Genomic DNA, 71,457 nt, shown 5'->3' with positions numbered 1-71,457 from the left:
AACTGACATTTATAGACTACTCCACCCGACAATAGTAGTACATATCAAATATTTTCAGGAAAGATCATTTATGCTAGGACATAAAACAAGTCTTAATAAATTAAAAAAATTTGAAATCAAACAAAACGTGTTCTCCAACTACAGTTGAATTGAATTAACACAGAAATAAATGTGGGACCTGAGCAGTGAGCTCTCCTTTGGTTCACTTTATCAGTGGCTTTGGCATACTGTTCAGCATGAGTTCCATGCACTTACAACTTGATGGTGGTGCATTCCTGAGCAATTTCCTCTCTCATTTCTCAGATTCCCCTTTCTTGGTGGGTTTTAGTGCCCCCACTCCACTGTGCACTTTCCATGACTGTGCTGCATCTGAAGCCAAATGGTGGTGGACACACGGACAAAAAAAGCAACAGGGGTTTGCTCTACTTACTTGGGGACACAGCTGCTCCAGTCATAAAGTTTCTCCTCAGAGTTTCAGGTTCCTGCAGGCCTCCACTAATCATTTTGCTTTTGTGGAACTATCCTGGGGCTGGGGCTTGGGAAAACAGAACAAAGAAAAACAACTACAGGCAGTTTCCCCTTACTGTCTCAAAGAGAGGAATTCCCTTTCCTGCTTCTGAGTTAGAATTAGAGAACTTCTGGAGTTTTCTATATGTGGGCCCTCGTAGCCACTTCTGGGTTTTGTGCTTCTGTGAGTACAAACTGGAGATACAAGAAAGAGAAAAAATGTGAACCTTATTGCCATTTCAGTGGTACTTTGAATTCCAGTTTTCTTTCCCTATCTGCCTAATACTGTGTCCGGAATTGGTGGGTTCTTGGTCTCACTGACTTCAAGAATCAAGCCACCGACCCTCGTGGTGAGTGTTACAGTTCTTAAAGTCAGCATGTCCGGAGTTTGTTCCTTCTGATGTTCGGATGTGTTCGGAGTTTCTTCCTTCTGGTGGGTTCATGGTCTCGCTGGCTCAGGAGTGAAGCTGCAGACCTTCGTGGGGAGTGTTACAGCTCTTAAGGCGTCATGTCTGGAGTTGTTTGTTCCTCCCAGTGGGTTCATGGTCTCGCTGGCTTCAGGAGTGAAGCTGCAAACCTTCGCAGTGAGTGTTACAGCTCATAAAAGCAGTGTGGACCCAAAGAGTGAGCAGCAACAAGATTTATTGCAAAGAGCGAAAGAACAAACCTTCCACACCGTAGTAAGGGACCGGGGTTGCCACTGCTTGCCCGGGCAGCCTGCTTTTATTTTCTTATCTGGCCCCACCCACATCCTGCTGATTGGTCCATTTTACAGAGAGCCCATTGGTCTGCTTTACAGAGAGCAGATTGATCCGTTTTGACAGGGTGCTGATTAGTGCGTTTACAATCCCTGAGCTAGACAAAAAAGTTCTCCATGTCCCCACTACATTAGCTAGATACAGAGTGCCGATTGGTGCATTCACAAACCCTGAGCTAGACACAGGGTGCTGATTGGTGTGTTCACAAACCTTGGGCTAGATACAGTGTTGATTGGTGTATTTACAATCCCTTAGCTAGACATAAAGATTCTCCAAGTCCCCACCAGACTCAGGAGCCCAGCTGGCTTCACCCAGTGGATCCCGCACTGGGGCCACAGGTGGAGATGCCTGCCATTCTGCGCCTTGGGACTGCACTCCTCAGCCCTTGGGCAGTTGATGGGACTGGGCGCCCTGGGGCAGGGAGCAGCCCTCGTTGGGGAGGCTCGGGCTGCGCAGGAACCCACCTGGGGTGGAAACGGGATGGAGGCAGTGGGAGGCTTAGGCATGGTGGGCTGCAGGTCCCAAGCCCTGCCCAGTGGGGAGGCAGCTAAGGCCCAGCGAGAAATCGAGCACAGCAGCTGCTGGCCTAGGTGCTAAGCCCCTCATTGCCCCGGGCTTGCCGGCCTGCCGCTCCGAGTGCAGGGCTGGCGAGCCTATGCCCACCTGGAACTCGCGCTGGCCCGCAAGCACCTCGGGCCGCTGTTCCCGCCTGCGCCCCTCCCTCCACACCTCCCAGCAAGCTGAGGAAGCCGGCTCTGGCCTTGGCCAGCTCAGAAAGGGGATCCCACAGTGCAGCGGTGGGCTGAAGATCTCAAGCGTGGGCAGAGTGGGCGCCAAGGCTGAGGAGGTGCCCAGAGCGAGGAAGGCTGCGAGGGCTGCCAGCACGCTGTCACCTCTCAATACTATTTACTTACCAGAGTACTCAAATAGCTGCTCCATGCAGTCTGTCCAGGTTTTACAGCTGCATTCAGTAGGAGAGACAGGGTGGAGTCTGCCTATGCCATCTTATCTGAAACTGTAACTCTCTATGTTTGTTATTGATTGATTGATTGAGATGGAGTCTCGCTCTGTTTCCCAGGTTGGAGTGTAGTGGCGCCATCTTGGCTCACTGCAACCTCTGCCTCCCAGGTTCCAGTAATTCTCCTGCCTCAGCCTCCTAAATAGCTGGGATTACAGGCGCCTGCCACCACACCCAGCTATTTTTTTGTATTTTTAGTAGAGACAGGATTTCACCATGTTGGCCAGGCTGCTCGCAAACTCCTGACCTCAGGTAATCCGCCCGCCTCAGCCTTCCAAAGTGCTCAGATTACAGGCATGAGCCACTGCGCCTGGCTGTTTAAGTTTTAAATCTAAGTAATACATACAGGGGACTATACCTGTATAGATATGTGGATATGTTTCCTTCAAGAGGAAATAAACTAATATATTAATTATACTTATTTATGAGTGGAAAGATGATAGTGTTTTTCTTTTTTTGTATTTTCTAAATTGTCTCACAGTTACCATACATTATACTAAAAACCCAATACATGTTATTTTTTTAAAAAAGAACTCTAATACAATGAAACAGTTTCAGTAATTGGAAGTCCACAGCACCATTTGGTACAAAAAGTATGAAACATTTGGTTTCTATTTCCATATGAGAACCAGACTTTAAAAGCCCAGAGGAGCTTGAGACGTCCTGTTGCTTTCTAGTTTTGGAAGATTACTTTTGACTCCGCAAACTGATTCACCTCTACTGGATAACGATCCTGAAGCGTGAACCCCTTCTTGTACCCTCTCCCTTTCTTTTTTCTGCTTCTCTTTCAGTGGATGAGGCCTCTAGGTAGCACTGTGGTTACAAAGTCAAACGCAGGCTGGGCCCGGTGGCTCACGCCTGTAATCCTAGCACTTTGGGAGGCCGAGGCAGGCAGATCACGAGGTCAGGAGATCGAGACCATCCTTGCTAGCACAGTGAAACCCCATGGCCCGATCTTGGCTTACTGCAACCTCCGCCTCCCAGGTTCAAGCGATTCTCTTGCCTCAACCTCCCAAGCAGCTGGGACTACAGGTGCTGCCACCACGGCCGGCTAATTTTTTGTATTTTTAGTAGAGATGGGGTTTCACTGTGTTAGCCAGGATGGTCTCAATCTCCTGACCCCATGATCCACCCTGCTTGGCCTCCCAAAGTGCTGGGATTACAGGCGTGAGCCACCACCCCTGCCCCCAGGTGATTTTAAATAGTTTTGATTTGGACCTTAATTACATTAAAATTGACTAATCATTGATATAATTTGGATCAAAAATCTCATGTTGAGAGGCAATACCTAGTGTTGGAGGTGGGGACTGGTGGGAAGTGTTTTGGTCAGGGGGGCAGAACCCTCATGGCTTGGTGCTGTTATCACCATAGTGAGTGAAGTCTCGCGAGATCTGGTGGTTTAAAAGCATGTGTGGCACTTCCCCCACCTCTTGCTGCAGCTCTCACCGCTTGCTGTCCCTACCCCCGCTGCCTGCTCTGGCTGTGCCTCTGCCATGAGTAAATAAATGCCCCCTGAAGCCTCCCCAGAAGCCAAGTAGGTGCCAGTACCAAGCTTCCTGTGCAGCCTGCAGAACTGTGAGTCAATCAAACCTCTTTTCTTTATAAATTACCCAGCCTCAGGTATTTTTTATAACAATGCAAGGACGGCCTAACACAACCATAATTCTTGTCTCATGATATGTGCTGTTCCTTAGTCCTTTCGTGACTCACTTTATTTTTCCATCTGGAAAAATCTATAATAACAATGTAATAAGCACTAACTATGGAATAATGGTGATAGAATCTCATGTCCACTACCACCAACATAAATTGATTCTCGACAATAACCTGTATATAACCGTAGCCTCCTTCCTAATCCACCCACCAATGTGCTTCCACCCATGCCATCATCATCCTCAGTCCTGTTTTCATCAGTCTTTTCCTTTCCTTTTTTTAAATTGAGGTAAAATTTACACAAAAACTTAACCATTTTAAAGTGTATGTTTCAGAGTCATTTGGCACATTCACCATGTTGTGCAACCATTCATTACCTCTATTTATTTATTTATTATTACTATTATTGAGACAGACTCTCCCTCTGTCACCCAGGCTGGAGTGTAGTGGCGCAATTTTGGCTCACTGCAACCTCTACCTCACCAGTTTAAGCAATTCTCATGCCTCAGCCTCCCAAGTAGCTGGGATCACAGGTGCGCACCACCATGCCTGGGTAATTTTTGTATTTTTAGTAGACATGGGGTTTTGCCACATTGGCCAGGCTGGTCTCAAACTCCTGGCTTCAAGTTATCAGCCCACCTCAGCCTTCCAAAGTACTGGAATTACAGACATGAGAGCCATGGCACCGGGCCCATGACCTCTATATAATTCCATGATATTTTCATCACTCTTCCCCACAAAGAACCCCATATCCATTAAGCAGTCACTCCCATGTCTCCTTCCCCCAGCACCTGGCAACCATTAATCTGATTTTTGTCTCTATGGATTTTCCTGCTCTAAATATTTCAAATAAATGGAATCATATAATGTATGACCTTTTGTGCCTGGTTACTTTTACTGTGCATAATGTTTTTGCGGTTCAAGCGTGCTGTAGCATTTATCAATATTTACTTCTTTTTGTGATTGAGTAATATTCCATTGTATGCATATACCACATTCATTCATTAGTTCATGGATATGTGTGTTGTTTCTACCTTTTGGTCCTTGAGAATAGTGCTGCTATGAACATTCATGTGCAAAGTTTTGTTTGAATACATGTTTTCATTTCTCTTAGGTGTATGCATAGGAGTAAAATTGCTGGGTCATATGGTAATTCTATGTTTATCTTATTGAGGGACTACTAAATTATTTTCCACAGTGCTTGCACCATTTTATATTTCTAGCAATGCATGAAGGTACCAATTTCTCCACATCCTTGCCAATCTTTTTATTTTTTAAAAAAATTATAGCCATCGTTGTGAGTGGGAAGTGATTCTCCTTGTGGTTTTGATTTGCATTTCCCTAATGACTAATGATGTTGAGAATCTTTTCATGTGCTTGTATCTTCCTTGGAGAAAGTCTTATTCAAGCCCTTTGCCCATTCTTGTGTGTGTGTGTGTGTTGGGGGGAGGGGGGCCCTGTGTCTGTGTGCTTGTTTGTTGTTGAAGTATAAGAGAGTTTTTAAAAATACAATCTGGGTACTACACCCTTATCAGATAAATGATTTGAGAATACTTTTCTCCCATTCTGTAGGTTGTCTTTTCACTTTCTTGATCATGTCCTGTGATGCACAGATGTTTTAAATTTTGATGAAGTCTAATTTATCCTTTGATTGGTCTAATTTTTTCTTTGATTTCTTATGATTTTGGTATTATATCTAAGAATTCATTGACAAATGCAAGGTCATAAATATTTACCCCATGTTTTCTTCTAAGAGTTTAATAGTTTTAGCTCTTATGTGGAGATCTTTGATTTGAGTTAATGTTTGTATATGCTGTGAGGTAGGGTTCCAATTTCATTTGGATATCCAGTTGTCTCAGCATTGTTTGTGAAAGAGACTATGCTTTCCCTATTGAATGTTCTTGGCACCCTTGTCAAAAAATCACATCTGTATGAGTTTATTTCTGGAATCTCAATACTGTCTCATTGTGTGTCTGTACGTGTGTGTATGCTTATGGCAATGCCACACTATTTTGATTACCATAGCATTGTAGTACGTTTTTAAATTGGAAAGTGTGAGTTCTCCAACTTTTTCTTCTTCAAGACTTTCTTTGGTGATTTGGGGTCCCTTCAATTTCATGTGACTTTTAGGGATCAGCTTTTTCTTTTCTGCAAAAGAAGCCACTGAGATGTTGCTAGAGATTGCATTGACTCTGTAGATTATTTTTAGAGTATTGACATGTTAACAGCATTAAGTCTACCAATCCATAAGCACTGATGTTCTTCCATCTACTTAGCTTTTCTTTAATTTTATTTAGCAATATTTTTGTAGTTTTCAGTGTGGTAAGTCTTGAACTTTTTGGTTAAATGTATTCCTAAATATTTTATCCTTTTCGATGCTATTATAAATGGCTTCTTAAAATTTTCTTCTCAGAAACACAACTTTTTTTTTTGAGTGTTGATCTTGTGTACTGCAATTTGGCTGAATTAGTTTATTAGCTCTACTAAGTGTGTATGTGTGTATGTATATTCCTTGTAATTTTCTATAAACAAGATCATGTTATCTGCTAATAAAGATAGGTTAACTTCTCCCTTCATTTCTTTTATTCTTCATTTTCTTTTATTTCTAGGTGTCTTTTACTTCTTTTTCTTCTCTAATTGTTCTGGCTGGAACTTCTATTGAAATATTAAATGGAGTATGAAGGTAGACGTCTTTATCTTAGGGGGAAAGCTTTTGGTCTTTCACCACTGAATATAATGTAAGTGGTAGGTTTTTCACAAATGCCTTTCATCATGTTGAGGGATTTCACTTCTGTGCTTAGTTTGTTGCATATTTTTATGATGAATGCTGAATATTAGCAAATATTTTTTCTGTGTCAAAATGAGATGATCATGTGTTTTTTCTTTCATTCTATTAATGTATGACATACTGCATTGATTTTTTTTGTATGTTTAGCCATTGTTGCATTACTGCAAGGATAAGTCCCACTTGGTTATAATATATAATTTACTTTTTTATTATTATGCTTTAAGTTCTAGGGTACAGGTGCACAATGTGCAGGTTTGTTACTTATGTATACATGTGCCGTGTTGGTTTGCTGCACCCATTAACTTGTCATTTACATTAGGTATTTCTCCTAATGCTATCCCTCCCCCATTCCCCCACCCCACAACAGGCCCCGGTGTGTGATGTTCCCCACCCTGTGTCCAAGTGTTTCCATTGTTCAATTCCCACCTATGAGTGAGGACATATGGTGTTTGTTTTTCTGTCCTTGTGATAGTTTGCTCAGAATGATGGTTTCCAGCTTCATCCGTGTCCCTACAAAGGACATGAACTCATCCTTTTTATGGCTGCATAGTATTCCATGGTGTATATGTGCCACGTTTTCTTTTCTTTTCTTTTTTTTTTTTTTTTTTGAGACAGAGTCTCACTCTGTCACCCAGGCTGGAGTGCAGTGGCCAGATCTTGGCTCACTGCAAGCTCCACCTCACAAACTTACGCCATTCTCCTGCCTCAGCCTCCCAAGTAGCTGGGACTATAGGCGTCCACCACCACGCCCGGCTAATTTTTTGTATTTTTAGTAGAGATGGGGTTTCACCATGTTAGCCAGGATGGTCTCGATCTCTCCTGACCTCGTGATCTGCCCACCTCGGCCTCCCAAAGTGCTGGGATTACAGGCGTGAGCCACCGCACCCACATTTTCTTAATCCAGTCTATCATTGATTGACATTTGGGTTGGTTCCAAGTCTTTGCTATTGTGAATAATGCTGCAATAAACATACGTGTGCATGTGTCTTTATAGTAGCATGATTTATAATCCTTTGGGTGTATACCCAGTAATGGGATCGCTGAGTCAAATGGTATTTCTAGTTCTAGATCCTTGAGGAATTGCCACACTGTCTTCCACAATAGTTGAACTAGTTTACACTCCTACCAACAGTGTAAAAGTGTTCCTATTTCTCCACATCCTCTCCAGCACCTGTTGTTTCATGACTTTTTAATAAGTGTCATTCTAACTGTGTGAGATGGTGTCTCATTGTGGTTTTGATTTGCATTTCTCTGATGACCAGTGATGATGAGCATTTTTTCATGTGTCTGTAGGCTGCATAAATGTCTTCTTTTGAAAAGTGTCTGTTCATATCCTTTGCCCACTTTTTGTTGGGGTTGTTTGATTTCTTCTTGTAAATTTGTTTAAGTTATTTGTAGATTCTGGATATTAGCCTTTTGTCAGATGAGTAGATTGCAAAACTTTTGTCCCATTCTGTAGGATGCCTGTTCACTCTGATGATAGTTTCTTTTGCTGTGCAGAAGCTCTTTACTTTAATTAGATCCCATTTGTCTATTTTGGCTTTTGTTGCCATTGCTTTTGATGTTTTAGTCATGAAGTCCTTGCCCATGTCTATGTCCTGAATCGTTTTGCCTAGGTTTTCTTCTAGGGCTTTTATGGTTTTAGGTCTAACATTTAAGTCTTTAATCCATCTTGAATTAATTTTTGTGTAAGGTGTAAGGAAGGGATCCAGTTTCAGCTTTCTACCTATGGCTAGCCAGTTTTCCCAGCATCATTTATTAAATAGGGAATCCTATCCCCATTTCTTGTTTTTGTCAGGTTTGTCAAAGATCAGAGGGTTGTAGATGTGTGGTGTTATTTCTGAGGCCTCTGTTCTGTTCCATTGGTCTATATCTCTGTTTTGGTACCAGTACCATGCTGTTTGGGTTACTGTAGCCTTGTAGTATAGTTTGAAGTCAGGTAGCATGATGCCTCCAGCTTTGTTCTTTTGGCTTAGGATTGTCTTGGCAATGCGGGCTCTTTTTTGGCTCCATATGAACTTTAAAGTAGTTTTTTCCAATTCTGTGAAGAACGTCATTGGTAGTTTGATGGTGATGGCACTGAATCTATAAATTACCTTGGGCAGTATGGCCATTTTCATGATATTGATTTTTCCTGTCCATGAGCATGAAATGTTCTTCCATTTGTTTGTGTCCTCTTTTATTTCATTGAACAGTGGTTTGTAGTTCTCCTTGAAGAGGTCTTTCACATCCTTTGTAAGTTGGATTCCTAGGTATTTTATTATCTTTGTAGCAATTGTGAGTGGGAGTTCACTCATGATTTGGCTCTCTGTTTGTTATTGGTGTCTAAGAATGCTTGTGATTTTTGTACATTGATTTTGTATGCTGAGACTTTGCTGAAGTTGCTTATCAGCTTAAGGAGATTTTGGGCTGAGACGACGGGGTTTTCTAAATACGCAATCATGTCATCTGCAAACAGGGACAATTTGACTTCCTCTTTTCCTAACTGAATACCCTTTATTTCTTTCTCCTGCCTGATTGCCCTGGCCAGAACTTCCAACGTTATGTTGAATAGGAGTGGTGAGAGAGGGCATCCTTGTCTTGTGCCAGATTTCAAAGGGAATGCTTCCAGTTTTTTCCCATTCAGTATGATATTGGCTGTGGGTTTGTCATAAATAGCTCTTATTATTTTGAGATATGTCCCATCAATACCTAGTTTATTGAAAGTTTTTATTATGAAGGGCTGTTGAATTTTGTTGAAGGCCTTTTCTGCATCTATTGAGATAATTATATGGTTTTTGTCTTTGGTTCTGTTTATGTGATGGATTACATTTATTGATTTGCGTATGTTGAACGAGCCTTGCATCCCAGGGATGAAGCCAACTTGATCTTGGTGGATAAGCTTTTTGATATGCTGCTGGATTCAGTTTGCCAGTATTTTATTGAGGATTTTCATATCGATGTTCATCAGGGATATTGGTCTAAAATTCTCTTTTTTTGTTTGTGTCTCTGCCAGGCTTTGGTCTCAGGATGATGCTGGCCTCATAAAATGAGTTAGGGAGGATTCCTTCTTTTTCTATTGATTGGAATAATTTCAGAAGGAATGGTACCAGCTCCTCTCTGTACCTCTGGTAGAATTTGGCTGTGAATCTGTCTGGTTCTGGACTTTTTTTGGTTGGTAGGCTATTAATTATTGCCTCAATTTTAGAGCCTGTTATTGGTCTATTCAGTGATTCAACTTCTTCCTGGTTTAGTCTTGGGAGGGTGTATGTGTCCAGGAAATTATCCATTTCTTCTAGATTTTCTAGTTTATTTGCATAGAAGTGTTTATAGTATTCTCTGATGGTAGTTTGTATGTCTGTGGAATCGGTGATATCCCATTTATCATTTTTTATTGAGTCTATTTGATTCTTGTCTCTTTCCTTCTTTATTTGTCTTGCTAGCAGTCTATCAATTTTGTTGATCTTTTCAGAAAACCAGCTCCTGGATTCATTGAATTTTTTGAAGGGTTTTTTGTGTCTCTATCTCCTTCAGTTCTTCTCTGATCTTAGTTATTTCTTGCCTTCTGCTAGCTTTTGAATTTGTTTGCTCTTGCTTCTCTAGTTCTTTTAATTGTGACATTAGGGTGTCGATTTTAGATCTTTCCTGCTTTCTCTTGTGGGCATTTAGTGCTATAAATTTCCGTCTACACACTGCTTTAAATGTGTCCCAGAGATTCTGGTACGTTGTGTCTTTGTTCTCATTGGTTTCGAAGAACATCTTTATTTCTGCCTTCATTTCATTATTTACCCAGTAGTCATTCAGGAACAGGTTGTTCAGTTTCCATGTAGATGTGCGGTTTTGAGTGAGTTTCTTAATCCTGAGTTCTAATTTGATTGCACTGTGGTCTGAGAGACAGTTTGTTGTGATTTCTGTTCTTTTATATTTGCTGAGGAGTGCTTTACTTCCAACTATGTGGTCAATTTTGGAATAAGTGAGATGTGGTGCTGAGAAGAATGTATATTCTGTTGATTTGGGGTGGAGAGTTCTGTAGATGTCTATTAGGTCTGCTTGGTGCAGAGTTGAGCTCAAATCCTGGATATCTTTGTTAACCTTCTGTCTCATTGATCTGTCTAATATTGACAGTGGGGTGTTAAAGTCTCCCATTATTGTGTGGGAGTCTAAGTCTCTTTGTAGGTCTCTAAGGACTTGCTTTATGAATCTGGGTGCTCCTATATTGGGTACCTATATATTTAGGATAGTTAGCTCTTCTTGTTGAATTGATCCCTTTACCATTATGTAATGGCCTTCTTTGTCTCTTTTGATCTTTGTTGGTCTGTTTTATCAGAGACGAGGATTGCAACCCCTGCATTTTTTTTGCTTTCCATTTGCTTGGTAGATCTTCCTCCATCCCTTTGTTTTGAGCCTATATGTGTCTCTGCACGTGAGATGGATCTCCTCAATACAGCACACTGATGGGTCTTGACTCTATCCAATTTGCCAGTCTGTGTCTTTTAATTGGAGAATTTAGCCCATTTACATTTAAGGTTAATATTGTTATGTGTGAATTTGATCCTGTCATTATGATGTTCGCTGGTTATTTTGCCCATTGTTTGATGCAGTTTCTTCCTAGCATTGATGGTCTTTAAATTTGGCATGTTTTTGCAGTGGCTGGTACCGGTTGTTCCTTTCCATGTTTAGTGCTTCCTTCAGGAGCTCTTGTAAGGCAGGCCTGGTGGTGACAAAAATCTCTCAGCATTTGCTTGTGTGTAAAGTATTTTATTTCTCCTGCACTTATGAAGCTTAGTTTGGCTGGATATGCAATTCTGGGTTGAAAATTCTTTTCTTTAAGAATGTTGAATACTGGCCCCCACTCTCTTCTGGCTTGTAGGGTTTCTGCTGAGAGATCTGGTGTTAGTCTGATGGGCTTCCCTTTGTGGGTAACCCGACCTTTCTCTCTGGCTGCCCTTAGCATTTTTTCCTTCATTTCAACCTTGGTGAATCTGACAATTATGTATCTTGGGGTTGCTTTTCTCGAGGAGTATCTTTGTGGTGTTCTCTGTATTCCTGAATTTGAATGTTGGCCTGCCTTGCTGGGTTGGGGAAGTTCTCCTGGATAATATCCTGAAGAGTGTTTTCCAGCTTGGTTCCATTCTCCCCGTCACTTTCAGGTACATCAGTCAAACGTAGATTTGATCTTTTCACATAGTCCCATATTTCTTGAAGGCTTTGTTCATTTCTTTTTACTCTTTTTTCTTTAAACTTCTCTTCTTACTTCATTTCATTAATTTGATCTTCAATCACTGATACCCCTTCTTCCACTTGATCAAATCAACTACTGAAGCTTGTGCATGTGTCACGTTGTTCTCGTGCCGTGGTTTTCAGCTACATCAGGTCATTTAAGGTCTTCTCTACACTGTTTATTTTAGTTAGCCATTCATTTAATCTTTTTTCAAAGTTTTTAGCTTCCTTGCGATGGGTTTGAACATCCTCCTTTAGCTCAAAGAAGTTTATTACCAACTTTCTGAAGCCTACTTCTGTCAACTCATCAAAATCATTCTCTGTCCTGCTTTGTTCCATTGCTGGCAAGGAGCTGCGATCCTTTGGAGAAGAAGGGGCACTCTGTTTATTAGAATTTTCAGCTTTTCTGCTCTGGTTTCTCCCCAACTTTGTGGTTTTATCTACCTTTGGTCTTTGATGATGGTGACCTACAGATGGGGTTTTGGTGTGGATGTCTTTTTTGATGATGTTGATGCTATTCCTTTCTGTTTGTTAGTTTTCCTTCTAACAGTCAGGTCCCTCAGCTGCAGGTCTGTTGGAGTTTACTGGAGGTCCACTCCGGACCTTGTTTGCCTGGGTATCACCAGTGGAGGCTGCAGAACAGCAAATATTGCTGCCTGATCCTTCCTCTGGAAGCTTTGTCTCAGAGGGACACTTGGCTGTATGAGGTGTCAGTCAGCCGCTACTGGGAGGTGTCTCCAAGTTAGGCTACACAGGGGTCAGGGACCCACTTGAGGAGGCAGTCTGTCCCTTTTCAGACCTCAAACACCATGCTGGGAGAACCACTGCTCTCTTCAGAGCTGTCAGACAGGGACATTTAAGTCTGCAGAAGTTTCTGCTGCCTTTTGTTCAGCTATGCCCTGCCCCCAGAGGTGGAGTCTACAGAGGCAGGTGGTCCTCGTTGAGCTGCGGTGGGCTCCACTCAGTTCAAGCTTCCAGGCTGCTTTGTTTACCTACTCAAACCTCAACAATGGCAGACGCCCCTCCCCCAGGCAGGCTTGCCACCTTGCAGTTCCATCTTGGACTAGCAGTGAGCAAGGCTCTGTGGGCATGGGACCCACTGAGCCAGGTGTGGGATATAATCTCCTGGTGTATCATTTGCTAAGACCATTGGAAAAGTGCAGTGTTTAGAATCATAGTCTCCCGATTTTCCCGGTACAGTCTGTCACAGCTTCCATTGGCTAGGAAAGGGAAATCCCCCCACCCCTTGCACTTCCCAGGTGAGGCGATGCCCCATCCTGCTTTGGCTCGCCCTCCGTGGGCTGCACCCACTTTCCGACCAGTCCCAATGAGATGAACCAGTTACCTCAGTTGGAAATGCAGAAATCACCTGTCTTCTGTCTCGATCATGCTGGGAATTGCAGACCGGAGCTGTTCCTACTCGGCCATCTTGGAACGGACCTCCTACTTTTTTTTTTTTTTTTTTTGAGACAGGGTCTCACCCTGTCACCAAGGCTGGAGTGCAGTGGTGCAGTCATGCCTCACTGAGCCTCAATATCCTGGGCATAAGCGATCCTCTTGTATCAGTCCCCCAAGTAGCTGGGACCACATGTGTGTGCCACCATGCCTGGCTATTTTAAAATTTTTTTGCAGAGACCAGGTCTCGCCATGTTACCCAGGCTGGTCTGAAACTCCTGGGCCTAGGCAATCCTCCTGCCTTGGTCTCCCAAAGTACTAGGATTACATGTATGAGCCACCATGCCTGGCCTATAATTTTCTTAATATGCTTCTGGATTTGATTTGCTAGCATTTTACTGAGGATTTCTGTATTTTTTAACAGGTATATTGATCTATAATCTTTTCTTGTGATGTCTTTGTCTGGCTTTGGTATTAATGTAATGTTGGCCTCATAGAATGAGTTAGGCAGTGTTTTTGTCTCATCTTCTATTTTTTTTAGAAGAGTTTGGGAAAATTTGGTGTTAATTCTTCTTTGAATGTTTGGTAGACTTCACCAATGAAGCCATCTGCAGGCTTTTCTTTGTTATATTTTAATCACTGTTTCAATCTCTTACATTGAAATTTTAATAATTTGTAATTGACTTTTAATGACTAATTCTAGTTCTCCTTGAGTCAATTTTGGTAGTTTATATCTTTCTAGGAATTTGACCATTTCATGTTGGTTATCTTATTGGCATGTAATTGTTCAGATTATTCTTTTTTTTGTTTTGAACAGAGTCTCACTGTATCACCCAGGCTGGAGTGCAGTGGTGCGATCTCAGCTCACTGCAACCTCTGCCTCCTGAGCTCAAGCAATTCTTGTGCCTCAGCCTCCTGGGTAGCTGGGATTACAGGTGCATGCCACCACGCCTGGCTAATTTTTGTATTTTTATTATAGATAACATTTTGCCATGTTGGCCAGGCCGGTCTCAAACTTTCTGGCCTCAAGTGATCCACCTGCCTTAGCCTCCCAAAGTGCTGGAATTACAGGTGTGAGCCACCATACCCAACCCATAGTATTCTTTTGTGATTGTTTTTATTTCTGCAAGATCTGTAGTAATGTCCCCAGTTTCATTTCTGATTTTATTTGTTTGAACCTTCTGTCTTTTTTCAATCAGTTCAAAAAAAATTTTAGTTTTATTGATCTTTTTCAAAGAATCACTTTTGGCTTTATTAACTTTTCTATGTTTCATTTACCTCTACTCATTTTTTTAATTAAAAAAATTTTTTTTAATTTTCTGATCTCAGTCTTTGTCCAGGCCGGAATGCAGTGGCATGATCATGGCTCACTGCAACCTCCACCTCCCAGGCTCAAGCAATCTTCCCACCTCAGCCTCCCAAGTAGCTGGGATTACATATGTGCACCACCTCGCCCAGCTCATTTTTTGTATTTTTGTAGAGATGGGGTTCTGCCATGTTGTCCAGGCTGGTCTCAAACTACTGGACTCAAGTTATCCACCCTCTTTGGCCTGCCAAAGTGTTAGTATTTAAGGCATGAGACACCTCCTTCAACCCATTTTCCTCCACTCTTAATCTTTATAATTTAATTCCTTGTGCTAACTTTGGATTTAGCTTGATCTTTTGCTAGCTTCCTAAAGTGTAAAGTTAAGTTATTGATTTGGATCTCTTTTCTTTATTTAATAGAAGCATTTATAGCTATACCTATCCATTTGAGTGCTGCTTTCTCTGCATCCCATAGGTTTTGCTATGTTCTGTTTCCATTTTTATTCATCTCTTAAGTATTTTAAAATTTCCCTTGTAATTTCTTCTTGACCCATTGATTGTTTATGAGTGTGTAGCTTAATTTCCATGTATTTGCTTATTTCACATATTTTGCAACAGTGTTCCTCCTGTTAGTGATTTCTAGCCTCATTCCATTGTGGTAAGAGAAGATACTTTGTATGATTTCAGTCCTTTACAATTTACTGAGACTTGTTTTGTAGCCTGTTGTATGGTATGTCCTGGAGAATGTTCCGTGTGTACTTGTGTATTTCTGCTGTTGGTGGGTAGAGTTTTCTATGTGTTGGTTAGGTTTAGTTTATGTCATCTAAGACCTTTATTTCGATAATATTCTTCTGTGTAATTGTTCTATCCATTATTGAAAATGGGCTATTGAAAATTCCAACTATAATTGTAGAACTCTATATTTCTCCCTTCAATCTTGTCAGTGTTTGCCTGATATAGCTTGGTGCTCTGTCATTAAGTGCATGTATGTTTATAATTGTTATAGCTTTGTGATAGATTTATCCTTTTATCAATGTATAATGTCCTTCTTTGTCTCTTGTAAAAAAAATTTTTGACATAAATTCTGTTGTCTGATATTAGTTTTCCCACCCCAACTGTCTTTAGTTACTATTTGTATGGGATACCTTTTTCTATCATTTCACTTTCAACCTATTTGTGTCTTTGAATCTAATGTCTCTTGTAGAAAGTATATAATTGGATTTTTCAACCCATTCTGCCTTATAATTAGACAGTTTAATCTATCTAAAGTAGTAACCGATGAGGAAGAACCTACTTCTGCCATTTTGCTATTTGCTTTCTGTATGTTGTATGTTTTTATTTCTCTGTTTCTCCATTACTGCCTTTTTGTGATTGAGTTGTCCTACTGTACCATTTTGCTTCCCTTCTTATTTCTTTTTCTGTGTATTTTAAAGTTTTTTTCTTAGCGGTTATGCTTCAGATTATAATTAACATCTAAGTTCATAAAATCAAGTTTGAATTAATACTAATATAGTTTCAATAGTGTACAAAGATGATATTCCTTTATTTTAATTTAATTTAATTTTTTAAGGTGGGGTCTTGCTCTGTCACTCAGGCTGGGGTGCAGTGGTGTGATCATAGCTTACTGTAACCTTGAACTCTTGGGCTTAAGCAATCCTCCCACCTCAGCCTTCTGAGTAGCTGGTACTACAGTCACAGACCATCACACCTGGCTAATTTTTTTCTTTTTAATTTTTAGTAGATATGAGGCCTTGCTCTTTTGCCCTTGCTGGTCTCAAACTCCTGGCCTCAAGTGATCCTCCTGCCTCAGCCTCCCAAAGTGGTGCAATTATAGGCATGAGGCACTGTCTGGCTAAAGATAATACTTCTTTAGAGCTTAATTTCCCTCTTTACTTTGTTATTGTTACAAATTACATCTTTCTACATTATATATTCATTAACATGGATTATCGTTTTATGCATTTGTCTTTTAAATAAAATGAGAAAGAGGGATTACAAATGAAAACTGCAGTGATGATATGTTTAAATTTACTTATGTATTTATATATGTACTGTGATCTTTTCTTCTTCTTTTTTTTTAATTGAGACAGAGTCTTGCTCTGTCACCCAGGCTGGAATGCAGTGGCGCAATCTCCGTTCACTGCAAGCTCCCCCTCCCAGTTCCATGCCATTCTCCTGCCTTAGCCTCCTGAGTAGCTGGGACTACAGGCATCCGCCACCGAGCCAGGCTAATTTTTTTGGATTTTTAGTAGAGACGGGGCTTCATCGTGTTAGCCAGTATGGTCTTGATCTCCCGACCTCATGATCAGCCCACCTCGGCCTCCCAAACTGCTGGGATTACAGGTATGAGCCACCGCACCCAGCCTCTTTTTTCAAAATTAAAAACCATTTTATTTTTATTTTTTTAAAAAACAAATTAAGTTTACACATAGCTGAATAGAGCATTTCAAAATCTACTGTTTTCTTGATGGATAAAATGCAGACTGTAGACATTCAAACATTCTTGTTATTCTGATACCATGATCTCTGTGAAAAAATGTGCTACATTCATTTTTTAAACTGAGGCCAAGCATTTAGAGAGTTGAATTCACAATTAGTCTATGTCTTACCAGAGGGAAGTTATTTACACTGTTCTGTGATATTTGTGAAGATTTGTTTATTGCTATTAATAGCAATATTTCTAAAACTGTCTCATACTGTGTTTCTGTCTCATACTTTAATGAGGAACAATGATATTCTGAACAGCGAACTCATACATGACTTAAAACACTGCTGTAAGTCAAACAAAAAGAGCACCTTTATTTAGATTTAAGATTTAGATTTTAGATTTAAACATACATGCACTTTATCATATGTTGTACATGTCAATGCTCTTCATCTTTTGTGGGAGAGTTAATGTGTATAATGCCTACCTAATATAGAAGGGCCTCTCATAGGTTGGAGGTAGCAACAATTGACCACATGCTTTTACAAAAACAGTTGGAATAAAGAAATAAGAGTAATTTGAATTTAATTACATTAATATTTTTTCATGTAATCTCAAATACTGTCATTATAAAAAAGTGTACATTGATGGATAGGTATAATCATATTCAATGTCTTTACTTTTTTCAAACATACAACTACCTAATTATTTTGAGTTTGGATTATTCTCTGTAATAACCACTCTGATTTAGAGTAATGTCTCAAAGTGTTATTACTTTAGTTCTTTCTAGGGCGATTCTTCTGATTTTAATTTAGACTTTAATTTTTATTAAATACATTCCTACATTTATTGAGCCTGTAATTTCTTCCTAGCATAAACTCTGATGTTTTCTAGGGTATATATTTTGGATAAAGGTCTTTTCACATTTATTACATTTGTATGGGTTCTCTGCTATGGGAACTCTCTGTCAAGTAAGATTTATGCAACAGCTAAAGGCTTTGATAACTGCTTTATATGTGTAAAAATGTTTTTTAGCATAAATAATGTGGTGTTTTCTAAGGTATATATCTTGAGCAAATATTTTTTTCAAAATCATTACATGTATTAGATTTCTATCTAGAATTGATTTTCTAATGTTGAGTAAGGTGTGAGCACTAGTTTTGGGCATTGGCACATTCTTTATACTTGTGGGGTTTTTATCTGGGGTGAATTATCTGATACTAAGTAAGGTTTGAGTGCCTGTTAAAGGCCTTGCCACATTCTTTCCATTTGAAAAGTTTCTCTCCAGTATGGAGTCTCTAATGTTGAGTAAGTTATGAGCCCCAGTTTAAAGCTTTTCCACATTCTTTACATTTAAAAAGTCTCTCTCCAGTGTGAATTCTCTGATGTTGTATAAAGTGTGCATATTGGTTAAAGGCTTTGTGCATTCTTTACATTTGAAGGGTTTCTCTCCAGTATGGATTTTCTGATGTTGTCTAAGATGTGAGTCCCAGGTAAAAGCTTTGCCACATTATTTACATCTGAATGATTTCTCTCCAGTGTTGATTAACTTATGTCTATTTAGATGTGATGACTGACTAAAGACTATTATACATTTATTACATCTTTGTGAGTTCTCTCCAATGTTAATTATTTGATGTTGAGAAAGTTTTAAGGACTGGCTAGAAGTTTTACCATATTCATTACAGTTGTCAGGCTTTTCTGGAATAGGATACTCTGATGAAAAATAAATTTTGAGGATCAATAAAATACTTTCCCACATTCATTACATTTATAATCATTTTCTAGAAAATGAGTACTCTGATGCTTACTAATTTTTGAGTCATGGTTAAAGTTTTTCTGATTTTCATTACAAAAGATGGACTTCAAAAATTGATGTTGATATTTACTTACAGAAACATATGCTTCTGTAGAAGTAGCCAACATAAACTGAGCCTTCTTCTGTAATACTCTGTTTTTGATCTCCTTTCACAGTTAAAATTTTGTTATGAGTAGTTGTCTAATATTGGCTATGTACATTATAACGTTCTTTTTGCCCTCTACCTTCACCCACACTTTCACAGTTTTTCCATAAGTGTACATTTTTAAGGCCACAGCTCCCATATCTTCCCAGTGTCACTTTTTAGAATGAATCGTCTATGCCTTGCTCAGGTGAAAGGCCTTGGTTGTAATAAGAATACATAGCCAGCCCGGTGCAGTGGCACACACCTGTAATCCCAGCACTTTGGGAGGCCGAGGCGGTGCATCACCTGAGGTCAGGAGTTCGTGACCAACCTGACTAACATGGTGAAGCCCTATCTCTACTAAATACGAAAAAATTAGCCGGGTGTGGTGGCACATGTCTGTAATCCAAGCTACTTGGGGGGCTGATACAGGAGAATCGCTTGTACCTGGGAGGTGAAGGTTGCAGTGAGCTGAGATTGTGCCATTGCGTCCCAGCCTGGGCAACAAGAGCGAAACTGCATCTCAAAAAAAAAAAAAAAAAGAATACATAGCCAGGAAGGCCAGGTTTCTATAGTTCTCTAACATCATATCTCTATACAAATTCCACTGGGGAGGGGCCAGGCATTTGCACTCTTTGGAGAGAATTCTATGGCCACGTCTCTGAATATTGAGTCCCATGTCTCAGAGTCAGGGATGTCCTGGAGTCTTAGCTATAAATCTTCCAATAACAGCAGGTCACAGAATGATGGAGGCTGTGGCAGAATCACCTAGGCCTCCCGAAACAGAGGACACATGGCAGTGAAGACCTAACCCCAAGCTCTGGCTGGAGCAAGAGGTGTGATCTTTTAAAAAATATGGCTTAAGTTATGGTATAGTGTCCTTTCATCCTGATGGCCTCTCTATTAACATGCCTTGTAGTGCATGTCTACTGGTGAAAGACTTTCTCAGTTTTTATTTATCTGGGAATATCTTAATTTTTTCTTTATTTTGGGGGGATCATTTTGCCAGATACAGAATTCATACTTGACCGTTTCCCGCCTCCCCGGACTTTAAATATTTTATCTTACTGCCTTCTAGCCTGCATGATTTCTGAAGAAAAATTGGCTGTTAATACTTTTGACTGTAATTGTCCTGTTCTTTGACTGTTACTACTGTTACATGTGATTAGATGCTTCTTTCTTTCTGCTTTTGAGATTTTCTCTTTTCTTTGGCTTTCAGCAATTTTACTATAGTGTGTCTTGATGTGTCTTAAAATTCATCCTTCTTAGATTTTGTTGTTATTCTTATATGTAGAGATTCGTGTCTTTCATCAAATTTGGGAAGCTTTTGGCTATTATTTCTTCAAAAATTCTTTCTGCTTTCTCCCTCTCCTGTCCCTCTTGGAATCTCATTATGCATGTGTTGGTATAGTTGGTATTGTCCTACTGGTCTCATAGGCTCTGCATATCTATCTTTTTCACTTTTTTTGTTTTTACTCCTCAGATGAAATAATCTTAATTTGCCTGTCTTCAGATAATACTGATACTTTCTTCTGTCTGACCAAATCTGTTGGTGAACACCTCTAATGAAATTGCCTTTCTATTATACTTTTTATCTCCAAAATTTCTATTTGGTTCTTTTTAAAAATAATTTTTAATCACTTTATTAATATTTACTATTTGATGAGACATTGTTCCCTGATTTTCATGAGTTCTTTTCCTATGGGTCCTTTTAGACTTTTAGCATATTTAAGATAGTTCATTTAAAGTCTTTTTTTTTTTTTTTTGAGACAGGCCCTCCTTCAGTCACCCAGGCTGGAATGCAGTGGCGCCATCTTGACTTATCGCAACTCTGCCTCCTGGGCTGAAGTGATTCTCCTGCCTCAGCCTCCTAAGTAGCTGGGACTACAGGTACGAGCCACCATGCCTGGCTAATTAGGTCTTTTTCTAATATATCCAATGCCTAGGCTTTCTCAGGGAGGCTTCTACTAGTTTATTTTTTCCCCGTGAATGGCCAAACTTTCTTCTTTTTTTTTGTTTTTGCATGTCTCATAACTTTTTGTTGTTAACTGGACATTTTTAACATTATAATGTAGTGACACTGGAAATCAGATTCCCCCTGCCCCAGTATTGCTGTAGCTTATTGTGGGTTATTGATATTTGTTTTGTTATTAGTTTTCTGAACTATTTTTATAAAGTCTGTATGTTATATGTGGTCAATAAAGTCTATGTTCCATTAGCTTAGTGGTCAGCTAGTGTTGGAGTTTCATTAAATGACTTAGGCCAATAAAAGAAAAAGATAGGAGCCACCATATCCTCCTAGTCTTTGCAGGTTGCCTCTGGGTTAGGTTACTCTTTGGTGCTTGACTGTAAGGCCATTTACAATTCTGCCTTAGCCTTGTGAAAGGAAAATAAATCTTGGGGCCCCCAAATCACTAAGCTAAAGGGGAAAGTCAAGCTGGGAACTGCTTAGGGCAAATCTGCCTCCCATTCTATTCAAAGTCACCCCTCTGCTCACTGAGATAAATGCATATTTGATTGCCTCATTTGGAGAAGCTAATCAGAAACTCAAAAGAATGCAACAATTTGTCCCTTATCTACCTACGACCTGGAAGCCCCCTCCCCACTTCGAGTTGTCCCACCTTTCCTGACTGAACCAATGTACATCCAACACATATTGATTGATGTCTCATGTCTCCCTAAAATGTGAAAAAAGAAGCTATGCCCCTACCATCTTGGACACATGTTGTCAAGACCTCCTGAGGCCGTATCATGGGCACACGTCCTCAACCTTGGCAAATTAAATTTCTAAATTAACTGAGACCTGTCTCAGATTTTTGGGGTTCACGGCCTTCACTTCCTATTTGCATAAAACCTGAAAATTCACCAGAGGTGAGTGCTTAAGGTCTTCTCGGGCCTTTTCAGAGCATGTGTCCAACCCTGGGTGTGTGCCTCATCTCCTTGATCCCCCAGCATAGATGGTAGCTTTTAAAATCCCTTATTCCCCTAGGCATCTCCTTTCCCAAGCCCTTCTTCCCTAGGTTTGGTCTGTTTATTGCTTGCCCTGAGTGTCATTCATTGCCCTAGTCTGCTGCAGCCAACACTTTTGCCTTCAAATGCTTTCAGCAAGCCACTACTTGGGAAGTTGCTCCAGTCCCAGGAATGCTCTGAGTTGGGCAAAACAAAGGCAAGCCCTTGCACCAATCCTTCGGGGAGCTACCAGACAGGCCGCTTGAAACCTACAACCACAGTTCTTTGAGAATAAGGTTCATGTTTCTCCTTGTGGCATTAGCAACCTGAACTCAGGGTATGGGTTGCCGTCTTCACAGTCATATTGCTCTGGAGAGTGGGATATGGTAGGCGGGCAATTTAAATACCATAGCACTCTTTTATGGCAATTTAGCAGCTTCTTTCTTTATTGAGCTTTTTGTAAGTTCTTGACTGGATTCCAGAGTTCTACAAAAGTTGATTTAGATAATTTTGCTTTATTCATGGATTTTGTGGAGAAATGGAGTCCTGGAATTCTCCACCATTTTCAGTAACATCACTCCTTTCTTTACCTTTTTGTATCTCATTGCATCTTTATATATTCCTAAAATTTTAAAAATTGTTTTTATCTTTATGAATAGGCTATTACATTGCATATTATTATTTGTCCTTTTTCAAAAGCTGAATAATATATAGCCACAGTTTATCCCTGTCTTTGTATGTGATACTGTGCTTCATGTTTTTCCTGATAAAGGATATTCTGGAGTGGAAGTATTTCGGGGAGATTGATTTGGCCTTCACTATGTAAATATTGTTTGCATGCCTTAATTCAGGGTGAGTTAGCCTAAGGGATGCTCATCTTTCTTCTTTCTGTTTTTTTTTTTTTTTTTTTGAGATGGAGTCTCACTCTGTTGCTCAGGCTGGAGTGCAGTGGTGTGATCTCGGATCACCGCAACCTCCGCCTCCCCAGTTCAAGTGATTCTCCTGCCTCAGCCTCCCGAGTAGCGGGGATTATAGGTGCCCGCCACCATGCCTGGCTAATTTTTGTATTTTTAGTGGAGACGAGATTTTACCATGTTGGCCAGGCTAGTCTCGAACTCCTGACCTCAGGTAATCAACCTGCCTTGGCCTCCCAAAGTGTTGGAATTATAGGTGTGAGCCACTGTGCCCAGCTGGGTTGCTCATCTTTCTAGGTATGAATCAGCAGGTAGTTTTAAAACTCCTGGTATGTGCAACATGGTGCCAACCCCCAAAGGGTATGTTGGTGTGGGAAGTTGGCCCCAGCTGATGCCTGACTCAAATGTGAGATGATAAGGATGGGTGCAGAGGTGACTATCTGTGAACACAGAAATGGAGGGGAGAATTCCAAGGCACTTTTGAAAAAGAATTAACAGGCTATGGAAACTTGGATATGATGATAGACAATCAGGAATTGAAACCGCCTCCCAGGATTTCAAGCCTCTAAAGTCGGGGGACGAAGTGATTCTACTAAGAAAAACAATACAGTTTTGAAAAATGACAATGCACAGCTGGATTTCATTATATTGCATGAACATCTTAGGGTCTGTTCTTCATTAGGTTATTCCTCAATCAAGGCAAGAGTCTTAACTCTTCTCTCTGATTTTGGAGTCTTCCTTCTCAAATCTAACTTGCACTCTACACTGTCAGAATGAAACCCATTTCACTGCTTTTCTAGAGGACTACTTACTGCTTAGAGTGCCTGGCTTCCCAGCCACTACCTCCCTGCCCAGTTATCTGCTCCCACCCTCCCCAGGTGGGGTTGGGGCAATGTTCTTCTGCACTAACTTCACCAGCTGTGGCTGGGGAAGTTTTCCCTTCCAGACCCTCTCTGTCTTCCTGCTGCCTTTCTAAGTTCTATAATTCCTTTGGGCCCTAGCTTGAGTCCTGCTTTTTGCATTAAGTCTTTCAACATGTCTTTCTTCCTTTTCAGAATAGGAGTTGTATATGGGTGTGTAGGGGTGGAAAGGGGTTATGCTTTCCTTACCCATCATAAGGGTCACAGCTGATGCTCTTATAACAAAAGACGGATTAACAAGGGAAAAGCATAATACATTTATTTTATAAAAGTTCTGTTTGTTATTTTGATATCTAAATGCTTTCATGTATTTGCTTCACTTGTCTATGCAGATATATTTTGCACATAAGCAAAATTAAGATCTTTCTGTAAAATTTATTTTGTAACCTGTTTGTGTTTTCCTTTCTGTTGTTTTTTTCAACTTTTATTTTAGATTCAGTGGGTACATGTGGAGATGTATTACTAAGATATATTGCAGTGATGCTGAGGTATGGAGGTGTGAATGATCCCATCACCCAGGTTTAATCAAAGTTTCATGTGACACAGGAGCCTTCAGAAATGAAGATCCAAAGATCCAGGGAAAACTGTCTACTTTTATGCTTAGGTATGAAGAATGGATAGTCCCTGTAGGAATGTGATTGGACAATGGGTTTGACCTAATGGTAATAGACTTAGGTGAGGGGTTAGGACCCAGCAAGGCCTGCCTTTTCATATTCTTCTTGGCCTCTCTGTGCAGCATTCCTTCTTCCCAGGTATGAAGCAGGACCCTCTGGACTGAGGGTCTTCAAGGGAGAAGGGAAGAGTGGTCTTTCTACATCTTATGGCTTGCTCTCAGGGAGAGAAGTTTTAGTTTCTTGACGTACCTTGGGGAGAGGAATTCTGGTTTCTATGACTTGCTTCAGGGAAGAAAGAGAGATGGGAGACAGGAGGAGGGGAGAGAAGGTCAGAGCGACCTTGCTTCTGAGGCCCCTTCAGTCCCCTTCAGTTCAAAGTCTTCAGCATGCCAAGGGGACAGACTTTGTGATATTGTTTTCTGAGCCCAACAAGTGCTTATTTGGAATTTTACCCATTGAAGGTCACATATTGTTGAAATTACCAAAATTTCAAAAATGTACAATCTGAATCAATTTCATCTTTCTTTCATAAGTAACTTATTCATGCTCCAGAGTGGCATCTACAGGAAAAGTTTGTGCTTAAATTAATGAGGCAAAAGAAGTATATCCACTTGAAAATATTTCATTATTTAGCCGTTTAAGTCAGAGGAGCTTCTAGCCAAAGTTTAGAAATGTTTGCACTTAGACAACACCTGCACCCCCCACCTCTGCACCTAGGGTCCTCCCTGTGGCCTCCCCATCAGGCATGGCAGTGCAGAGCCAGCAAAGGGTACCATCTGGCAGGGCCTCCCCACCACCCCTGCGGCCCCGTGGTGCTGCCTAGGGTCAGGTGCCCTCGAAGCTCCATCACTAAACTGCTCAGTGGGACTTACAGGCACTGCTTATTGGAAACAGTCTTCCACTGGATGTTTTATATTCAGAGATTCATCGGGGTAAATCTGACTGAAAGAGAGATTTATTTTGAAAGCCAAGTTTCTCCAGAGGCTTGTCAGTGAAGCTTCAGAGTTCAAGGCTGCTGCATGTCAGTGAGATCAACTGTGTGCCTTTGACACATTGGACTTAGGTAATCAGTCCAGTGTGGAGTTTGGGGCTTGGAGTGGCCATTGGGACAATTCAAGCATAAGAGAGATGGGAACAGGCTGTGCGTAAGGGAGGACTTAATTTGTGTTTATGATGGTAAATTAGGGCCATGAAGTCCTTGTAGGTTCAACTCTCAAAGTAATTACATCTTTGCTAAGATCTGCCAATTCTTTCTGAAGGGGGTAGATTGAAACTACAATTTTAACTCTTGGTTGAATTGCTACTTCTTTTATCAGGTAAAATTCATTGCAAAAGTGAAATCTTTTGGCTAGTTCTGCACTGCCAGAGCCTTCCATTATTATCTTTTTCAGAAACATACTGATGAATAAGGACCTTCACTGCAGCATTACAGTGATGTGAAATAACTGGAGAAGTTGAAAATATTTAACCACTGAGGAATGAATGGTTTAATAATTTACGGTACATCCTTATTGTGGGATACTATTCAAGTATTAAAAAATAAGGCCTGCTGGGTGCAGTGGTTCACGCCTGTAATCCCAGCACTTTGGGAAGCTGAGGCAGGCGGATCACGAGGTCAGGAGTTCGAGACCAGCCTGACCAACATGGTGAAACCCTGTCTCTACTAAAAATACAAAAATTAGCTGAGTGTGGTGGCATGCACCTGTAATCCCAGCTACTCAGGAGGCCGAGGCAGGAGAATCACTTGAACCCGGGAGGCGGAGGTTGCAGTGAGCTGAGATCACACCATTGCACTCCAGCCTGGGTGACAGAGTGAGACTTCATCCCCCCCCAACAAAAAAACATAAGGCCTATCTGTATTTAGAGATGTGAACAGAGGGCCATGATATATTGTGGGGGGGAAAAAGCGAGATGCCAAATACCATAATCTATTTTTGTTCAGAGGAAAATCATATGTATGTAAATAGACTGCTTAATAATATTAGCTGATATTTATTAAATTTGTATTGTGTGCTAGCACTTTGTCCAATACTCATCATACCTAAATGACCTCATTTAGTTCTCAAAATAACACTAGGAGGTAGGTAATTATTTAACCCGCTTTACAGCAGAAGAAACAACAGATTAGAAAGGTTAGGAAGCCTTCTCCATGCTGCATGGGAGGTTACAGGCAAAAGTTGGACCCTAGTCCAGAAGCCTGCACTTCCATCCACCATGCTCCGTGTACTGCTTCTTAACATTTACTTGCTAGAAGAATATAAGGCATCCTAGTATTTAGTTGGGGTCTTAAATGAAACTCATACTTGAGATGAGTTTTTAACGAGGTGCCTCTCAGATCCCTCCCTCACACCCTGAATTGGCATCCAGGCTGCCAAAGCCCCCTGCACACATATCTGTGTAACAGATCGTCTCCCCACCCTGACGTCTTCCACCCCATGGTGCTGTTACTTATGGAATTCAGAAGGCAGCTACTGCTTTGTTTTCTGTCTTCCTGATAACTCTAGAAACCTTGAAGAGCACCTGCTACTTACACATCATCTTGTTCTTAAATCAAATTTGGACCATAATTGTTATCATACAATTTTAACTGCTAAGGTCACCTAGTTCTACAGTTCAAATTAAACATTAGCTCATATTGCCTCTAGGTTTAAAACTAATGTACCCAGAAGAAATTTACTAAGGGCCAGCAATGTTGAAATAGCTTAAGTGCAAACAGAGGAGTCCTGTGTGCTGGCAATGACAAGGCGATGTTGTCTAAAGTCCCTATTTGATTCCTCGTTTGTCCATCCCTTCCCAGTGGCCTTTTCCTCTCTGAACTTTCAACAGTCTTGTGCCTAAGCACTTCAGTTCACTCCTTGTTAAATGCCGTTGATTGGCTATGCATATGTAACATCCCTTACTTTATTCCAGAAGAGGTCACCTTAATACTGCTTTAATTCCCTGAAGGGATGATGTTTGGTCATCAGTTAGCAAAACTCAAGCTTTGGAGCACCAGAATGTGTGCCAGAAAAAATTTTTCCAAATGCTTGTATAATAAACTCAGAGGGGGGTTTGGTCACCAGAATTGTTAGGTGATGCTATTGCTTCCTAACTTTTGCTTCCCACAGTCCAAGCTTTGATGCACAAGGTTATGGTTGATTACTTTTTATTGCGTTCTAGTGGGAACTGGTTTCTCCACCCATCCTCATTTTCTGTGGTCTCAATTCCCCATTGTTCCTTGGGTCTGAGGATGCAGCTGGATCTGAGAGTGTGAGACGCTGTCATTTAGTACATGAACTAAAGATATAATCCTGTTTACTACTTTTTTTGGTCAAAGCAAAAATAATGCAAGAGTTATGTGAACACGATGTTTATTACATGTATAGAACTGAATATGTAGATGTTTATAACCCGGAAGCTTTGGGAAACTGGACTTTGATAATTTCCCTGTAATGAATCCATTTCTCAAAAGCATTTTTTTCTAAAACACACACACACACACACACACACACACACACACACACATTGTTCTCTGTAACCTCCCCAGATAAATACTTTTTAAAGATCTTGCTTGTTAAAATGCCTGCCAGCCTTTTAGAGAAGTTGACAGGTTAGGTGGTTTCTGTTAGCAGAAACACGTGGACTCAAAGCTTTTCCTCTAAAATGAATCTGTTGTGTAACATCACAGCTGGCTCAGAATACAGGTGCGTGCTCCTGCTCTCCCTGAGAAGATAGAATGGGAAGAGACCAATCCAGATGAGACGCAGGGGAGGAGGGGACACCCAACAGCAAAGGCACCGTTGCAATCTTAGCCTAAACCATATCTCTGAGAAAGAGTTTCTTGTTGCCTGCTTGTATCTCTGGGTGACCACAGACCCCTGCTCTCCAAGGTGGGTTGTGAACTCTGGAGCACTACCAAGATTGGCTAAGAGCTGAAGGAGAGTCCCAAAGGAGCTTCAATTCTGCAGAACTATACAGCCTTCTTTACCTTACCTTGACCAGGTACTTAGAGTTTGGAAAGTCAGGGATAAGAATTGAAATTCCTCCAGGTAAGAAGACCCCCCTCTTAGGAAATGGACTCCTCCAATTTTCTCACATGATTTTTCAGGCACTTTCGCTTTTCCATATATAGGAGTCGCTCAGGAGCAAGCTGTGGCAAGCTGGAGGGAGGGACACATCCCGTGTTCCATCCACTCCCTCCCTTCTCAGCAGTCCTCGCCTGTTCTCACGTGCTCACAGGCAGTTAGGCAGAAGTGATCCCCGTGGCTCTGCCAAAGACAAGCCTGTTGGGTTGAAAGAAGAAGAAGAAGAAGAAGAAGAAGAAGAAGAAGAAGAAGAAGAAGAAGAAGAAGAAGAAGAAGAAGAAGAAGAAGAAGAAGAAGAAGAAGAAGAAGAAGAAGAAGAAAAAACTCAGGCAAAGTCACAGCCTCAAAATTGTTCACTGAAAGAAGCGTGAGTGGAGAAGTGTGAGAAGATGAATGGACCGGTGGATGGCTTGTGTGACCACTCTCTAAGTGAAGGAGTCTTCATGTTCACATCGGAGTCTGTGGGAGAGGGACACCCGGGTAAGTAGGCTGTCTTGGACTGACTGGAAAACGATCATTCCAAGCCTATACTGAGGGAGTCACTTACAAATGGTTTTAATTGACACATAATAATTGTGCATATTTATGGGGTACCGTGTGTTGTTTTGATCCATGAATATAACATTTAATGATCAAATTAGGATAATGGGCATACCCATTGCCACAGACATTGACTACTTCTTTGTGGTGAAAACATTCAAAATTCCCTCTTCTAGCCCTTCAGTCACCCTACTGCGCAATGGAATGCCAGAGCTCATTCCTCCTATCTGACTGTAACTTCGTACCTGTAGGAGTCACTTTTACCAGAGCTCTTCAGAGCAATGTGTGTGAGTTACCAGAAGGGATCTCTAGAGAAACAGCATGGAGTAGTTTCATAAAACAGTCCCTCCTGATGAAGCCGTGCTGTGGCCCACCACCAGCACGCCAGCACAGTGGGTCCAAGACAGGGAGTAGCAGCTGGCTGGCTAAGAGTATGACACATGCAAAATATATGATCAGGTCTTAACTTTTTATATGTATTTTTTTTTTTAGGAAAGCTTTAATCTATTATCCATGGCCAATTTAAGTGAACAGGGAATGTTCCTGAAACAAGACCATGGGTGACTAAATTTTGCATGTGAAGCATGTGCAACTTAGGCATGAAAGCCTGCACCCTGGTCACTGCTGGGGTAGACCTCTAGGTGCTGGGGACTCCATAACATTCTCTAAGAGCAGAATAGAAGACCTTCTAAACAGGAAGAAAATTTAGGCATTGATTTTGGTCCCTGAAAAGTAGGTAGACTGTGATGTGCGGAAGTGAGAGAAGCTTCCTTGATGACGGTGAGAACTAGGACCAGGACATTCAGAGCCTCAAGTGTAGGACAGTGGTTCTCAAACTTCAGGGAGCTTCAGAATCCCCCAGAGGGCTTGTCAAGACAACAGAGGGCTGGGCCCCACCCTCCAGAGTTTCTGATTCAGTAGGTCTTGGGAGAGGCTCGAGAATTTGCATTTTTGACAAGTTCCCAGGAGATGCTGATGCTCTGGGGTGAGAACCACTGCTCTTGGAGACCCCTGGGGGATAGATGTACAGACTTCTATAGTTAAGTCCCTCTTCAAAATTCATTCGAGTGTTTGCTAACTTATTGCCAAGTCTGCCTTTTTCCATCTTCCTTGCTCTTGTTCTTCCTCAAAGATATTTATCTTTCCTACCTTGTAACTTGGCTTTGGACACCTCAGTGCACTACTCCTTCCATATACTTTAGCCAGTGGTTTTTGACTGGTGGCAGTTTTGCCCCACAACCCCCAAGAGCATTTTGTACTGTCTGGAGACATTTGCAGTTATCACAACTATAGGAGGTGGGGGTAAGGTGCTACTGCCATGTATTAAGTAGAGGTCAGGCACACTGCTAAGCATCCTACAGTGCACAGGACAGCCTCTCAAGAATTATCTGGCCCAAAATGTTAATAGTGCAGCTGTTGAAAAACCTTGAATTGAATTGAGTTTTTTATGTGACTTAGCTCAGTTCAATGTAAATAGCCTCTTTCATTGTGCATAACTGTATAAAGTATCTAGGTTTACTGTATTTTCAATCTCAGATACATTGCTGATTTCTGACACATTCTGATCAGTTCCATGGCTATGAGCCTCATGTATAGGTTAGGAGAAAGATTCACTCCACCCGGAGGAAGTGGGTTTTTTGGCATGCAGCGGCTAGTGGTCCCAAGAATGGTCCATTGTGCGCAGCAGCAATGTGCTCAGAGGACTGAGAATGAACGTGCCAGCCAATCAGTTGATTGTTTTGTATACTTAATGACAGCCAATCAATTTGTCTAATCATCCCTTGTACTTGCCATTGTAATTGTCCAGGTAAGTCAGTTTCCATGGAGGCTAGGTGACTTTCTGCTTGTCATTCCATTGCTGAATTCCTCTCTGCTAGAAAGATAAAGGTTTTCTTCTCTGGTTTTCCAAAAAAACAACTACTGGCTATCTTAAGCCTACTAAGTGATATTGATAAAAATTTTGAAAGCCAAAACAAAAACAAAAACAATTCAGAAACAACCTCCTTGGGCATTGTCTTGTGTGTGGTGCTATCTGGAAGCCCCTGCTGGACTCCAGCTTTGTTCCTTCTCCTGTTGGATTTCCCTAGGCAGAGTGGGAGCCTGTGAGCTGTGTCTGCACAGGCAGAGACATTCACAATCAATGATCAGTCAGCAAGCTTCTAGGAACTCTGATGGGTAAGCCTAAGGTGGCCAGCATGTATTTATTTTAGGATATTTTATCAGCGAGAGGCCTTCAGTGGTAGAAGTGTGTAGAGGCTAAGGGCTCAGACAAACCTAAAGGTACTACCAGAGTCTGCCACTGGCAGGAGGCTAGATTAAACAAACAAACAAACAAACAAAACACAACCTCAAACATATGTTTAGCAGTAGTTTCTAAAGGAAAGATTAAGGAATTAATGAATATCTTTAATTACAGAATTTAACATCTGCTTTTGAGAGCCAAACTGCTTGATTCTGGATCTGGATTCTTAACAAAAACATATTACTCTATTAAGAGCAGACTGTGGGTATTCTTAACACTGAATGAGCTATAATATATGTAGATAGAGATCACTTTTATTTCTTAATTTGTAGGTATTGACAGTTTGCATAACCCCAAAGCAAGAGTAGATTTTCCTACAAGCACCATTTAGTGCTTTACATTTTAGACCCTGCAGAGTCTTTAAGGCAAATAGTGGAAGAATAAAATCAAATTCCAGCTCATGTTGAACCCTTGTCAGTCCTACCGTAATTGAAGAGGTCAAGCCCAGCTCTAAGGACACCTGGCTTTCGGGAGGCTGAGTGACCATGTGGGAGATCTGAGAGCTGCTTATGGAAGTATTCTGCAAAACAACAGTGATGTATAGGGGTTATCTTGTAGAATTCTTATGGGTGGAGTCATGTACTTGGGTGTGGTGTTTTATATACGGTGCATTGCATCTTGTGGAACCTGCCATGCAATGCAGCTGTTTGAGCCGTCTGATTTTACCTCTTGGCAAAGAGGTAAAATTGACTTCTTAACTATTTTTAAGTTCATTTTCAGGACTTTTGTAGATGTTAGAATTAAAGGGAACATGATAAGGAATGAGAGACTTTTTATTTAGAAGAATGCGTGTGTGTTTGTTTATGTGTGAGTTGCGTTAGACTCCTAGAAGAGCTGATTTTGACCGGGCGCAGTGGCTAACACCTGTAATCCCAGCACTTTCAGAGGCTGAGGTGGGCGGATCACTTGAGACCAGGAGTTCAAGACCAGCCTGGCCAACATGGTGAAACGCCATCTCTACTGAAAATACAAAACAAATTAGCCAGGCGTGGTAGCACAAGCCTGTAATCCTAGCTACCTGGGAGGCTGAGGTGGGAGGATTGCTTGAACCCGGGAGGTGGAGATTGCAGTGAACCGAGATCGCACCACTGCACTCCAGCCTGGGTGATAGATCGACACTCCATCTCAAAAAAAAAAAAAAGGTATTTCTTTTTTAGGGCATTCTATGACTTTATATAATACGTGTCATCCAAAATTAGGCAGGAATGGAAATAAATAAAAATTTCAAAGTATTTCTAATTTCTTATACTTAAAAAAAGTGTTTTCCCTCTGGTAGATAAGTTGATATGTAAACTGAAAAGTCGATATCTAATTATTTTAATATTTCAATTTGTTATCCCGAATATTTTTGTGATTCTGACCCATATTTGCTCTTGTGCAGATAAGATCTGTGACCAGATCAGTGATGCAGTGCTGGATGCCCATCTCAAGCAAGACCCCAATGCCAAGGTGGCCTGTGGTAAGAAACACCCGATCCCTCCCTGCTGGAGACCTAAGTGGGCTAGACTGAGAAATTAATCATGGGTATAAGACAAACGAGCCATACTCCTCAGTTCCAAAATCCATGTCCTCTGCTCTGCAGTAGATTTCTCAATTATGAGACCTCCCCTGTGTAGTAACAGGGAGGAAAAACATTTCTAACCATGAAACAAATAGATAATTATTTTTAGCAAGAATCTAACGTTAAATGTCATAGCAACCATAAATAGCAGAGGGTTGGACCAGCACATGGCCTTTCTGATGCTTGATCTCATTGGGAACAAGGAGGTCTTTCAAAGTTCTTAGGCAAATCTTCCAGACGGGATGAAAGAGCTTGAAACACAGGTAGCTGCCTAGATGGTTATAAGCTGCATCCTCATTGTAGGAGCCTTTGTTGGCTGCACAGATACCTGGCTTCTTCTCTTGTTTTCTTTCCTAGTTTGTGGTATGATTTAGGTTTTAAAATAATTAGTGTCCCCCATTTAATAGCAACAGGAAGGCAACATCTTCACCAATTGTTTTTCAATAAATCAATGGCTTTCCTAAGAGACATTAATGTTAAACTAAAGTACTGAAGCCCTGGCTCCCATCTCCATAATTTATTGTGTCTGAAGACTCATGTAGGCTGAAGATCTTCACCTTTATTTGTGGGATAAGTTGTTTGGCAGGAAAACCTTTGCCTGGCTTGAAGCCTGTGGCACAGTGGCAGAGTCATGGACTCTGGAGCCTGGAGGGGCCCCAGGGTGATCAGGTCCAGCCTGTTCATTTTAGAGACAGGATCACGGTACCCTCTGCATCAGGGCCTGGCCAAGGCCATGGGGTAGGGTGCCCCAGTGTGAAGACCAGAGCCTTGCTCTCCTTACTGTCATTGTCATGTCCTGTCCACTGCACAGACCCATCCTTCCCTCTCTGGTTGCATCCTCAGCCCTGTATTGAATACTACAGGGACTCATGCCCCTCTGAAGGTAGATTCTACCCTTATATCTTTGTAAATATCTGGAGAGAAGGTTGGCCTGCTTTGATTTTTTTTGGTCCAGATCCCACTCCCTAAAGCCTGCAGTGGAGGTTTAGCAATGTGGGGGATGGGGGGTCACATGTGTGGACTACCTTCTTTATGACAGCTACATACAACCATCATCTCCCTTTAATCCACATAGCAGTCTTATAAATAGCTTTATTAAATAGATGAGGGAACAGAGACTTAGAGGGGTTAAATAAGTTGTCCAGGATCACAGCTTATGACTGACTCTTTCCAAGACAGCATTGGAAGATGCTCAGTGCTTGGTGCTGGGATTTTTTCTTTTTATTGGCGTTTCTATTTTCCTTCTGGAATCCATTCCTCGTAAGGCCCCTCCTGTGTCTTTTCTGTCTGCACTGTGAGAGGTCTGGGAATGTGAGCTTCCCTTTGCTGGCACTTGGCTGCTAACTCTCCTCGCTCCCTACTCCCTTTCAGAGACGGTGTGCAAGACCGGCATGGTGCTGCTGTGTGGTGAGATCACCTCAATGGCCATGGTGGACTACCAGCGGGTGGTGAGGGACACCATCAAGCACATCGGCTACGATGACTCAGCCAAGGGTGAGGGCAGGCCTCCGGGTCTGAAATCCCTGTTGCTCTCTGCTGATAGAGACCCCGGTGCTGAGTCAAACCTGTGCCTTTCAGCCTGATGGGAGTATCAATACTACCAGGAGGAAAACACTCCTACACTTGTCTGTCAGGTTCCAGGGGTCAAAGACTCTGGCATAAGGATAGCCAACAGGCGACTATGCCCAGTGGGCCCAGCACATGCCCATCTGTTGTTGACTGGGCTTGTTTTAGGCCTTGCCTTCTTGGCGCTGCCAAAGGCTTTGGAAGAGAAAAATGCACTGAATAAAGGGGGCTGCCCTCCTTTGGGGACATGCTCCCTGCCAGGCACTGGTGATAGTCTCTTGTGTTGTCTTAATCATTTATGTACTTATGCAGACGAGGAAATGGAGGCCTAGAGGGGTGAACAGTCTGTGTGAGATCACAGGGTAAGCAGCCACTAGGCTGAGGACTCCTGTGCTTCCACTAAACCTACTTGCAATCATAGACATGGAGCAAGATGACTCAGTCCAGAACTGGTGCTGACAGCAGGCGAGGCTGGTCCAGGTTAGCACGAGTGCTACATAGTGTGGGGCCACCACCCAGGGAAGGGGCACAGGCCCTAGCAGAGCTTTGAAGCAGATTCCAACATCTGAGACTGAGTAGGCCAGGCAGCGGCACAGCCTGGAGGGCAGCAAAGGACCCAGAGAGCAGACACCAGGTGCGGAGGGCCTGTATGCGATCACATTCTGCAGGAGCTTCAGGGGCCCTTTGTCCATGCTGGCTTCCTGGGCAGGGCTCTGGCCCCAATACTTAGAGTCTCCACGTTGGTCTCTGGCATTAGATGTTCAGGCAATTCTAATTTTTAAAGAAAAATTCATTTTGGGTCTCTGTTAGCTCTTTCCCTAATTCTCTGAAATCACTGTGAGAGATGTGATGACCTCACGCCATGGCAAAAAGACCCACTTCCAGGTCATCCTGCCTAGCTATACACCTGTAATCAAGATGCACAGAGAGAAGCATGACTTTAAAGGTGTTCATTTCTGCCTGTGTCACATAATGGTTGTTTAGGGTGATGTGTGGCATCCTGTGGGTCAGGGTGCTGGACCCCCGTTTGTAAGTGAGAGAGCCCACTCATGGTATGATGGTGCAGACTCGCAGAGGTTCAGTCCAGCCATGGCCTGGTGCAGCCCAAAGCACTCATGAGCAATTAATATTGGTTGAGTGCATGACAGTGATTTTGAGACTCAGTGGGAAGAGAAGCAGTAAGAACCAGTTAATTCTCCTGGTCGGGACATGAGGGTATTCACAGAGGAAACACATTGTCCCAGAGCTGCAGCTTCCTGAGGCGTTACCACACGGAGCCTGTTCTACCAAAAAAAAGCCAATTTGTTTATGTACATTTAGACCTTATTCAAGTGCAAAACTTGTTCTGCATTAGGCAGGAGGGAAATTTTCCAGGAGGCAATGTTCCCTAGAAAGGGAGAAATGAGCGAGAGCCCAGCCGTGGCTGAGTTGAGCTCAGCTGGCTGAGGTTCCCTGTGCCCAAGCTTGTCCATTTACCTGTGCTCAGTGGACAGGAACAGCCTTAGCAGGGTCTCAGGCCAGTGGCTCCTCGTTGCTCCTGGCTGCGGTGTTGCTGGGCTCATTGTCCTTTCCAAGTCCTGTACCTCCCCTCTTGGTCCCCTAAGTTCTGTTTTTCCAAATTCCTTGGAGCCCTTGCTTGATTTTTGAGCCCTGGGGAGATTCATTATTTAGACAGACAGTGATTAGGTAAACTGAAATGTTCAGTGCAGAACAGGACAGCCTTTGGCAGTTCTTTAAAGACTGTTCATTGATTTGTGCATTCAAAAACATTCATTAGGAAACAGGAGGGTGTAAAGGGCAAAGGTGACCTGATACTCCCAGGGTATATGATGCAACATGAGGTGCCCCGGGGTAAGTTCCTGGCATTATGTCTAATGAACTGCAGGCAGGTCCAGGGACATGCACTGAGAGTGGACGTAGGGTTTGGGCATGTGGGGTGTGAGCTGGAGGTAGAACGTTCTAGGCAGGGACCTAGTGGAGATGGAAAAGTATATCATGCTGATGGCTAAACTTGAGTTCATGTCGGCTCAAGGAGTCCCAGGAGCAAGGGCTGTGTCAGACTGAAAAGCTTCAGTTTTATTCCTTGGCAGTAGAAGCTTGTACAGAAACAGCAGCTTGGATCTGTGTGTTTTCTCTGTAAGCCCTTTCAGGCTGTGTGGGTAGGAGAATAGATGGGAAAGAAGATGGCTGTGGGGGTTTGGAGAGTGAGTGTGTCACTATGCTTGACCTTGTGGTGGGGGCGTCCATGTATTCAGTCCCTTATTCTCACAGTCCCTGTGACTGAGCCCAGCACAGCTGTGAGGAGGTGCGCACGGTCTCGGTGCACAGCAGTTTCCTCATGGGACTCCCAGGGCTGAGCTACTGCGAGTCCAGACTTCCCCAAACCAGTGCCTCGCGTGCTAGGGGTAGCAGGCCTGCACCCTGTGCCTCAGCTTTGTAGATGGGAAAGGGCAGGTGGCTTTTCCATTTGCCCCAGACTCTATGTACCTCTCAGGGTCAGAGGACCCTGGCTTGGGGAGTCTGTCTGGATAGTTCATGTACACTGTATTTGTTCAGTATGTTTAATAGTTGTGTCAGGCATACAGCTGGGCTTCTGAGTGACAGTATCAAAAGGGCTCTTTATTTTCTCCTAGTGCAGTGATGCTCAAACTAGATTCTGGGAGGCACCTGTAGGAGAGCCTAAGGGGCAGGGTATGAGTCAGCCACCGTCCTCAGCCAGAGGAGCCTTGGCATCACCTTGTTTTAATCTGCAGGTCTCTGTAGGATGTGTGTGTGTGTGTTAACCAAGGTCTAATTGAGCACAGTAAAATGCACCACGGAGAATTTTGGTTGGCCAAAGAGTTCTACATGATAGGGTGGGAAGGTGCAGGGCCTCTCCCATCCTGGGCCTCAGCTGTGGGCCTAGACAGACCCTGGCTAGTTAGGGAACCCCCACGCTGACACCAAATGGCATGTCAGGAACCGAGCCATCCATTGGGAAGTTTGTGGCCCCCTCCTTCTGACCTGTTCCCCACTTAGGCTCACTTTGCTTCCGCCTAGGCTTTGACTTCAAGACTTGCAACGTGCTGGTGGCTTTGGAGCAGCAATCCCCAGATATTGCCCAGTGCGTCCATCTGGACAGAAATGAGGAGGATGTGGGAGCAGGAGATCAGGTAGCTCGGCACTGCATGTGGGAGCTGTGTGTTGAGCTGGCTGGGAAAGTTCATGGACAGTGGGTTAATCACACTGAGGGGTGGACTCTCGTCCTAGCACGATAGCCAGGAGCGAGTTGGGAACCCCAGCTTCACGGACGTGCTGTGGATGGCTGTGGTTGCTGACACTGGGTTTGGGCTTGTCTCCCCCTCCTAGAGTGTTGGGGGTCAGGGACGACGTCCTTCCCCTGCACGTGCCAGTGGAAAGCTCTATGGAGGAGGGACCCAATCAGCGTGGACACACCAGGGAGATTTCAGGCTTGGAGAGAGCCGCGGTCCTCTTGGTCTAGGGTGGGCGCCGCTCAGCCTGCTCTCTCGCCACAGGGTTTGATGTTCGGCTACGCCACCGACGAGACAGAGGAGTGCATGCCCCTCACCATCATCCTTGCTCACAAGCTCAACGCCCGGATGGCGGACCTCAGGCGCTCCAGCCTCCTGCCCTGGCTGCGGCCTGACTCTAAGACTCAGGTGAGCAGCTGAATTACCCCAGGAGAGCCCTAGACAGAAGCTTTAATACCCCCAAATCCTCTTAATTCTTGATTGTGTCATTTTTAAGATCAAAATATTCAATCTGGGCATTCAAAGAATGGTCAGTTTTGAAAAGAACTATTTATGTGAAAAATCTTCAGCTAGAGATGCTTCCCACCACATTTTATTATAAAAAATTTCAAAAATACAGAGAAATGAAAAGAATAGTTCTGTTTTTTTTGTTTGCTCATTAGTAAACATTGACTAATGAGTCCCCAAATCCTGCCACAAACATACTTAACTGGCTTCCATATTTTCAGGCCTCTTTGTCCTGAACAGGCTGTCTGTGCTGTGTCTGTGCTGTGTCTGTGTTGTCTGTCTGTGCTGTGTCTGTGCTGTCTGTGCTGTGTCTGTGTTGTCTGTCTGTGCTGTCTGTCTGTGCTGTCTGTCTCATCATGGCCCTTTTTCTCATCTTTGTTTCTCATGAAAAGGCTTTACGTCTGTTGTTTCCAGCTCCAACCCCATGGGCCCTGACCTGTCTTCTCCCTGCAGTGTTGAAATCAACCCAAGGCCTATATTTGAAGGCTGAGGTGATTCAAGTGTTAGTGGAGACGCAGGCCTCCTGGCACCTCACTCCTGTATCCCCTCCCTGCTTAACCCCAATGAGCCCTCTCATGATTCCCAAGTTCGCAGCACTTCATACTGCACAACTTCTCTCCCTGTGTCCATGCTCGTGGACCCCATTGTCACCTTCACATACTCCCACCTGTGGGTTTCTCTGATCACCCTCCAAGCAGATGGGCCCTGAGAGCCTGCCGTGTGCAGCACCCTGCCACCTCCCTCCTGCCCTTCCCCAGTCCTGTTCAGTGCCATCTCTCTCCACCTACCCATATCCCCAGTTTACCCCATCAAGCACCCCTCTCGCTCCAGCTCAGCCTTCCCCAGGGCTGCCATCATCCCAGCCAGGCTAGGATCAGTGGCCTATCCTTCCAAAGGTACTCCCTGCTTGGAAATTCCAGCTAATCCCCTTTAGGCCTCATTTTTAATTCCCTAACATCTATTCAGTGTTTTCTACAACTTTGGGCTTCCTACAAGGGGAAGGGGGAAATCCACTTATTATTCTGGCATTCAGAACCTTTTATGGTCTTCCAACTTTACCTGCCTCTGCCTGCCCCACACCATCTTTGCTTAATCGACATCATTTCACTCATTGTCCCCTTGTTTCTTAGGGCTTTGCTTTACCTGAGCTCCCTCTCTGGTCTTTGCCTCTCCTTCAGTGGCCAGCAAAGTTCTACCTCTTCTGGGATGCCATCCCTGGCCACTAGCAGACAGCGCCAGCGCCTTCTCTTGTCCTGCACTTGGAATCTGGCACCCATGATGTTATAGCTCAGCGTGCTGTGTGTGGCTCCATGTACAACTCCAGCTGTACAGAGATGGAGTTCCTTCTTGTGCAAGTGTCAGGCCATGCACAGGGCAGAGGTTGCATACTGGCTGTACTGGGGCAGGGAAGCGTGCTTATGCCCAAAGGGAACCCTTCCTTGGGACTTCCTGTGTTATCCACGTGACCCCCCAAGGTGGGGATGGGAACCATCAGCATTCCTTGGGTATTCTTGGAGGTTGTGGGTTAGGAGAGCTAAAACATGTAGATAGTGATGGCACCCAAAGAAAGGGGCCCATGATGTCGGCCTGCCTGTCCTGTCCTGGACTGGAATGGTGCTGCGATATAGAAGCAGGGTGAAGATTCACAGAAGGGGAAATCTTAGAACAGGGAGGGGAGGCAGCCAGCGGCTCTGACTGTTTTTTCTCTTCCTTGTGCAAGAGAGAGGAACAGAGGGACCACCTACTGCACCTGCTGAAACAGGTTCATTGTGCTTAGATATGAAATAGAAGGTTTCTAGGTTTAGGGGTCAGCAAGGAAGGGAGGGTGGGATGGGCTCTTTTAGGGGTTCCCTTCCTTTGAAGGATTGTCTCAAAAATGCCAATACGGATACCAGAGTCAGCCTCACTTCCCTGCCACAGGCAGGACCGTGGGCCAGCTCCAGTCTCAGGGGGTGCGGGCTTCCTGTGGGGCTCCAGGAGGCCCCTCGCCAGCTGGCCTGCGAACAGCCTGGCTTGCTCTACACACTCCCTCCATGAGAGAGGCCCTGGGCCAGGCACAGCTTGTCTAGGTCCCCTGCTCCGCACCCTGTTTTTGAAGTAGTGTCTTCATCCAGCCAGACTGCTGGCTGTGAGCAGGATGGGTCTTTCCACCTGAACAAATTCCTGCTGCTGATAGTGAGGCCTGGGTGGCAGTGTGGATGGCTATTTTTGTACCTGGTCAGAGCTGTGTTTTCCATGGTGTGTTTTTCCCCACATCTTGCTGACATGATGAGATAAGCGCCGTGTTCAGGGCCCTTTGCTCTGCTGCCCTATTCTGCAGTTCTGCAAGGCCACTGCGTGGAGTCTGCCGGGTGGGGGTGGAGTCACCCAGGGGAGCAGTGGAGACGGCCTGAGCACCCTCCCCAGCTGTGCACCTTCTCCTGAGGCTCCATGCAGACTAGACCCAGTCCTAGAGTCTGCCACAGACAGTGCCTCTTTTCCTGGGAGTCCCCTACCCCAGATTCCAGCCCCTTTCCCAGGGCCGTGTGTGTGCACAGCCTGGCATTTGAGGACTTCTCTTAGCTCACGATGTCTGTGTGCATCGGGCCATCTCATGCAGATCTTACATGGCCAGGACTCTTTCTCCTGCTTCTTCTGGACCTTCCTTGTTGCTCCTTAGACCAGGCAGAACACAGAGTAGGAGTTTGATACAGATCCAGGGTTTGATGGATACCTGAGTAGCCTTGGGGAGGTAGAGAGTTTGCTGCAGGCACAGTCCCAGGGAGCCACTGTTTGCTGCCCCGTGGTTCTGTCCAGGCCCTGGGATGGGAGCAGTCCCACACTCACTGGCCAGTGTCCCTCCCAGGGCCATCTGGCAGAGCTGCACCCCTGCGGGCACCACATGTCCCTAAAATCCTCTGAGCCCTGCTCTTGTGGGTCCATGCTGCTTTCGGCAGTATTGGGCCTGTGGCCAGCACAGGGTCTTGAGTGGCATCCAACCTTTTTCTCGGAAGAGCCCTGTCTACCAGCCCATGCCGCTCCAGGTCAGATCCCAGCTCTTCCGACTGTGTGATCTTGACCAAGACATTTACATTTTGGATCCTTGGCTTTCTTATCTGCATCATTGGCAGGAGGAGAGATACCTCCTGGGCTATAGAGGGTCAAGAAAGGGCTTTGGCCAGGGGGACATTTGCTGGCACCTGGAAGCCTCTGAGACAGAAGAGGAGACATGTAGTGGGTCATAAGTTGAGAGGAAACTCAAGTCTACAAGCAGTGCTAATTGTGGCCCCATGTGGGAATAGCTGGGCCTTACACCCAGTCTTCCCACAGCACCAGGCAATTTTTTGAACGTAAGAATGTGTCAGATTAACTCCCCCAACACCCTTTGAAGACAGGAGGCCCCACTTGGCTCCTGGGAGCCCTGCCCACCTCCTGGGTGCCTGTGTCTGGCCACGATGTGCCATTCGCTCAGCCTCAGCCTCACAGTATCTCCCCCACCCTTCTGATGGACAGGTGACAGTTCAGTACATGCAGGACAATGGCGCAGTCATCCCTGTGCGCATCCACACCATCGTCATCTCTGTGCAGCACAACGAAGACATCACGCTGGAGGAGATGCGCAGGGCCCTGAAGGAGCAAGTCATCAGGGCTGTGGTGCCGGCCAAGTACCTGGACGAAGACACCGTCTACCACCTGCAGCCCAGTGGGCGGTTTGTCATTGGAGGTCCCCAGGTGCATTCTTGTCTCTGAACGAAGCCCTGGTTTGTCTTTGTTACTGGGGTTGCTTATGTCTCAGAGCAGGGAAACCTCAAGAGATAGCTTGGAGGGGGTCAGCTGGCTCTGGCCATGGACTAAATGTAAAGTCGGTGAATTTTGGCCTCTGTACATTTAGTGCACTCTCTGGGGAGGTCTGCTATGTGTCTGACAGTGTGCAAGAAATTGGGGATATGTCCCTAGGCTTCCTCCACTTAGCGCCACTGGGCCCTCCCACTCCTGCCATCTCAAGTGACCATCGACCTTACCCACGGCTGCTGCGCCTCACCCTGCTCTGGTGCACATTCCCCACTGCAGCATTTGCACGTGGACAGCTGTTCCTGGGTGGCTGTTTCCAGATCTTCACCACAGGCTGCCTCTGGCTGTTGTGGGCACCAGGGTGGGGCAGGGTGTTTTAGACAGGGCACCACTGCCCCCTCTCTTGTACTGCAAGTGTGAGGAGGTGGAGGTTGAGGGCACTGCTGTGAGGCTGCTGCCCACTGCCTGGGCCCTCAGCCGTGTGTGCTTTGCCAGAGTTGAGCTCCATCCCGGGTTCCAGTAGCAAGTAGAGTGTAGAAACACAGAGTAGGAGGAGGTAACACTTATTGTTTTTCCTTGCAGGACTTCTCAAAGCCTAGACATACTAGTATGAACTGTGGATCTCTAAAAGGGGGAGTAGAGCAGGCAGACTTCCCCAAATCATTTAACATAGAACTCCCACCCTTTTAAAGACATCACTATTGACTGGTGTTGCCCAGAGGACACTTGGGAAGTGGGCAGCGTGGCATTTGCTAGGTGGCACCAGCCAGGGTTGTATTTATGACAGTGCAGTTCCTGCCTGCAGTTGGATCTCTCCATTGTGACAGACTCAGTAACAAAGGCATTAGGGAGTGGCTGTGACCCCAGAGAACACCTGGCCCACCTTCTGCACTTTCTAATGAAGCTTTGGCAGGTTACCTGATTTCAGTATGTCGTCAGTGACTGAGCTGGGAGTGGAGTCCAGAGTTCTGGGCTAAGGGGTCTTAGGAAAATGTCTGTGGGCAGCCCCAGGACATCCTTCCTGAGTTGCAGTTCAGCTGCCATCACAGTACTTCAGCCCCCTCCAGCATCTAGGGGCTGGCTCTGCTTCTTATCTTGATTTCTCTCCCTCTGCAGGGAGATGCGGGTGTCACTGGCCGTAAGATTATTGTAGACACCTATGGCGGCTGGGGGGCTCATGGTGGTGGGGCCTTCTCTGGGAAGGACTACACCAAGGTGGACCGCTCAGCCGCATATGCTGCCCGCTGGGTGGCCAAGTCTCTGGTGAAAGCAGGGCTCTGCCGGAGAGTGCTTGTCCAGGTAAGCCCCCTCCACCCACCACCGTCCTGTTGCAGTGGAGGACCCCTGCCCAGTTCTGCCCCGAGTGAGGGGATGTTGGCCCGGTGGGAAAGCTGCACGCTTTGCCAAAGGTTGTGATTGTGTGATTGTGTTGGGCACTGTGGCCAGGGCTCTGAAAACCTAGGGGAGGGAAAACCAGAATCTTCAGGGAGAGGGGCGTGTAGAAGAACTGCCCTCAGTGAAGATAGCAGGAAAATTGCAGGGGAGCATGTGGGGCAAGAGACATGTGGTCCCCGCTGGTCCCTTCAGAAGAAGGGCAAAGCTTCTGAAAGGGGCAGGGCCCACACAGAGGCTTCAATCCCTGACGCTGCACCTTGCTGGAAGGTTTCCTATGCCATTGGTGTGGCCGAGCCGCTGTCCATTTCCATCTTCACCTACGGAACCTCTCAGAAGACAGAGCGAGAGCTGCTGGATGTGGTGCATAAGAACTTCGACCTCCGGCCGGGCGTCATTGTCAGGTAAAGTGCCATGCGCTGCTATTACACAGGACCTTGCTCCTTCCTTGCCCAGATGCTCACCTCACCTGAAAGGGAGGCAGAAAGGAGGATGTTTCTGCCTCTCAGAAGTGGGAGGGTCTGTGAGCTCTTGGTACAGCACAGTGCATCCCCAGTGCAGAAAGCCTGGTGGTCAGGTTAAAGGAGGCTGCCCCAGGTTCCCGCTGGCCCAGTCAGCACCAACTCCAGTGGGGCCATCTCTGAGCAGCTGGGAGGCAGGCGGGGATCTTAGGAAAATAATTATTAATATAAGGCCAAATAGCTCAAATGGCTGGGAATCGAGTCAGCAAGTCTATTCCGTTTCTAGAGCTTAGTGGTGTCAACATTGGCCTGGGCCAGGTAAGTGGAGTGGGAGGAGAAAAGCACCGGAAGGCTGGAGTTAGATCCTGGTCCCTGAACCGCTAAGCATCCGTGGGGCTATAAAACGAGACCAGGGTATGGCACAGATAGGATGTGTGTGTGCAACTGCGGTGGGGAGGCATAGTGCCATGCGAGGAGGGCTGTGTTACAGTTCGTTGCTCCCTCCTGTCCTTGAAATGGAGAAAGAAACCCTGCTCCTGTTCCATCTTCCAATGCCCTTCCTTTCTGCTGGACATGCAGGGATTTGGACTTGAAGAAGCCCATCTACCAGAAGACAGCATGCTACGGCCATTTCGGAAGAAGCGAGTTCCCATGGGAGGTTCCCAGGAAGCTTGTATTTTAGAGCCAGGAGGAGCTGGGCCTGGTCTCACCCTGGAGGCACCTGGTGGCCATGCTTCTCTTCCCCAGACGCCTGGCTGCTGATTGCCTTCCCCACCCACCAACCCTCGGGGCAAAGCCAGGTCCCTCTCATTTAGCCTGTCCTGTCATCATCATGGCCGGCTGGAGGCAGGGGCTTCCTGGTGCTGGAGGTTGGATCTTGATGTGAGGATGGGCATGGTGTTCTCCTGCTGCTCCCTCAGACTGGGGCAATGTTAATTTAGTGGAAAAGGCACCCCTGTCAAGAGTGAATTCCCTCCCCCAACAGCTGGACCCTGACCAGCTCCCCCTCCCTCCCCTTGCCTGTGCCAGGTGAGGTCAGCACATCTCAACAGGCCTCAGGGCTCCTTGTGGGCCTGGGCTCCTGGGCCCCCCTTTCACAGGCAGCCAGTGCCCTGAGCCAGGGTCTCCAGAAAGCCCCACCCAGGCCAGGCATGTGGCAGGGGTTAGAGCAGGACTGATGTCTCCTAAGCACCTGTAATGTGCGAGGGACCCAGCTAATAACTGATCTCGTTTTTTCTTCACTGCAACATGATGAGGTAGTACCTTTTATATCCCATTTATAGATGGGGGAAAGCAAAGCACAGAGAGTCTGGATAATCCACGGGGTCCCACAGCCACGTGTTTAGACCTAGATGTATAACTAGGAGCTTTGACTCAGGAGCCTGTGACATACCCCCTCCCCCACTGTTGTCTCATGCCAGTAACAGGCTCAAACAATGACAAAGCAGATTCAGAAATGAGGCCATGGACTCTGTCCTGAAGGCCTGAGGTTACTGGAAATTAGGGGATTAACCCACTAGCTCTTGTTGAGCCGTGGGCAATTGTCTGAAAAGTGAAGACAGAACCACAGGGCTATTTTGTTTGCTTCATGTGTCCCAGAAGATGACTGAGGGTGAGTTGGCTTACCTGGCCCATCAGGGTATGCTGGAGTTTGGGACTGACCAGCAGCTTTAGAATCCCAGCCCCCTGACCACTCAGAGACATGCAGAGATTGGGTTTTTGGACTTCTGGGGTAAGTGGTCTAAGTCCAGTCCAGTCCTATCTGGGCTTCCTGGAGCAGAAGCAGCAACTTCTCCTAGCACAGATGGCCAGCCCCTTAGACAGAAGCCCTCAAGTCTTTCTCTTTCCCTGGTACCTTGTATCCCCTGCAGGCTGAGTGCATTTGGAGGGAGTGAGTGGCCCTTTCGGATCCAGGGAGGCTGGTCCTAAGGTCTCATGTTAAATAGGCGAGGCTTGCCTTCTGGTGTTGGACAAGCTGCTGAGATGTCATGAGGAGATTCTGCCTTTGCCAGGTGACTGTCTGGGGAGCAGGTCTGCTCCCAAGGGGCCTGAGCAGTCCTTGGCCTGCTAAGGTCTTGGAACTTGCCTGCCTTTCCATCCATGGCCAGCAGCACCTGCCCTACCTGCCCCACTTGTCCTTAGCCTGGACCTCTGACAGCAGCATCTCTACCTTCTCCCCAGCTCCCAGGACCACAGGCTCAGGCAGGGGCCTCCATGGGCCCCAGGGGAACATTGAGGGCTTGGCCTCTCTCTAGGGTACATGGTGCTGGTTCAGGCTGGGAGAGGCAGCCCAGGAAGTCTCATCTGGGGAGCAGGCAGCCAGCATCTGGGCCTTGGCCTGGAGCACAAAGACCCTGGCTTTCATTTTCTCTCAGATGAAAGGAAATTAAGGCAACAAAAGAAGCCCGGCTCCTGGTCACCTAGGAAGCCTCAAATTCCTTCCCGTGGAGGGAGGGAGTGGTTTGCAGGTGGCCGAGTTCCTCTAATTTGGCTCATACTCGACATGAAAATTCAGAATTTTATACTTTCCCTACCTTCTAGAGAAATAAGATCTTTTTTGTCAGTTTGTTTGTATGAAACTAAAGCCTTTATTTGTTAATAGTTCCTGCTAAAACAGTGAATAAAAACTCAAGGAGCAACTACCCTATGCTTAGTTGTTCTCTGCAAAACCCCAGAGACATGACACCTGCTCTGTATAGCATTCCCTGGTTGCCCACCCCCACCACCGGGGGAAGTTAGTATCCTCCCCTCGGGGTCACCCCATCCTGTCCATGTGGAGCAGATGTCTCATGGACTAGGTTTTTCTTGTTACTAGCAGCTATGTTAAGCCACACCACTGCCATGTTCATTCCTCACCACATCTCACCAAGGTGGATATTCTTAGGAAGCCCATTTTTACATGCGGGGCCCTGAGGCCCCAAAAAGGGTTAGGACCAAAGGCAGTGGCCACCTCTGGCTCCTCCCTGAGTTCTGTGTGCTCTCCTTATGCATTGCTGCCCTTAGGCTGCCTATGCCTTATCCTGTGCCCTTCCTGCATGGTGTCTGCATGAGGCTGGCATGAGGGCATGCTCAGGCCATGTCTGGAGTATAGATAAGTGACTGAACTTGAACAAAGTGAAGGAGTGGAGGGGCTTGGTCTGTGGAGAGAGGAGCCAAACTTTTAAGTGGATGCACATTTCCCTTCACTCGTGTTCAGTTATGAAGAGAATAAGCAAATGGTTCTTTTTCATTGAAGGTCATCCCTGCCATGGCCCCCGGTGATGTGGTTCTTGGGGTTTGATCAGAGCAGGAGGAAAATGGGTCCTGCATGGTTTCCGGCAAGCAGGCTGTGTGGACAGGACTCAGCTCTGGGGAATGTCCTGGTGCAGCCTGAGGCAAAGCCTGTGTGGCCCCCGTGTCTCACGGGTGGACAAAGCTGATCTGGGGTGCCAGGAAGACCCAGAATGTGGCGGGGAGGGGAGGGGAGGATGAGGCCAAAGGGCCTCACAGTCCTGTTTGAGACAGAACCTATACCCTGAGAAGACACTAGGTGGGCAATACAATGAAACATGACACATTACAGAGAAAAGCACGTTTCTCAAGAATGCATACAAATAGACACACTTAAGAAACACACTGGAATACTTGCCTGGGGTAGGGGGAGGACTCTAGGTATAACATGCAAAATAATTAGTGAAAGCAAGATAGAGAACCACCTTCTGAGCCACAAAGCCAAGTGTCACAGTGTTAGGGAAATGTGGACGGAGCAAAGGAGGTTGGCAGGGAGCGGCCAGTGGAGTTTGAGGAAACTCAGGAGCACAGAGTCCCTGGAAGTCAGGTGAAGACTGTTTCTAGAGCAGGGGAGCCACCAACTATGCAAAATGGTTTTGATGGGTTACATGATGGGAGGCCCAGGACTGTCCAGTGAATTCAGCCACATGGAGGTTGATGATGTGGGAAATGGCAGAGTCACATTTAAACGTAAATATGACCCCAACCCTCACCTCAATCATCCTCCCCTGGGCCATCTCATGACATTCAGAGTGCGTGCTGGGCTGCACTGCCCTGCATGTCTGTGCAGTGCCTGGCCCCTACCCTCATCCTGGACTCTGCTCCCCACTCCCCACATTCCGGACTCCTTGGCTCTTTGGCCTCCCCCAGCAGGCCAAGCTCGTTCCTGCTCAGGGTCTTTGCACCTGTCGTTCTGTCATGGGTGTGGGGTGCGCTGCAGGTTTCAGATGAAATTTCTGTATTTCCAAAAAACCCCTTCCTTGATAGCCTCTCTTTCTACTCCATTCCATTTCTAGTTTCTTTTTCAGTGTTTAACATGATGTTCCTTGGAGCCTTTCACTTGAATCCTTCCCTACCCATTCACTCTCCCTTCCTTCTTCACATAGGGGTCCTCCAAATCCCTGCAGTCTCAGCTGACAAGCCACCCTCCATGATGCTCCCAATCTCCCAGGAAGATGCTCCCAAGCACCTTCCATAAATCACACCCAATGCTGTCTCCATCTGGTACCGGGCTCTCAAAGGTTGTAGTTCTTTAAATGACTAAATATTTTCATTAATTATTAATAATAATGTTATGGCAATAATTCTATTGCTCACACTCTGAAGATGATGTATCAACCCAAATAAGAAAGCTTTTTTCCCCAGCTTCATTAAGGTATAATTGACAAATAAAAATTGTATGTATTCAAGGTATATAATGTGATTTGCTATATGTATATACTGTGTAATAATTTCCACAATCAAAATTATGAACACATCATCACACACAGTTACTCTCAAAGGTTGGAATTCTTTATGGATGTCAATGCTTGTTTATTTATACCTGTTGCCCCCATAGGACTTGGGGCTTTCCAAGGTCATCTGGTCTTGTCTGCTGTCTCATACTTGCCTTCAATGCAGGGCTTGGCACAGAGTAGGTGCTTGGTGTAGCACGGGTCATATCAGAGAATGAATTTGAGGTGTGTCCATCTGTTCTGCCGCCTGAGCTCCCCTTAGCAAAGATATTCTGCAAGATATAAGGATCCTGCTTGCCCTTTGGTAGGTCTTGCCAGGCTCAGCTGCTCAGAGATGTAAATGTCAATCATTCCACAGAGCTGTTTTTTTAAAGCACCTGTTAAGAGCATAGCACTGTGACTATAAGGATTTATACCGTTACGGGTCACAGAGGACTAGAGAGACCAGTATGGGTGAATATAGGAGGGTATTTATTTTAAGGTGTGCACTGGCTCAGTGGATTCACATCCAAAAAGCTGAGCCTTGAACAAAGACTGAGCAGGATTTTTATAGGCAATCTACAGAAGCAAAACAAAGGCAGTTAATCATATAATGACAGGTCACATAATCTATAGCATAACTGATGACTTGGCATAACTTGTGGCCTTGCATAGCTGGTGGCCTTCTAGCTGCATCAAAAGAAAAAACAAGAACTGGCTAAATACAGATATTTGTCCTTTTTTTTTCTTTTCCTTCACCCTTGCTCCTGAGGTGGGGTGTCTGGAGCCTATTCCTTTGCTTTCAACTTCTCGAACAGCGTTATCTTATAACTGTCCTTGAAGTGAGCTTGCTAGGCAGAGGAAAACTTGTTTGTCTTTTCTTTTTAACCCTTGCCTTGCCACATTCTGGGCCTTGGCTTTTACTTTTCTTGGAGTGAATGAATGCAGTACTTATTATTGTTTTAAAATTTCTGCCTCCATACAATTGATCACTCTGCACTTTAGTTGCTTCAACCCTAGAAGTAACCGTGGCATGCCAATGAGGAAGACATCTCATGTCAGAGGTCCCAGAGAAACGTAATATCCAATGAGGGGCAGACACATAGGAGGTATGAATGGGGCTCAGGAGGTGGGAGCTTGGTCTGAAAAGCATAGGAGGTACTTTGGAGTTGGCAGTGGATGGAGGAATAGGGGATGAGAGGAGAGTCTGGGGAAAATAATTAGCTCAGCAGGGGTTAGCTGGGATGAAAGGCATGGGGTGGGAACTTTAGAATAACTTTATGCCTGTGGCAAATTCCCTAGAGTAAGTATGACTCAGGCACAGTGTAAGAGGCAATGTGACAGACATCTGGTCCCTGGCCTGTGAGGTCTTCTTCCTTCCTACCGTAATGCCTCCATGAGGAACGTTTGGAGAAAGAAGGAACAAGGACTGTGTTCTGAGTTTGGTTCATGTCAGCTCAGATGCAGAACAATGTGGGTAGATGAATAATTAAATGGGGAGAAGAAATCAACCCAAGGGAACAGGAGAGTTTACAACCTCAACAGTGGAGTCCCTATAATACAGGAGGTTTGTCAGACCCTTTCATGTGACTCTTATGGGACAGGATGAAAATCAGAAGCCAAATAATTTGCTGTCTTAGTCTTTTCAGGCTGCTATAACAAAATAACAAACGGGGTGGCCTATAAATAACAGAAATTTGTTTCTCACAGTTTTCGTAGCTGGAAGTTTGAGAGCTGGGTGCCAGCATGTTTGGTTCTGGAGAGGTCCCACTTCTGGGTACAAATGGCCAACTTCTCATTGCATCCTCACACGGCAGGAAGAGGGTGAGAGAGCTGGGGTGCGTGTGATAAGGGCACCAATCCCATTTATGAGGGCCCCGCCTCTGAAAGGTCCCACCTCCTGATATCACATTGGAGGTTAGGATTTCAACATCTGAATTTGGGGGGACACAAACATTGACTCCATAACACTTGCCAAATCTGATTTCTTAAAAATGAAATTCTTTTGCATTAGGAAAAAGCCACAAGTAAGGTAAAAGATAAGTAACAGAGTAGAAAATATTTGAATGGAATGAACCGCTGCTCAATAAGAAAGCAATACAAGCCCCAGTAGGAAATGGAAAAAACTAGATGGATAGGAATAAGTAAATATAATCAAAGAAATGGAGAAAGTCAAGAGAAACAAAGGTTGCTCAATTGTACTTGTTTCAAAAAATAAATACTTTAAAAAATGCAACATTGTATCTCCGCAAACAGATGGCGAGAAAAAAAAAAAGAAAGGAAAGAAAAGAAATAAATAAAAAGATTTGAAGACAGTGTGGCGATTCCTCAGGGATCTAGAACTAGAAATACCATTTGACCCAGCCATCCCATTACTGGGAATATACCCAAAGGATTATAAATCATGCTGCTATAAAGACACATGCACACGTATGTTTATTGCAGCACTATTCACAATAGCAGACTTGGAACCAACCCAAATGTTCAACAACGATAGACTGGATTAAGAAAATGTGGCACATATACACCATGGAATACTATGCAGCCATAAAAAAGGATGAGTTCATGTCCTTTGTAGGGACATGGATGAAGCTGGAAACCATCATTCTCAGCAAACTATCACAAGGACAAAAAACCAAACACCTCATGTTCTCACTCATAGGTGGGAATTGAACAATGAGAACACTTGGACACAGGAAGGGGAACATCACACACCGGGGCCTGTTGCGGGGTGGGCGGGGGATAGCATTAGGAGATATACCTAATGTAAATGACGAGTTAATGGGTGCAACACACCAACATGGCCCATGTATACATATGTAACAAACCTGCACGTTGTGCACATGGACCCTATAACTTAAAGTATAATAAAAAAATTTAAAAAAAAAAAAAGAAAAAGGTTTTTAAAATCCAGGGCTGGCAAAGATATAAGGAAATAGACATCCCCAAACACAGCTGACCGGTATAACTTGGTACAAACTTTCTGGATGAAAATATGGTTCTTCTTGAAATGTAAATGTCATGTCTGCCTAGTTTGACCTTGCGGTCAGAGGTGGCATCATGATAGAGACAATCGCTTTGCTCCCAGGCCTAGGGGACAGAACCCCAGGAGGGCAAGGTCAGCATGTGCTGAATGGACTGGGGGATGGGGTGGGTGGATCTTAGGGAAGCATCCGTTCTGGGCCACCAAAGCAGGGCTTCTCTCCTGCCCCAGGGTTGAGGTGGCTGCCTCTGGGGTGTTTGCAGGAGTGCCCACAGAAAGGCCCTGGGACACAAGGCCTGGCTGGGAGGAGCCCCCTCCTTCACATGCCAAGACTGCAACTGCGGAGCCAGTCACAACAGCCTAACAGGACAGGAATTCCTTTCCTCGGAGGCTGTCAGAATCCCAAGTGACCAGGAGGAAACAGGCTCTGGCAGGGGAAGACACTTTGGAGGACCACCCACTCAGAGAGCAGATTGTGTCCGTGGGCAGCATGGGAGCTAAGAGTGGGAGCCGGCTGGATCTCCCTCCACTTCCTCGAGATCTGCCCGGGACACTGCCTGGTTCCCGCTGCTCTGGAGGGACTGTTCCCGGGCTGTGAAGTCCTGGGATCGCGCTGTTCCTTTAGTTCTGAACAGTGTATTCTCCAGCAGGAGGGGCAGCCCTGGACTCCCAGGCTCTGTGCAGGCTTCCCAGAAGCCTCTCTGGGAGGAGTGGGGGCCACTGCCTTCCACTTCCCGTGGCAGCCCCTGGCCCTGGCCTCCTCCAGGGCTCTGCAACCCTCTTCAGGCCCCCTGGCATGGTATCCATGCCCTCCTCGGGAGAGTAAGTGGGGTGGGATGAAGTGGAGGCCTCGACCTGTATAGACAACCCAGGGCTGTTCCATCTTCACCCTTGGGCTAAAAGTAGCCCAGCAGCAGCTTCAGGGTCCCACCTCCCAACCCCCACCAGGCCGACCCCACTCCCACTTCCTGGGCTGCCCCGTCCCTCCCAGCAGGCATGGCCAGCTCTCTCCACCTCTAGCACTGAGCTCTACAAAGCAGCTCTGAACTTAGTTCTCTTCTATGTCTTTGGTTTTCTGTTTGCTCTCATCTTTAATTGTATATTTCTGCTCCTCTCTTAAAAGAAAGGAAAGAAGCCATTTTTTTTTGTTTTTGGATTTTTGCATCAAAGCCTTCACAGTTTCTAAGATATTTTAATTCGTTTTGATCTCATTTCTGTTTCTCTGCTTTCCTTGTGTTTCTTTTCCATTTTTAACTTTCTGAACTGCATGTTGGTTTTGGTGGCTTTTTGATCCAAAATGGCTTATGGGGGAGTCATAAAATTCCTATGTGGCTGTTTTTCCTCAATTTTTCACTCATTTCTAGTTTCATTGACACGTTATTAATAGAAAATAATCTCTATTATTTGTACTTTCCAAATACATTTTTGAGATTTTCACTGTAGTCCAAAATGGTGAATTTTAGTGTTATATGATCACCTGATGTTATCAGTGTATAGATTTGCATTTATTTCAATTTGTTAAATATTTAAAATTATATATACATGTATATTTTTAATTATATATTTCAGGTATTTTGTGGACAGGGATTTTAAGCTTTCCTTAGGGAAGCAACTGACAAGAGAGAACAAGAAAGTGTGAATTCTGAGGAAGGGCAAGGGATGGTTTTGGGCCTCATCACTCACTTACTCACTCACTCACCTGTTCCTTCCTTCCGCGGCATTCCTTCCCTCCTTCCACTGAGCACCAAGCCGCCCCAAGCCCGCCCCAGGCCCCTGGGGCCTGCAGTAAGGAGTGCAGTTATTTTGTGTGGACATATGTGCTCCACGCCAGCAGCCGGAGGAAGCCTTCCAGGCAGAGAGAACAGGGAGCGCTCAGGATGGGGAGGGTGCTCTGGGGCCACAGGAGTGGGTTCAGCAGAGGGCAGGGTGGAGGGTGTGATTCTATTGTCGCTGTGCCCCCACGCCTCTCCAGTGATAGTCTGCCCTGTTGCCAGGCACGGGTGTGGTTCTGGGCGGACCGTGGTCAGTGGTCTCAGTGTTTCGGCCCAGCGGGCCATGGTGGCTGCAAGAGGCTCTGCAGCAGCCTGGGAAATGGGGGAGGACCTTCAGCCTCGCATGAGCTGCTTTATTGGTGAACCCAGCAGACTCCATGGAGCTTGTGGCAGAAGCAGGTGAGCACAAGTTTTGCTCGGCCTGGATCACCCTGGGAGGTGGTGAGGGTGTCATGGTAGGCATGTGGTGAAAGTTCTCTTGTTTTTGACAGACTTGTTTAACCAGGGGATGAAAGACATTCTGTGCAGAGATCAGGGACGTGCCACTGCAGTCCAGCAGTAGTTCAGTGGAATGTAAAACCCTCACCGAGCTTCACCTCAAGACAGAGGAGGTCAAAGCCCAGGAGTGCCTGCTGCCCTGGATGGGTCCAGCTTGTGATCTGGAGTTACAGAAGGTGACTTGAGGCTCTTGAAGAAAAGCTGGAGGGAACTGTTTCTTATTCTCAAAGCCAGATTCTGTGTCTCGAATGGAAACTCATGATCATTGGTGGAGAGCATGGGAGGCTGAAAGAAACCTCATCATCTCCAGACAAGAGGCACAGTCCTGAGGCAAGGAAAACGGACACAGTGATTCCCTGAGTTTCTGGACATGGATCCTCAAGCAGCTGATAACCCAGATGGAGCGTGATTGGGGGCATTTGCCCTCTGACCTCCAGGCGTGGACGCAGCCTCCTCTGTCACTCCCCTCCCTTTATACCCCACCTCAGCTACCAGCCTTTCCTCTGCCCTCTTCCCCTCCATTCCCAGAGCCTATGTTTCCAGTGAACTCAAATGTGGAGTTCATGGGAAGGAGACATCCTCTTCTGTCCCCTTCTCCAGGAAGCCTGGGTGAACTCCTGAGCCAGCTTCCATGAAGGGCTGCTTTCCTCCTTATCCCCACTCAGGGGCTGGAGCCCCCACCCAGAAAATGGGAAAGAGTTGCTTTCTGGCTTCTCATTGAGCCACCACATGACCCTGCCAGTCCAAATGCCCAATTACCACCAGGCCCTACATAATTTCTCAAATTTTCCCAAATGTATTTTTGAATTATTTATGAGGGGGCTTCAAAAAGTTCATGGAAAATGTGTATTATGAAAAAACTGTGCATGGACTTCAAATTTTTTTTACACCAAAATAAACTCACACTAACTTGTTATAATATTTCTGAATAGGGTCTAGTTTGAGGCACTGAGAAGGATCAGAGATTGGCTTGATAAGAGCACCTACCAGAGCAACATGAATTCTGTGAAAATTGAAGTAAAAACAAACATTAAATTCATGGTGAAGCTTGGGTGAAAGAATGGTGAAGTCATGGATGCTTTACCAAAAGTTTATGGGGACAACATCCCCCCCCCCGCAAAAAAATCAGCAGTTCACAAATGGAAAACACATTTTAAGAAAGGAAGAGATTTGAGACCAGCCTGGCCAACATGGTGAAACCTCATCTCTTCTAAAAATACAACAATTAGCTGGGTGTGGTGGCGTGCACCTGTAATCCCAGCAACTTGGGAGGCTGAGGTAGGAGAATCACTTGAACCCGTGAAGCAGAGGTTGCAGTGAGCTGAGATCATGTCACTGCACTCCAGTCTGGGTGACAGAGCAAGACTCCATCTCAAAAAAAAAAAAAAAAACCAAAAAAAAAAAACACAAGATTATGTGGAAGATGAAGTCCACAGCGGTAGACCATCCATATCAATTTGTAAGGAAAAATATTCATCTTCTTCATGCCATAATTGAAGAGGACGAATGATGAACAGCAGAAAAAGACCCAACACCATGGACAGATCAACTGCAGACAGGAGGGGAGATTTAGATGAAAATTTTAAACAAGTGGGATTAAGATCCTGAAGCATTTCTTCAAAGAATTGTAACAGGAGATGGAACTTGGCTTTCCCAGTACAATGCTGAAGACAAAGCACAATCAGAGCAATGGCTACCAAGAAGCAGAGGTGACCTAGTCACAGCAAAAGCAGACAGGTGAAGAGCAAAGGTCAGGGCAACAATTTTCAGTGATGCTCAAGGCATTTTGCTTGTTGACTTTCTGGAAGGCCAAAGAACAGTGACATATGCTTATTACGAGTGTTTTGAGAGAATCACAGCTTTAGGAGAAAAATGCCCAAGAAAGCTCCACCAGAGAGTTCTCTGTCATGACAATGATCCTGCTCATTCCTCTCATCAAACAAGGTCAATTTTGCGAGTTTCAATGGGAAATCACTAGGTATCCACCTTACAGTCCTGATTTGGCTCCTTATGACTTCTTTTTGTTTCCTAATCTTAAGAAATTATTTAAAGGAGACCAGTTTTTCTCCATTTAATAATGTAAAAAAGACTGCCTTGAGATGGTTAAATTCCCAGGATCCTCAGTTCTTTGGAGATGGACAAAATGGACGATATCATCACTTACAAAAGTGTCTTGACCTTGATAGAACTTGAGAGAAATAAAGTTTATATTTTTTATTCTTGTCTTTTAATTTCATTTTCCCACAAACTTTTAAAAGTCCCTTATATTTGTTTTTAATTTAAAAGCCTCTTTTATATGTGCTTTACTTTTCCTCAAATGATACATCAATAGTATTATACATATATGAATAAAATTTGGTAAATAATGGTTATTTAAATTATTCTCATTATAAGTTCTAGAAAACAGAAGGAGTTAATTTTAATTTTATGATGTAGTCCATTATTTCCAAAACTATGCTATTATCTGGGAGCATTTTGACCACCAGAAATATTTGAAATATCAGAACACTTCCTCTCTGCCAATGCTTCTGTGTTGCTCAGTGATAAGACAACAGTGGAGGCTAGTTGTCAGTCTCCATAAATGTAAAAGAATGGCTTGACTGTGCTGACATTCTAAAGGGTAGGTGGCTCCTGGTCTGGGCCCAGCAGGGCTGCTGCCCCCTGGCTGTAAGGGTCCTGGCCAGAGCTGGACTGAGCTTAGCTGTTCAAGGCAATGAGAGGTTGGTACAGGCTGGGATTCCTCCTCACCAGCGCATCTGGCTTACTGGGCCCTCAGATTCTTCATTTGGGGTAAAAAGCCTGCCCCAGTGTCATCACCATCTGTACAATGCGTGTGCTAAAGGCCTCAGGGCAGCCTGGGCGAAGCGCTGGGGTGTCTGCAGCTTGAGGACTAGGGGTTGGGATGCCGTGCTGAGCCAGGATCAAGCATGCCCAGGGATAGATATGCACACCTTATAGGTAAAAAGCAAGGCTGGAGCCTCAGGGTGATATAGTGAGCAGTCCTAGGACCTGAGGTTCAGACCAGGTCCACCTTGCAGTGTGAAAGGCCAGGTGAGCCTGACCAGGCTGGGCCTGGTCCGTAACTGTGGTCATTGTGGACCGAACACACTCTGGCATCTTCAGGGAAACCTGAACAGAGATTCTGGGGTCAGGGGGAACAAGGTTTGAAGCAGGCTCTAGAATCTTCAGGCCATGCGACCTCTGAAAAGCTGTGGAACCTCACTGAGCCCCAGTTTCCCTAGCTGTTACAAGGGAATGAAGATGGACCGTGCCTTGCAGTGAGCTTGGGAGGGATATGGTAGACAGAAAGGGTCTAGCTAGTGCCTAGGACCTAGCAAGTGCTCAGCAATGGATAGTGCTTCACATCAGCCTTCTCCAGGGGCACAGAACTGAGCTGGCCTCTGTGGACAAATGAGGATGAGACAGTTAGAATAGCCCTGAAAAAAGATGAAGACTGTTCCTGTCAGACCAGGCCATTGGGAAGCAGGGGAAATACAGGAGAATTCATGCAGATACAGCCTTGGAGACACAGAGAATTAAAATTATGCCTCCCGTCCTATCTTGGCACCTGATACAAAGCAGCTCTCCGTGAATGAGGAATGAATGAACAGGGAGAGTGATGTGTGACATTTATTTGCCCATCCTTCAATTGGCTGCAGTTTTAAATTCAGCCAGTAGAGGGCAGAGGTGGCTCGCGCATTCCCTGTGGACAGAGGAGGGGGTTCCAGGGAGTTCTGTGTGTTCCCATGGGGAATAATAAGCCTCAGGGCTCAGGGACCCCCATCCCTCACCAGGAGGCCGTTCAGAGCCCCCGAGAGATCAAGACTCTCCCCGGCTTTCCATCTCTCTGAACAGGGCAGGCCAGTTGAGACAGACACTCTGACCAGGTTTCCGGGGGCCTTGGTGTGCCTGCGCCCCATCTTGTCTCAGGGACTGCTCTGCCTTTCTCCTTTGTTCGGGGCGGGGGGACCTTTTTTGTTTTTTGTTTTTGAAACAGAGTTTCGCTCTGTTGCCCAGGCTGGAGTTCAGTGACGCAATCTCGGTTCACTGCAACCTCCACCTCCCGGGTTCAAGCAATTCTCCTGTCTCAGCCTCCGAGTAGCTGGGATTACAGGCACCCCCCGTCACCTTGCCTGGCTAATTTTTGTATTTTTAGTGGAGATGGGGTTTCGCCATGTTGTCCAGGCTGATTTCGAACTCCTGACTTCAGGTGATCCGCCCGCCTCGGCCTCCCAAAGTGCTGGGATTACAGGCATGAGCCACTGTGCCCAGCCTTTTGGGGAGTACTTTTCTTAGGCGGAAAGGATAATGCACATGAGTGCTTATCCCATGCCGTTCCTGCAACCAGTGTCTGTCAGCTGGGAGCTAGCTGTTTATGCCTGTTTTACAGACGTAAGAACTGAGGCCCATTGCAGGGTCACCGTTATCAATAAGGAGCAGAGCCTAGTTAAGCATGGAGTGAAATTTTGTGTGAATATGCATTCTTTGTATTTCCCCTGCCCCTTGGCTTGGATGCTAATGGCTGGTTACCTTGATGAAGGAAGGAAAAGGGTGGCTGGCTCTTCCTCCGGTGGTAGAGAGAGAGATGGCTGGCATCAGGCTCCACTGACCCAGAAACAGTTTTTTGGGGGGCCAAAATGCTCCTCTTTTTGGGAGAGGGTTGTGGGATTGGATGCCAACCTTTGCATGGCACCTTGAAGAGCCTTTCTGCTTGAGGACACTAGCCCATGTCCCGCCTGTGGCAGAGACTCCCACCTCCCAGGGCGCTGTAATGCTCTGTTTAAGACTGACCTGTCTACCTTGACTACAGTGGACCTGTAGGTGGGTGCAGGCCTCATGACAGATGCAGCAAAGCCACATCAAAGTGTAGATCAGCTCTCTGCTGGCCTCTTGCTTCCTTCCAGCTCAGTAGTGGGTTTCTGCGTTAGTGCACTGCTCCCTTCTCTGGTTCATTTTTTTTTTTTTTTTTTTTTTTTTTGAGATGGAGTCTTGCTCTGTCACCCAAGCTGGAATGCAGTGACACAATCTCGGCTCACTGCAACCTCCGCCTCCTGGATTCAAGTGATTCTCCTGCCTCAGCCTCCTGAGTAGCTGAGATTACAGGCACACACTACCATGCCCAGCTAATTTTTGTATTTTTAGTACAGACAGGATTTTGCCATGTTGGCCAGGCTGGTCTTGAACCCCTGACCTCAGGTGATCCACCTGCCTCAGCCTCCCAGAATGCTAAGATTATAGGTGTGAGCCACCGCGCCTGGCCCCCAGGTTCATATTTATCCCTAACATGTGTCCTTGAGTAGCTGTGTGCTACTGGGCCCTATAGGGAAGAGCCAGCTGGCCCTGTCCTATCTTCCACAGGTCATATGAGCTGAGGCTCTTAATCCTCCTCCTTCTACACTCCTGTTGTTCCTGGGACCAGGATAGATGCCGATAGGGATTTCATACAGATTCCTTGTTTGTCCTGTGGATGTTTGCAGGGCCATGGGCAGACAGAGCCAGGGCAGTGGGCACAGCCCCAAGAAGAGTGATGCTGGGTTACCTGGATGAGGCTTTGTGGTGGGAGCAGACATGGCTAGTGGCCAGTGTCTCCGCTGTGGTCACTTGCCATAGTTGCACTCCAGCAGGCCCAAAGGTCCTTTGTGAAGGTCCCTCCAGGCCTGGCTCCTGTCTCATGGCCTTGAGTAGTGTGGGGTCCACAGCACAGTCCATGACCCTTGGGAATATCCATCCCAAGGGTATATGTATAACACAAAAGATGGCAGCAATAAGCCCAAATATTTCTGTTCTCCTTATCAATGTGAACTAATTAAACTCACAAATTAGAAGTAGAAACGGGGTTTCACCATGTTGGCCAGGCTGGTCTCAAACTCCTGACCTCAGGTAATCCACCTGCCTCGGCCTCTCCAAGTGCTGGAATTAAAGGTGTGAGTCACTGTGCCCAGCCAATTTTATTCTTTTAGTTTTCAGATGTTTGGCCAGGTGTCTGAGCACCCTGCATTGAGATGCTTCCTTTGTCCCATTCTCTATTTCTGTATGGATTTCTGTCTACATCTGGACTTGCTCTTCTATTATATTTATCTGTCTGTCCATACATACACATTTACTACACTGTTTTAATAAATGAAACTTCATAACTGAATTGCCTTTAATAAATGGTACCAGCTCCAATACCAATTATAGCAGAAAACATGGTCCCCTGTATTAGGTATTTGAGAGCAAGATGGATGATCTGGGTGCTCAAGCTGAGAGAATTTCTTTCCCTATGCCAGGCCTCCTTTTTACTCTTAGAGGCAGGTACCCCATTTTATAGATACAGAAAGTGAGGTGAGGTCAAGGAAGGTCAGTTCCCAACTGTGCCAGCTCTGAATTTTGCAGGGTTTAGGAGCACCCAACCTCATATGCCTATTTGTGGATGAGAAAACTGGTTCTGGGTGGAGATAGAGACATGTGGAAAAGACAGATCTGATGATGCATTATCACTCAACCACTCACTCATTCACCACTTCACCCCAGCACAGACTGACCGTGTGCTAAGGCCAAGCCCTGCACTGGGGCAGAGAAGGGGCTGCTCCGTCCCCTGGGATCTCACGGTGGGCTGGAGGGAAAGGCGAGGAAGCACTGAGGGACAGGAGGATGTGACTGTGGTGGGAATAGAGGGAGGAACGGGGCTGTGGGCGCCCACAGTGGGGCCTCATGGTCTTAGCCTGGGCCCCCCTTCCAATGCTGAAAGTAGGGCAGGTGCCCAGGACTTTGCAGCAGGAGGACTATTTCAAAAAGTGAATCCAGGGAGCAGAGTGAGGGTCTGGGAAAGTAAAGGAGGAGAAAAAAGCTAAGCGTATACTGTAGAGATGACCACATTGAAGGCAACTGAGGCTTAACCCAGTGTGATCTCTAGGACAGCGTCTAGAAAGTGCATCACGGCCAGGCGCGGTGGCTCACGCCTGTAATTCCAGCACCTTGGGAGGCTGAGGCAGGCAGATCACCCGAGGTCAGGAGTCTGAGACCAGCCTGACCAATACGGTGAAACCCCGTCTCTACTAAAAATAGAAAAATTAGCTGGGCATGGTAGCGGGTGCCTGTAATCCCAGCTACTCGGGAGGCTGAGGTAGGAGAATTGCTTGAACCCAGGAGGCAGAGGGGGCAGTGAGCTGAGATCACACCACTGCACTCCACCCTGGGTGACAGAGCGAGACACTGTCTTAAGAAAAAAAAAGAAAGAAAGAAGGAAAGAAAGTGCATCAGACCGTGCATGTCTCTCTCTCAGTGAAAAAGGGAGAAGCATTTAACTCCAGGTTCCTGTCTCCATTGGTTGAGGGCTGTCCTGTGGGAACAGGGCAGGAATCCACCCGGGGTATGTGGATCTGGTGACAGCCAGCATGTGTGGACTGTTTGCCAGAGCTGTGGCTGGAATCTGGAGCCAGGTGAGAACAGATGAGGCTGGACAAAGGGTCTCAGCCTGGTTCCCAGGTATGGGACTTGACAGCCACCTAGCTGGCCAGGATGGGAAATGCAGCAGGGACCAGGGCAGCGAGGGAGGCTGCTGGGGTCCCCACCCCACAGAGGAGGCAAACCTGAGACAGGGCAGCCCTTTCCCCTGGAAGTCCTTGCTTCAGGGACAGACCCAGAGGCTCCACACAGCAACCCAGACACAAGGGAGGCCTGCGTGTCCCCATGTGATGGGCTTTCATGGCGCTGGGCCCCAAGGAGGTCACAGCCTTGGAGTGCAAGAACTCCCCTGGCTCCTGAGTCCCAGGACTACCTGCCTTTGCTGTCCCCTCACCCAGGCCATCTGTCCCCCTCCACCTCCTGCAGGCTCACCCTTTTGTTCCCTGCTTTCTCTTTCTCTGCTTCTCTCTGCCTCCCTCTTTGTCCTTCCTTTCTCTCTGTGACCCTGTTCTCAACAACTCTTTCCCTCCCTCTATTGTGCTGTTTCTCTGTGATTCTCTCCAGCCTCCTCTCCCTGTCTCAGTCCTCTCCATCTCTCTTGTTTCCTGTCTTCATTCCTCTCTTCTCTGTCTTTTTTTCTCTGCCTTTCCCTCCGTGTGTGGATCACTGGCCAGCTCTCTGGACATCTCCCTCCCTCCAGCTCCCTTGGTTCTCACTGTGGGTCCTTCTGTCTTTGTCTCTTCCAGCTTTCCTTTTCTCCCCCTGGGCCCAAATCAACTTCTCTCCATGACTCCATCCTCCCATCTCCATCTCTCTCTCTCTCTCTCCTCACCTTCCACCTTCTCTCTCTCTCCCTTCTCTCTTTCTCTCACTGTTTCAACCCCTCTCTATCCTCCTTGTCTTTCTCCTTCTCTCTGTCCTTCCCCTCCCTCTCTCATCCCTTCTCTCTCATCTTCTCTCTGCCTGTCTCATCCTCTGACTGAACTCACCCCTGCGTTCTCTACTCCTCTCCAGTCCAGCTCAGTTAGCCTCTCACCACCGACCTCTGCCTATCACACAATTTAAAAATTACAGGAAGATGGTGGGGGGCACAGGACTTATGGAGAAATGTCTACACCCAGCTCAGCTTCCCTTAGAGCCGCCTGGAGTTGGTGCTACCGGGAGCAGCTGGCTCAGTGGGGAATGGGCTCTGACAAACCCTGAGTCTCTGCGAGGCTCCTCATAGGCTCCACAGCCGCTGCTGGGCCCCCTTCTATTCCCTGTCAGAAGTTGGCCACCTCATGGGGATGTATTCCTGTCTATCTGCTCACAAGGCACCACTGGCAGTCACTAGGAGCACAGTGACTCTTTCTAGAATGAATGAGCACAACCTCCACCCATGGCTGGATACAGGATATTCCCCCACCCCAGAAGCCCCCCTCGGACCCTTCCCAGTCAACACTACCCAAAGGGTAACCCTGCTTCTGTGTCCAGCAAGGCAGTATCTGCCTGAGTTTGAATAGTGTATGAGGAGTCACACCTGGTATACCCTGGGGTGTGAACTGGTCCTCCAGGAAGCGGACACCCAGAAAGATAGGACTGCAAATGTTTCTAAAGGGAAACACTGGAAATGAGAGAGAGAGGAGGAAGCACAGGACATGGAGCATCAAATATGGTAAAGACTTTTCCAAGATATCATGGCCCAGGAGACTCTTCAAATTTCAAAATTATCCTGTAAGGTAAAAATATTTTGGTTTATTTCCAGGTGACCTTCTTTTGCCCAATATACATTGTGGCTTCAATGAAATATCTGTGCTCCTGCTGAATACTTCTGTGTGTGGCCATATCTGTGTCTGTATGTCATGGAGAATAATTATCCACAGATCGCAGATACAAATCTCAGAGTTTAACTGTGTATGCATTTTTAGGATCTCTTCATCTCGTAAGGATCTGAATTCTAATCTTGGAGACAGGGGCTTTCCCTTATCTTTTGAAAGAGAAACTGGAAATCCCAGAGCCTGAGCTGCTACACCCTAAGGTTTATTAAATGAACTTCAATGAACACCTTTTGCTGATCTTCTGAGTGGAAATATTTGCATTTAACCAGCGGGAGGGGTGAGGCTCTACCATCTACCAGCTATTTTGCAAGATGCCTTCCTTATGAGCTTGGTCTCCCTGTCCTCACCATGACCTCATAATCACATCATTCCCAGCTCATTTCTGAGAAAGCTGGGGCTCTGAGCTCTACTGAGAGTTGGTGTCTGGGCTTAGGCAGCAAAGACACAGGGAAGGGGAAGCATTTTGCATGCCAAGGTTGGGAGATGCAAAGCTGAGAGTTGTGGGTGGGAAGGAGAGGGTGCAGGAGATCAGAGGAGGTCACAGCAGCTCAGGATTGGCCTTGAGTTTCCGGCCAGAGTCGGCCTCATTCTGAAGGCCAAGGCCGCAGCTCCACTGAACCAGACTCATCCTCATTGTTAGTCTCCTTAGGCCATGAAAACTCAGGGAGACAGGTTCCCCTGACAGAACCAAGTTAAAATTTTCAGACCTCTAGGCATTCATTCACCCTGATCCAGAGCCTTCACGCACCCAGGGAAAGAATCATCTTCCTACCGATAATGGACTAAAGGCTGTAGGGAAACAAGGAAGTGCTGGGGAGAATTCTCTGTGCACACTGTGCTATCTGAGCTCCCACGGCGGCTCTGTGTGGCCCTCACGCAGCCTCCATGCTCCTGCTCACGCTGCTTGCCTGGCTAGGAGCAGCCTTCCAACTCTACCTGAGTTCAATAACCCCCGTGTGACACCTCCCTGCTTCAGCTTTCTCTTCCACAGCCTCCTGTTTACTCCCAGGAGATTCTGTCTCCTCCTTCTGCACCCTGTGTCCCTTCACTTGTGCTTCCATTGGCATGGTCAGAAGTTCTGTGCCCTTCAGTGTGGGTCTCTCTGCTGCAGCACACAGGATGCCCTGCCAGTCAGGGATGGGTCTCATCCCTCACAGAGCTGGCCATATGGCCCAGGTACCACACAAGCCTGCAAAAATTGTATTTCTAGCTTCTATAAATAACCTCTGGCTGGGCACAGTGGCTCACACTTGTAATCTCAGCACTTTGGGAGGCCAAAGTGGGCAGATGGCATGGCTCCAGGAGCTTGAGGCCAGCCTGAGCAACATGGTGAAACATGGTCTCTACAAAAAGTTAAAAAATAAAAATAGCCAAGCATGGTGTTGCACACCTGTAGTCCCAGCTACTCTGGAGGCTGAGGTGGAAGGATCACCTGAGCCCTGGAGACGGAGGTTGCAGTGAACCAGGAGTGCACCCCTGCACCCCAGCCTTGGTGACAGAGCAAGACTCTGCCCCCACCCCTTAAAATGAAAAAAAACTCTTTCCTCATCTACAGAAGATACCTTCTGCCAAGGTCATGATGAGGAAATAATGCAACTGACTTGTACTCTCAGAAACTTGAGCAAAGTGACCACAACCTCAGCCAGTGCAAAGCCCCGCAGTACAATCTGTAACATTTCTATTCATTCAGAAAGGGAAAGATGAATCCATTTTGCAACTCAGTTCATACTGTTCAGATAAATATACCAAGTGGTACATGTGGAGGTGGTGGTTGAGGTCCTATAGGCAACAATGGGTAGAGGAGCTGGTTGAGGTCCTGGAGGAGTTCAGATAGCAGAGGCCAGACAAGTGGAGGAGGTGGCAGATGTACTAGAGGAGACCCTGGTGGAGGAGGTGGCTGAAGTCCCAGGGACCACAAGTGGAGATTATTGAAGTAACCGAGGAGATTCATGTGAAGGTGGTTATTGAGGGGCCAGACGCCACCCAGGTAGAAGGGGTGGCTGAGGATCCAGAGGTTACTAAGTGGAGATGTAGTCGGAGGTCCCAGAGGCCTCACAGAACAAAAAGGTGAATGATGTCCTAGAGGAAAGGCAGCTATAAAAGATGGATGAGGTCCTGGAGGGAAGACACATGCTGGACGTGGATGAGGTCTGGGAGGACCAAGAGCTGTAGGAGGTGGATGAGGTCCCGGAAGACAGACACATGTAGCATGTTGATGAGGTCCCAGAAGACTTACAGCTCCAGGAGGTGGATGAGGTCCCAGAGGACCAACAGCTGCAGGAGGTGGATGAGGTCCCAGAAGACCTAGAGCTGCAGGGCGTGGATGAAGTCCCAGAGGACCAACAGCTGCAGGAGGTGAATGAGGTCCCGGAAGACCAACAGCTGCAAAAGGTGGATGAGGTCCCGGAGGACCACCAGCTTCAGGAGGTGGATGAGGTCCCGGAGGACCGACAGCTGCAGGAGGTGAATGAGGTCCCGGAGGACTGACAGCTGCAGGAGGTGGATGAGGTCAGATGCATGCCGGGGGTCAATGAGGTCATGGAGGACCAACAGGTGCAGCAGGTGATTGAGGTCCTGGAGGATTGACAGCCGCAGGTGGTGGATGAGGTCCGGAAAGACAGGCAGCTGCAGTAGGTGAATGAGGTCCTGGAGGACTGACAGCTGCAGGAGCTGGATAAGGCCCCAGAGAACAATCGAGTGGAGGAGGTGGTTGAGTTTTCAGGGGACTCTCTAGTGCAGGAGGTGGCTGAGTTCCCAGAGGACAGTCGAGTGGAGGTGGTTGAGTTCCCAGAGGACTCTCCAGTGGAGGAGTTTGTTGAGGTCCCAGAAAACCTTCAGATGGAGGGAGTGTTTGAGTTCCCAGACAACACCCGGTAGAGGAGGCGGCTGGCAGCCCATCAATGGTCCTGAAGGGCCAGCCATGAGATCGGGCAAGTAGGGCCATTCTGAGAAAGGATGAGGCTTCCCTGCAGCCACATTGACCTACAAGTCAGGAGGAGAAAATGTTTTGAAATATATGAATATGATGGACAAAAACACCAAAACCAACACAAGCTGCACCTTATGCCTCAGGTGATAGTCCCTTACACCTTTCCCTCCTCCAGGTTTCAAAATGGCAGCATCAATGCCATAAAGTGTCCCTTCAACTGAGTCCTGCCAACAGCAGGGGAGTGAAGAAAAGTCGTGGGGACAAACTGCTATCCCCACACGCCACTCTGTCTGCAAATGTACGCAGGCTGGGGCCTGTCCCTGGGAAGACAGAGTCATAACCCAGTAATAAAGAAGCATGTTTCTGACACAGGGGTGTCTATGTCTATCCTAATTCCTCCCTCACCATCATCACTGGAGCATGTTCCTTGCATCAGATAAACAGAGAGAAAGAGAAGCATGAAAAACCCATTGTCCACACATGAGTCACAGCTACTCTTAAGAGAATGGCCTCCAGGCTTTTCATGTGCTGTCTCTGATTCTCAGAAATCTGCAAGGTCAGTGTGACCACCCTGCTCCAAATCTAAGAAAATAGAGGCTCCAGAGGAAGGAGAAATTTCACCTAGCATCACACAGCTTGCAAGAAGCAGAGTGGAAGTCGATTCCAGCTCTGCCTGCAAGACCCTCTCGTCACCCTTCTGCTTCCCTTCTTGACAAACGGTCTTCCCTAATTTGGAGGTGCCATCCGTGGGCACAAAGAGCTCTGGGGAGATGGGGATTCCTGAAGAGCTGCAGGGGAACTGGGAGAGGGTTTTCTGACGGAATAATCTTACATAGAGATAGCAGTTTGGCACGGTTATCATATTTCTTTAACTTCTAGGTAATACCAAATTTTAAGTGCACTATGACATAAAGAATAATTTTGTCCATGGAAAAATGAGGTGGGAATTCTCAACAACAGAAGTTTTAAAAATATGTTTGATTTCAAGTGTACAAGTCCCATCGTGTGTGATCAGAGGATTCAGCAGCTGTCGAAGACACAGAGGCCACACGAGAACCAGCTTAATTGAGCATCATTTAAGGCCTTCATTGAGAATTGTCCCTGTAGGTAATGAGTGACGTTCACTCTCCACTACCTCACAGCCAGGGCACATTTTCTATTAAAATATGGAACCTCTGACACTTAGAATATTAGATCAAGGGCAACACTGGGTGAGGATGGGGGCGTTTTTGCTCAACACAGTTAACAACAGAGATGGGACTGTGATGAATTATGGAATTGACTTTGCCAAAGAACATTCAAAATTGCACAAAGCACATATTAATGTTGGATCAATGAGTTTTCACTTCTGGGATTACGGCGGATATTCTGAAGGTTAATCACTTACCTCATAGCAGAAAAGAAAATCACAGCAAAAAAAAAAAAAAAGGAAGCCCTACATATTTTGGAAAGGGGATCCCACACCATCTTGAGTAAAAGGGATCGGTCAGGGTCTACTGGGCCATAAGACCTACCTCAGTGGAGTTCAGTGGCTAGGAAAGTTAACAAGAGACATGGAACATACCAGACAGGTCTAACTTGTGAGGAATTAGAGTCCCAGAACCAGAAAGGAAGTGGAACAGTACCTCTATTTAAAGAGAAAATGGGGTTGGGTACAGTGGTTCACACCTGTAATCCCAGCACTTTGGGAGGCCGAGGCGGGCAGATCACTTGAGGTCAGGAGTTTGAGACCAGACTGGACCAGACTGAGACCAGTTTCTACCTCCTCCATAACAGGAGGTAGAGAGCACCTCTACTAAAAATACAAAAATTATCCGGGCATGGTGGTGGGTGCCTGTAGTTCCAGCTACTCTGGAGGCTGAGGCAGGAGAATTGCTTGAACCTGGGAGGCGAAGGTTGCAGTGAGCCAAGATTGCACCACTGCACTCCAGTCTGGACGACAGTGTGAGACTCTGTCTCAAAAAACATAAATAAATAGGCCGGGCACGGTGGCTCATGCCTGTAATCCCAGCACTGTGGGAGCCCAAGGCAGGTGGATCACAAGGTCAGAAGATCGAACCCTTCCTGGCTAACACAGGGAAACCCCGTCTCTACCACAAATACAAAAAATTAGCTGGGTGTGGTGGCAGGCGCCTGTAGTCCCAGCTATTTGGGAGGCTGAGGCAGGAGAATGGCGTGAACCCAGAAGGCGATGTTTGCAGTGAGCCAAGATTGCACCACTGCACTCCAGCCTGGGTGACAGAGTGAGACTCCGTCTCAACAACAACAACAACAACAACAATAACAAAATAAATAAGTAAAAAATAAAAATAAAAAATAAAAATAAAAGGAAATTTTAAAAAAGAGAAATTGTTCCCCCACAAATCTCAAAATGAATAAAAAACATTAATTCACAGACAGGAATGTCTGCAAATCCTAAGCAGGTGAATAGAAAAAAAGTTGTGATTAAATTGCTAAAAAAAAGATAAAAGGAAACATTCAAAAGAAGCCAGAGAAATATTACTTTCAAAGAAACAACAATAAGTAGGAGAAGGACTTTTCATCAGAAACTACAGAAGCCAGAAACCCATGGAATGACATTTTTCATGTTGAAATGAAAAAAATCTGCCAACATAAAATTCTACCCACTGAAATATACTTCAAAAATAAAAGCGTAGGTTTCTAGAAAATGGCAGCAATGACGATGACGTCACTTTTAAATCTCCCCTCATCATCACATACCAACGGAGTAACTAGATGACAAAACCAAAAACTCATGGACAATACAACACAACTACATGATAAAATCCTAGCAGAAACAAAACAAGACTTCCAGCAAGACTCATCAGGAAAAAAGACATAATGTCCAATTTTGAGAACAAAAAGAAGATATCAATTAAATCCTACAGATATTAAAAATAAAAGAATATTATAAACAACTTCAAGTCAATAAACTTGACAGCTAGATGAAACTGACAAATTTCCTCAAAAGACACAAATTACAAAATCCAAATTATCCTATATCTATTAAAGAAATTAAGGCAAAGAGAATCTACAGCTAAGTTATTAGAATGGATAAGAATATTTAGGCCTGGTGCAGTAGCTCATGCCTGTAATCCCAGCACTTTGGGAGTCCGAGGTGGGAGGATTGCTTGAGCTTAGGAGTTCGAGACCAGCCTGGGCAACGTGGTGAAAGACCATCTCAAATTTTTTTTTTTAAAAGAATGGATAAGAATATTCAGCAAGAATGTGGGATACAAAATATAAAAATCATTCGCACTTCTAGCAGCCACAAACAGAAAAGACAAATTTTTAAAAGATACCATTTATGGTTACAATAAAGGATACAAAATGCCTAAAAATAAATTTAACAAAAGATGTGTAAGTGGAAAAAATTATATATCTTTATGAAAGCTATTAAAGAGGCCAGGCATGGTGACTCACGCCTATAATCCCAGCACTTTAGGAGGCCGATGCAGGTGGATCACCTGAGGTCAGGAATTCGAGTCCAGCGTGGCCAACTTGGGGAAACCCCGTATCTACTAAAAATACAAAAGTAGCTGGGCATGGTGGCATGTGCCTGTAATCTTAGCTACTGGGGAGGCTGAGGCAGGAGAACCTCTTAGAACCCGGAAGGCAGAGGTTGCAGTGAGCCGAGGTTGTGCCATTGCACTTTAGCCTGGGCAACAGAATGCGACTGTGTCTCAAAAACAAAACAAAAACAAAAACAACAAGAACAAGAGAAAAACATTAAAGAAGTCTTAGGCAAAAGAGACACAGGTCATATTCTAGCTTTTATTTGAAGTTCAGGAGTACATGTGCAGGTTTGTTATATAGGTAAACTCTCGTCATGGGAGTTTGCTGCACAGATTATTTCATCACCCAGGTATTAAGCCCAGTACCCACTAGTTATTTTTTCTGCTCCTCTCCCTCTTCCCACCCTCCATCTTCCCATAGGCCCCAGAGTCTGTTGTTCCCTTCTATGCATCCATGTGTGCTCATTATTTGTCTCTCACTTATACATGAGAACATGTAGTATTTGGTTTTCTGTTCCTGCATTAGTTTGAAAAGGATAGGGCCATATTTATAGATTGGGATATTCAGTCTTTTGAAGATGTCAGTCTCCCAACTGATTTATAGCTACAACATGTACTATAATTCAAACAAATCCTAACAGCTTTTTTTTTTTTTTTTTTTTTTTTTGATACGGAGTCTTGCTCTGTGGCCCAGGATATAATGCAAAGGTGTGATCTCAGCTCACTGCAATCTCCGCCTCCCAGGTTCAAGTGATTCTCCTGTCTCCTGCCTCAGTCTCCCTAGTAGCTGGCAGTACAGGCTTACGCCACCATGCCCAGCTAATTTTCACATTTTTAGTAGAGACAGGATTTCCCCATTTTGGCCAGGCTGGTCTCAAACTCCTGACCTCAGGTGATCCATCTGCCTCAGCCTCCCAAAGTGCTGGGATTACAGGAGTGAGCCTGTAATGAAATTTGATAATCTATTTTAAATCTTATTTGAAAAAGCCAAAAGCCAAGATACTCTTGAAGAATAAGATGAGGAAGTTACTTTAGCAGACATCTAGCAGATAACTAGGAAGCTACAGTAATTAAGGCAGACTGGTTTACACAATTACACCGTGATAGACAAGTTAAATAATGACACAAAATAAAGAGGCCAGAAACCAACTCTCCTTTACATAGAAATTGGATTCATGACTGAATTGTAACTGCAGATCTGTGAAGAAATGATGGGCTCTTCAATAAGTAGTTCCAGGAAAAATTGTTATCATTATGGGGGAAAAGAGAAACCAGAGCTCTACCTCATACCATAGAAAAAATTTGATTTGGAATACTTAAATGTGAAAAATTAAACTGTAAAAATTTTAGAAGAAAATATTAATCATGAGAATGATTTTTTTTTTTTTTTTGAGACAGAGTCTCCCTCTGTCACCCAGGCTGGGGTGCAGTGGTGTGATCTCGGCTCACTGCAACCTCCGCCTCCTGGATTCAAGTGATTCTCCTGCCTAGGCCTCCCAAGTAGCTGGGATTACAGGCACCCACCACCACACCTGGCCAATTTTTGTATTTTTAGTGGAGATGGGGTTTCACTATGTTGGCCAGGCTGGTCTTGAACTCCTGACTTCAAGTGATCCACCCAGCTCAGCCTCCTAAAGTGCTGGGATTACAGGCATGAGCCACTGCGCCCAGCCTTCCAAGAATGATTTTTTTAAGCTCAGAAGGTGAAATAAATACAGAAAAATGCTGATGAATACAACTACTATGTTTGTTTGCTAGTGCTACACAACCAATCCTCAAATTTAGCAGCTTAAAGCCATCTGTTAGCTTGTGGATCTGTAGGCCAGAGGCCCAGGCATGGTGTGGCTGAGCTTTCCACTTGGGGTCTTGCCAGCTTCAATCAAGGTGCCAGCAGGGCCGTGTTCTCACCTGGAGCCCTGAGTCCTCTTTCACGCTCACATGCTTGTGACAGGTTCATCTCCCTAAAGTTGTAGGATGGAGGTCTCGGGGTCCTTGTCTGGGTCCTTGTCGGCTATCAGGCAGGACCTGCTCTTAGTTCCTGGAGGGCATCT

At 45.4% G+C, this 71,457-nt stretch overlaps 1 protein-coding gene and 1 pseudogene across 1 annotated transcript; one reads left to right on the top strand and one right to left on the bottom strand.

Annotated features, from left to right (window-relative positions):
* The first annotated feature begins 28,794 nt into the window (after nucleotides 1–28,794).
* MAT1A (methionine adenosyltransferase 1A) lies at nucleotides 28,795–48,479 on the top strand. Its single transcript, XM_034930984.2, has 9 exons — nucleotides 28,795–28,932; nucleotides 32,676–32,753; nucleotides 34,227–34,349; nucleotides 37,461–37,573; nucleotides 37,937–38,080; nucleotides 41,672–41,890; nucleotides 43,067–43,249; nucleotides 43,613–43,746; nucleotides 44,383–48,479. The coding sequence occupies exons 1-9, from the start codon at nucleotides 28,842–28,844 to the stop codon at nucleotides 44,483–44,485; spliced, it is 1,188 nt and encodes a 395-aa protein (XP_034786875.1). The 5' UTR covers nucleotides 28,795–28,841; the 3' UTR covers nucleotides 44,486–48,479.
* Nucleotides 48,480–64,694: 16,215 nt separating this feature from the next.
* LOC100985733 (uncharacterized) lies at nucleotides 64,695–65,502 on the bottom strand (annotated as a pseudogene).
* Nucleotides 65,503–71,457: the final 5,955 nt, after the last annotated feature.

The sequence above is a fragment of the Pan paniscus genome, chromosome 8 (assembly GCF_029289425.2).
Source record: "Pan paniscus chromosome 8, NHGRI_mPanPan1-v2.0_pri, whole genome shotgun sequence".
Lineage (NCBI taxonomy): Eukaryota > Metazoa > Chordata > Mammalia > Primates > Hominidae > Pan > Pan paniscus.
This window is presented reverse-complemented; position numbering and strand designations above follow the sequence as displayed.

Excerpts from the sequence above, each read along its gene's own strand:
- MAT1A (XM_034930984.2), top strand. The coding sequence starts at position 28,842 with ATGAATGGACCGGTGGATGGCTTGTGTGACCACTCTCTAAGTGAAGGA. Across the intron at positions 37,574-37,936 it reads ATGTGGGAGCAGGAGATCAG|GGTTTGATGTTCGGCTACGC; the intron begins GTAGCTCGGCAC and ends CTCTCGCCACAG. Across the intron at positions 38,081-41,671 it reads GGCCTGACTCTAAGACTCAG|GTGACAGTTCAGTACATGCA; the intron begins GTGAGCAGCTGA and ends TCTGATGGACAG.